Genomic DNA, 72,089 nt, shown 5'->3' with positions numbered 1-72,089 from the left:
GGCCAGCAGTCATGGGTTAATACAATGCAGTGGGAGCTTTCAGTGCAAGGAATGAGAAAAGTATCCCAGAGGTTTTGGTAGCTAATATCCCAAAGGATGTTATCCCAGATTCCAGAGTGAAGGGAGTGAGTTCCATTCACTCACCTAACTTTATAAAGGGTTCGATTCTAGTTCCTTCTGGTCAGCAGCAAGCTGGGGCAAATTGCTTCACCCTTGGTGATGCAGTTTAAAAGATCAAAAGCCCTCAGCAGCATCTAGACTCCAAGCTTCTTCCAGGTACAGTGCAGTTGGAGAAGGAAATTTCCCAATGTGATGAGAGTGAAGATGATTGCAGTCTCAGAGAGCAGAGATATCTCAAGCTGAAACCATGACTCCCAACCATCCACAGGTCCTGGAGTATAGGTTCCTCCTCACCCTGAGCAAGGATGAATATGGCCTGATTTCCTGGACCCACCTTTGTTACCAGCTCCCACTCACTGACAAAAATGGTAATCAAAGGAGATAAGCACTTAAGGTATTGAATTTACATTCCTCTGACCACTTTTATGGAAATATCACTGTTTATTTTCCTGCTCTTCCCTTTCACCCACCTTTGCTCCTCTCTGTGCTGAAACTGTCAGCAGTAATCTCAGTCTGGCTGTTCTACTCCTTGTTCATCAAATGCACCTGAAAATTCTTTACCTACATCTGTGTTTTTGTCGAATATCTGACAGAACTCCATCTTTCTAACTCTCCATGGCCCAGTTTGGAAGCAGGAGAAAAAGATATTATTTACAAGTTTCCTTTGGCTGAGAAACAAATTTAAGAGCTGACAATGCAAAAGCCTGAACTGGAATGATTGATGCTGACAAAATACAGACAACAATTGACATGAAATTATATTAACACCAGACCACGCTTGTTTTAGTTGAATACATATTGCAGAGATCAGTAGCATGGAAAGGGTGGAATAAATAAACTAGTTCAGCACAGAAGTTAATTTTGGCTGAACCCCAACTTTAAATGAACATTGTAGAACAATGCAGTTACTTCAATCCCAGAATCTGTGTTTTTACCAGACGTACAGAGCCTTTGACAGAAGAGATTATTTAAAAACCATCCAGAATTGAACTGAAATTTTGGAGACAGGATTGAATGAGTTTGTGACACCCGTTCTGTAAACCACATCTGCCTGGGTGAAACTTATGAACTGCTTAAAGAGCTACTGTACATACTGAAAACCATACAAAGTATTCTAAAAGCAAAATCCACAGCATCCTTTGAGCAAATACAACAGTAGCATAACTTGGAAAGGTCAACTAAGCAGCATGCAGAAAATGCTGGAGGAACTCAGCAGGCCAGGGAGAATCTATGGAAATGAATACAGTCGACGTTTCAGGCCGAGACCCTTCATCCGGACTATAATATTTTCCATAGATGCTGCCTGGCCTGCTGAGTTCCTCCAGCATTTTGTGTGTGTTGCTCGGATTTTCAGCATCTGCAGATTTTCTCTTGTTTGTGATTGGAAAGGTTAACCACCCGTTTTAGAATAAAATCACATCTATTCTAAATACATTGTTTAATTTATCTGTTTTATTGAATAGGGATACTTGTCTTGGAATGATTGTACACACACTATATGATTGGGCCACCATAAGATTATATCAATTGTGGAGCTTGTCACAGAGTAACAGAGTCATAGAGGTGCTCACACGTGCCAACTTTTTTTGCCTTTTTGCCTATTTACATGAATCCCATTTGCCTACATTAGGTCCATGCTTCTCTGTGATGTTACAATTTAAAATTTAAAATATGCCTCTGAATCATAGTAATTGTACCTGATTCAACACCTCCTCTGACAGCGGGTACCAGATATCAATAGTTCAATAGTTCCATTTAATATCAGAGAAACGTATACAATATACAGCCTGAAATTCTTGTTCTTCACAGACAACCACAAAAACAGAAGAATGCCCCAAAGAGTAAGTGACAGCAAAAACGTTGGAACATGAAAGACCCTCCTCCCTTACTCCTAACTCACACGCAGCAGCAAAACAACATCCCTCCCCATCCCCCCTTACTTCAGCAAAAATAAAAATCAACCATTCTGTGTAAAAATTTATTACCCCCTTTAATTCTTGTACCCCTCACCTTGAAACTATGCCCTTGAGTTTTACCTACCCCAGCCATGTAAAAAGTTCTTTGCTCCAGAAAATCTAAGTCCAGCCAATCCAATCTCTCATTATAACTGAGGGCCTCCAATCCAGGCCACATCTTTGTGAATCCCTTTACTCTCCAGTTCAGTCACATCTTTCTTATAGTATAGTGACCAGAACGACAGGCAATACTTCAAGTGTGGCTAAACATTTGTATACATTGCTTAATCCTCCAATAGTCCTGAAGGAGAAGGAAGCCAAGATAGAGTAATCAGGAGCAAAAATATTATATTTTCCTTTTAGAGGTTCAAGATGACGATCAAAATGGCACCAGCAAACAACACTACCTTGGGCGTTATCTTCCAGATGGTCCACAAAACTGATTCTTTCACTTCTTTTGTGTCTTCTTTTTCTTTTAAATGTGTTTCTGGTAAAGTTCAAGTCTGTGATCTACAGTTTGATGGTGTGTTTTCGAGCCAATTGAGCGATCTGGCGCTTTGTTGTCTCTGAAAAGGCTCTGGGAGGCGAGAAGCCTCGAGGCCAAGAGGCTTAGAGATGGAGATCGAGCCTATGATTGACTCCATTCTCACCAATCTCGCTGATTTAGAAGTTAGACCATAAAATATAGAAGAAGAATTGGGCCATTCAGCCCATCAAGTCTACTCCATCATTTCATCATGGCTGATCCATTTTTCTTCTCAGCCCCAACCTCCTGCCTTCTCCCCGTATTTCTTCATGCCCTGACCAATCAAGAATCCATCAACCTCTGCCTTAAATATATATAAATACTTGGCCTGCACAGCTGCCTGTGGCAAATAATTCCACAGATTCAACTAGCTAGCTAAAGAAATTCTCTCTATTCTAAGGCTGTGTCCTCTGGTCTTAGACTCTCCCACCATAGGAAACAGGTTCTCCACATCCACTCTATCAAGGCCTTTCGCCATTTGATAGGTTTCAATGAGGTCATCCCTCATTTTTCTGAATTCTAGTGAATACAGGCCCAGAGCCATCAAACACTTTTCATATGACATGCCGATCAATCCTGGAATCATTTTCATGACCCTCCTTTGAACCCTTTCTAGTTTCAGCTCATCTTTTCTAAAAGAAGGGGCCCAAAACTGCTCACAATAGACCAAGTGAGGCCTCACCAGTGCTTTATAAACTCACAACATTACATCCTTGCTTTTATATTCTAGTCCTCTTGAAATGAATGCTAACATTGCATTTGCCTTCCTCACCACAGACTCAACCTGCAAATTAACCTTCAGGGAATCCTGCACAAGGACTTCCAAGTCCCTTTGTGCTTCAGTTTTTTTGTATTTTCAACCCTTTCATTTCTTCTACCGAAGTGCATGACCATACACTTCCTGACATCGTATTCCATCTGCCATTTCTTTGCCCATTCTCCTAGTCTGTCTAAATCCTTCTGTAGCCTCTCTACTTCCTCAAAATTACCTGCCCCTCCACCTATCTTCATATCGTCTGAAAACTTTGCAACAAAGCCGTCAATTCTCTCATCCAAATCATTGACATATAATGTAAAAAGAATCGGTCCCAACACAGACCCCTGTGGAACACCATTAGTCACCAGCAGCCAACCAGAAAAGGCTCCCTTTATTTCCACTCTTTGCCTCCTGCCAATCAGCTAATGCTTTGTCCATACTAGAATCTTTAATACCGTGAGCTCGTAGCTTGTTAAGCACCCTCATGTATGGAACCTTGTCAAATGCCTTCTGAAAATCCAAGTACACAACATCAACCGATTCTCCATTGTATATCCTGTTTGTTATTTCTTCATAGAATTCCAACAGATTTGTCAGGCCAGATATTCCCTTGAGGAAACTATGTTGACTACAGCCTATTTAATCATATGCCTCCAAATATCCTGAGACCTCATCCTTAATAATCGACTCCAACATCTTCTCAACCACTGAGGTCAGACTAACTGGCCTATAATTTCCTTTCTTCTGCCTCTCTCCTTTCTTGAAGAGTGGAATGGTATTTAAATTTTCTTTCTTTCTCTCTCTCTCTGTCCCCGGCTCCCAATGTTGTCAGAGGATGGTACTGAAGTTTTGGGTCTGCAGACTGTAGTTCGATTGGACTCTTTTGATTTTGTGTTTTGATATTCTGTGTTTTTGCTCATTATTTCTTGTTGCCATTTACGTGATTTTTTTGCACGTGGGGGTGGGGCTGATGTTCTTGTTGCCATTTGCGCGATTTGTTTTTTCCTGTGGTGGGTGGGGTTTGATGTTTTTCTTTGAATGGGTTCTATGGTTTTCCTTCTTTCATGACTGTCTGTGAAGAAGACGAATCTCGGGGTTGTATACTGCATATGTACTTTAATAATAAATGCACTTTGAACTTTGAACTTTTGACCTTTATCATCACCTTTTTTTCCCCCTCAATCTTTCAAAAACCAAACATCAATAACTGAAGGGCAGCACAATGTCCTTTGGTGGCCCATGTTTTCCGTTCCTTAAAAAGATCTGATCATCAGTCTTCAAACAGAAATGTAAAATTTAGAACGTAGAACAGTACACTACAGGATCAGGCCCTTCTGCCTCCAATGTTATGCCAAACTAATTGAACTAACAATTGAAATAATTCATCAGCAATTGCATGCCTAGGTAAGATAATCTTTCTGCCTTCACGATTTCCACATCCCTCCATTTGCTGTACATTCATACAGCTATCTAAAAACCTTTTAAAAGCTTCTGTCATACTTGCCTCCATCACCAACCCTGGCAGTGGATTCTAGACACTGTCTACACCTTCTGTAAAAATCTTACCTTGCCTATCTCCTTTGAAATTAACTTTAAAGCATGCCCTCTAGTATTAGACATTTTGACTCTGGGTAAATGATACCAACAGACCACACTGCGTCTCTTAAAATCTTATAATCTTCTATCAAATCTCCCCTCAGTCTCCACTGCTCCAGAGAAAGCAACCCCAGCTTGTCATCCAACCTTAAATTTGTCCAGCAAAAAAAATCTTCTCTGCACAGAAGCTACCTGACATTATTTCAGACTTTCAACCTCTGCAGCTTCTTGCTTTTATTTTTTCATTTGTTAGTTAGCAAATAAGTAAGTTTATTTAAAATGGATAAATGATTGAAACTACGATAACTTTCTAACTCCTTTTGCGTTATGCAGGTTTCAAATAAAGGATAATAATATTGGTGGCGCAGACGTGGACTGGGGAAGCACACAGTGTAACATAAACACTTCCAACTTCCAACAAGCCATAGCTGTAAGACCTTTCCTTCCATATTCCTGATGTTTAATGAGGTTCAGATAGAAACTCTTATCAGGTTCGTATCCTGCAGCAGATTAACTTTAAACAGTGCTAAGCTCCATTGCAAAGAGAATAAAGCATGTATAAGTGGCTTTTATGATCTCAATATGTTTCAAATCACATTGCAGCCAGTTAAGTTGTTTGATGTAGTCACCAAGATGATTGAAGAAATACAGTCAACATCCCCAACTTGTTCACAGCAAGTCCCAAAACAGCGATGAGCAGATAATCTGCTCTATTATTGTTTGCTGGTCATTAATGTTTACTGGTTATACAGTGTATTGGCCTTCATCAATCATGAAATTGAATTTAGGAGCCGAGAAGTAATGTTGTAGCTATATAGGACCCTGGTCAGACCCTACTTGGAGTACTGTGCTCAGTTCTGGTCGCCTCACTACAGGAAGGATGTGGAAACCATAGAAAGGGTGCAGAGAAGATTTACAAGGATGTTGACTGGATTGGGGAGCATGCCTTATGAAAACAGGTTGAGTGAACTCGGTTTTTTCTCCTTGGAGCAACGGAGGATGAGAGGTGACCTGATTCAGGTATATAATTTGATGAGAGGCATTGATAGTGTGAATAGTCAGAGGTTTTTTCCCAGGGCTGAGATCGTTGCCACAAGAGGACACAGGTTTAAGGTGCTGGGGAGTAGGTAGAGAGGAGATGTCAGGGGTAAGTTTTTACACAGAGAGTGATGAGTGCGTGGAATGGGCTGCCAGCAATGGTGGTGGAGGCAAATACGACAGGGTCTTTTAAGAGATCTTTGGATGGGTGTATGGATCTTAAAAAAGTAGAGGGCTATGGGTAAGCCTAGTAATTTCTAAGGTGGGGACATGTTCGGCGCAATTTTGTGGGCTGAAGGGCCCGTATTGTGCTGTAGTTTTTCTATGTTTCTATGTTAATTGTCGGACAAGATCAGCAGAGACCGGCACTGATCTGCAATACTGTGCTAAAGAATCTTTTTAGTTGCAGCTGAGAAGGCAGACACTCAATTTTAAATAACCAACAGTGGTCCCAGGAATGGGACGTAAACCCACAATCAATCAAAAGCAAGACGGTGTTACCGAGGAAGGAAGAAGCAAGCATGTGGCCAACAAAGGTGCTTCACTTGCTTTCAGCTGAGGGGCTTTAAACAAGCTTTATAAAATGATCCTTCACCTGCTTGGTACTGCATCCTAATGGCCAATCTATGGGGGAATTCCCAATAGCAACCAGATGTTTCTTTTTACAAGGTTAATGCATCTACCTCAAGTGGCCACAGTAATAATGTGCCAAGCATCCATGTTTCTTGCACACAGCCACCCACTTGATGCCCATGGGTGCAACTGCAAATGAAAATTTCACCTCTAAGTGCCAGTGTCAGCACAGACTTAGGCTCTGTCCACAGTAGACCGGATAAATCCGTAACCGAAGCTTTATCTCTTCGTTTTGACCCTCCGTCCACACTGTAACGGTGTTTTCCTCCCCCGACAACGGAGATTTTCTAAAACTCCGGAGCGTTTAAATCTGAAAATGCTGGATGGCCGTTGCAGTGTGTACGGGGTAACCGGCTATTTTTAAAACCGCTGTCATGACGTGCCGGAACAAATGGTGGCGGCAGCGCGGCATTTCATTGTTTTCTTGAACGCAACCTCCAACACCACAACAATATCTGACAATAGATGTGTAACATCCTGATGTAACATTGTATGGAAATACAAGGTAACACTGATGCAGACATGTTTTATACATTTAACAAGGTGCTTTATTAATGTATTGCTTGTGCAAACGTTCAATAGATGCAATTGTCACTTTTGGCCAGTAACTCGTTTTATTGCACATGTTAAATACAGCAAAATAATACACAAAGACATGGCAAAAGTAAAGGCAAACAAATGAGGTCACAGCAAATTTCACTTTTGCCTAGTAACAAGCCTTATTGCATTTAGTTGTAGCTACTGTCCCTTTCAACAGTGAAGAGACTATGGCTGTAGGAAATGTTTCTGGACAAACGCGCACCAAGTCTTTTGTTTGGCAATCTCCTTTTAAGTTTTTCTAGTCTGTAACTGGACAAGTGCACACCAAGTATACTGTTTACTCTTCGCTTGTTTTCTGTGTGTCCTGCGCATGCCCAGTAGGAGGAGATTCACCCAAACATCCGTTCTAATGTGGACGGAGGTATTTTCAAAAACGCCTGATGTGGACGCCTATCGTTTTTATGCAAAACTGGTGTTTTCAAAATTATCCGGTCTAGTGCGGACGTAGCCTTAAAGGCATTTTGGCTTGAGTCTTTTTAATTTTATTGGTGCAGTCTGAGCCTGCTGGACATGATTCACCACTGCACCATTAACAACACATTACACAGACAAAGAAGCATAACGTGTTTGTGACTGCACCCATTAACTCACATGGTTTCACCCTATCGGAGATATTTTCTTTTGTCTACCTATTCCCTCCCCAAACCTTCCCTGGTTTCCTCGCACATCACACATGGCAAAGATGTGTGGGCTTGGAGGTTAGTTAACTGCTGTAAGTTGCACCCAGTGTGTATGTCCTGGTGAGGAGGCTGACAAGGAAGTAAATATTGGGAAAATTGTCTCTCACACATTGGGAGTGTAAGTGCTCAGAATACGCTGCCATAGCAGAGGGTGGTAGAATCAGACATTCTGGTGGTCTTTAACAGGCATTTAGATCATCAAATGGACATGAAAGGGATGAAGAGGCACAAATCATGTGCAAGATCAATCATACGTGCTCAGCACAGACGTTGTGGGCTGAAGGTTCCATGATAGATCGTTATTCTTTATGTGATCTGGACCACACCAGCTGGGAGGCTCAGCTGTAACTCTTTGAAGGGAACGGACAAACACAGGTAAGGAAAATCACGTTGAGACATGGAGAATTGCAGAAGAATGGGAACACTTCATTGGGCTCCTTCAAAGAGCTTGCTCAAACAATAACAGAATAGTTGTCTGTTCCGTTCAAGAAATCTTGCTGCCTCAATAAAGCAACCAACATAATCAAAGACCTCACCCACACCAGGCATCCCCTCTTCTCCTCACTCCCATCAGACAGAAGATACAAAAGCATGAAAGCACGTACCACCAGGCTCAAAGACAGCTTCTATCCTACCGTTATAAAACTATTTAATGGTCCACTTGTAACATAAGATGGACTCTTGACCTTACAGTCCATCTTGATTGTTCTTGCATCTTATTGCCTGCCTGCACGGGATTTTCTCCGCTACTATAACATTTTATTCTGCATTCTGTTATTGTTTTCTTATAAACTATCTCAATGCACTCATGTGATGAAATGATCATTCATGCAAAGCAAGTTTTCCACTGCCTACCTCAGCACGTCTGACAATAATAAACCAATTTACCAATATACTTTATTGATAATATGCACCACCAAATCAATAGATTTTCTTACAGTACATCAATGTGACTCAGGCTTCCTCCTTAATCAATGAAATGGTTGGGAAGTTGTTACACAGAGCCCAGACCCTCACTGGTAAAAGAAGATGCCACTCTGCAGGTACCCCCTCCCCTGAAAATGTACACTCCAATTGAGTGTCCAACACAATGAAGGTTCCTTCAGCAAGCATTGACCACACATTTGCCCCAATGATGTCAGGGTAAGAGTGCCAGTTGCTTTGTTCAGGTTCAGGATGCAAGAAAATTAAGTTGGATGTGAATGTTGACCTGAAAATCCCTGTAAATATTCAAAGGCGAGCTCTCCTCCCTTGGCAGGTTCCTGCAACGGCGTCTTCATTACAGCTTGAACAATGGGAAGTTGCTCCACTTGAAAAGTTACAAAGACATGCGCAACAGTGACATTATTGTCAGATTCATGGTGCATGAAGCCACAGATGCATGATTTTATTATTTCAACTCTTCTCTTTGTTGCTCTGCATATACTCATAAATAATAATGGCATATGCTTATTTTCAGTGCCTGCCTGAGCATGCTTTGACTGACATACGTAGTCAGTAAGTGCTTACTTCTGATCTATTTCTCCATCAGGGCTTGAAAGTGTATCATAAAATGCTTGGGTCTCTCCTTTGGTCAATTGCACCCTGGGTGGCAATCTGGCACTGAAGAACCAAGGTACTGGAGGCTATTTAATAGCTGAATGTGGCCATGAACTCAGTTCCTTGTTATATTTGGGCCAGGGTGGCTTGTAGGGCCTGCCTGGAGCAAACCTTGAGGCAGATATGGGTGAAGTGTCCACATAACATTAAGCACGACCTGGACATGCTGGAAGATAATAGAACCATCATTGATTTAGACGATGAGAAAACCTCACCACATAAAACACTGCCATTTAAAGATCTAGCACCACTTTCCATGGATATCCAGCAGAAAATGCTGGAAGCACTCTGCAGGTCAGGCAGCATCAATTAAGGGAGAAACAGAGTTAATATTTCAAGTCAATGATCCTGTGCAAAAATCCCCAAAGTATGGTCCAGCACAGTGCTGCAGCCAGTAGTTCTCCAGCAGGCCAGGCTCAATTGTGACCCCTGGTGCTGTCTGTGGTCCTTGTGACTGCATAGGTCTCCTCAGGGTGCCCCAGGTTACTCCCACACACCAAAGGCATGTGGGTTAGTCGATTAACTGCCAGCTGTGAGGTCACAGGGGAAACATAAGGGAGGTGCCTTCTCTGAGAAAGGTCCAGTTACTAAAACTGTGACTGGGGTTGGATGAGTGCAGGCCATGTTCACAACGCCCACCAAATGTAATCAGCAAACTATTTTTGTTGCTATCACTGGGAACTGCATCAGTATATCATACTTGCTTTGCCTGGCTTCAATAAGTGATTGACAGGGTGTCTCAGTCAAACCTTACTTTGCATGGAACCACACAAGCTTAGCTCTTCAGTTGCAAACATTCCATGTAACCCTCTCTCCTCATCCATGTGCCTGGAATCCAGAGTGGAAGATTGTACAGCATATTGCTTCAACATATGAAGCAGCACTGGATCCAGTGTGGGAATTCTTGAGTTGGCTGCACTAAGCTTTCTCAACCTCAGCCCTCATTTCTCCATCCAAACTGGCCCCTTTGTAGGAAGTACCCTCTCCTTTAGCTGGCTGGGTGGAGGTTAGACATCCCACCTCCTTCCATCTGCCTTGATGAACCCATTTGGAACAGTGTGTGCAGTATGTTTCAGGAGTTGGTGTGGAATGGGAGATCATCAGAAATCGAGAAACCACTCACCGACAGGAAGATAGAACAAGCAGGATGTCATTTGACTGAAAGAAACCATTCCATTTCACAAAGAAACCATCTGTGCAAGTAGTAACAAGGAGAGACTTCCCATTGTCTAAGTTATAATGAAACAGCAATAGCATCTTCAATCTCTGAAAATGAATCTCAGGGTAGTTTATGGTGACATATACATATTTTGATCATAAATTTACCATGAACTTTGAATTTTGAACTCTGGTGACATAATCAAGCAGTCAATATCAGTTTGTTTTCCCTTAAAACCACTAATTCCAAGTTATATATTTGGTATATAGAACCTCTTTTTCAATGCATGTACACTTACCCCAAAGAGAAGCAAATCATTCATTGTTAAGGATGTCTTATGTCTAAGCATATAGCCCAAACATCAATCAGGTTATTTTTGGAATGACTTTCTTTAGGTTTGTGATATTTAGTCTGGCCAATGTATGGTGTTACTGCACGTTCTGCACATGTTTGTTTTGTGGGAAGAGATATGCTTGGGCAGATTGATTTAGAAATTAAGGTCTTCACTCCCCTATAGGCCAAGCTTGCACTGTCTTTGCCCTCTTCTGCCTCACACCCATCTGTTGCCTTCCTGCCTGACGCTCACCATGGCTCACAGGCTTCACTCCTGCACAAAAATGACCACCAGCCTTACAGCTTCCAACCCCAAACCCACTTCATGACACAACCCCAACCTTCCCCCTGACATTAGTTACTGGACTTGGGACAAACAAAACGTTCTGAAGCTAGGATGGCAAGCTGTGGTGATGGTGGAGTTCACTAGCATTGGGTGAAGGGTGGGTGCTCATATTTGCAGGAGCTGGTGATGCCTTCTAATCACTGAGGTGATGGGGTTATGACTGACCACAAGGTGGGTACTCATGATTTTGAACAGCGAGCCTCAGTCATGGAGGGAGGGGTCAGGATATTGATGGCTAGGGACTTAGAAGGAAGATGTTTTTGGTTAATAGTGGCCCAGGCTATGCCTGGGGCTCAAAGATGTTTAAGCTTCTCAAGCGCCCACAGGTATTTTGTCCATTGCCTCTCCTATAGAACACGCGAGTGTGCAGATAAGCTTGTGTATGTTCAGAACCAGACTAGTGACTGGTGTGTTAATAGTTTGAGAGGTCCGAGACCCTGAGCCAGGAGGGCTCTTTACACTGAGTAGCCACTGACTCTTCCTTGTGGCAAATGCCAGCAGCTAGAGCTGGAAGAACAACCTGTTCCCCAATCTACGTCAGAACTCTAAACCTCATTGGCTCAGGGATGCAGTCTTAAATATGGAATCAGTTATTACTCTGATTCTTTATGGGGCTCAGTTGTTGGGTTGTATCTTGGATGTCTTCAGCTACAACATGAGGTCATCCCTGGTGGACAATCTGGAATGTGGTTTTGAAATGCACCACAAGTGATTTTGTTTGTGCTTTCAATTCACGGGCTATAAATTATACACGTCCCTGCATTCTAATCAAATGTTTGCAGTGCTCTGTGATCTTTCTGCTGTTGGTTTTGCCATACCATCAACTGTTGCTTCTTTTGAAAACACCAACACAGAAACAAAACACACCCAGATGACTGTAAAACCAAATTGGTTAAATATCTTTAGCCTTGTTCTGGTGTGTGGTCTGCAGGAACACAACTAAGAAATGCTTCGGGCTTCTACTCCACCAGCACCACAGTCTTTTCCACTCAAAGGCACAGTGCAGAGCTCCTAAGTTGGCCTTGGTGAGGTCCTACACCGTGTATGGAGCACCTTCCCATGCGCTGAAAGTTGTGGCAAGGTTTGTGTACTGCTATAATTCCAATTCCAGATCTTTGAACAGAAAACTATCCGGCATATTTCCTCCCATATCTCAGACAGTGTACAGGGTAACCCAATACACTAGCAGGACGAAGTAGCCCTATCCCGATGATGTTTTATCCGAAGTCTTTTTAAATTCAGTTTCATTTCACCCTGACATTTCCTCATAGGCCAACTTGTGAATGGAGGTGGATTTACGGCCTTCCAGACTGCCCCTCTCTCCTCAGCTTCCATCAGGTGAATGGTCTTGGTGGGCCACTTGCCTTCCTTGTCTTCATATACCAATCAATGAGTTAACATGCAGGTACAGAAGATGATTAGGAAAACAAACTGTGTGTGGGTAGAAGGATTTAAATATACAGTAAATCTTCTTAATGCAATTAAAGAGGACCCCAGTGAAAATAGACCTGGATTAACGTGTGCAGGTCTGGTCTTTCTACCTAAGGAAGGATAGATTTACAATCGAAGATTTGCCAGATTGATTCCTGGAACAGTGAAACGTGGCAGGGTCTATACTTTTTGAAGAATGAGAAGTGATCTCATTGAAAGATACAAAAATTCTATTGCATTTATGTAGAGCCACTGTTTGCCCAACTATGTTATCTAGAATCAAAACACAAAAGTTTCTGCAGATGCTGGAAATCCAGAGCAACACACAAAATGCTTGAGGAACTCAACAAGTCAGGCAGCATCTCTGGAGAGGAATAAAAATCAACATTTTGGGCTGAGGTTCCTTCTTCTTCAACCCTTTATCTTTTCCACCTATCGCCTCCCAGTTCCTCACTTCATCCCCCTTTCCCCATCCCTCTCACCTGGCTTCATCTATCACCTGCCAGTTTTTACCCCTTCCCCTCTCCCCTCTCCCCACCTTCTTTTTCTAGTTCCTTCCCCCTTCCTTTCCAGTCCTGTTGAAGGGTCTTGGCCCAAAATTTTCTCCATAAATACTGCCGGACTCACTGAGTTCATCCAGAATCAAGAGTCATATTCCCAAATAACGAGTCAGACATTCTTGAAAGTTGAGGAGAAATTCTTGGAATGAGAAGAGATCTCTTCATGCAAAGGAAAAACAATCTTTGGTATTCTCAGTAAACGAAAGCTATGGTGTCTCAGCTGCTGAGTCTGAAGTGAACGCTGATGGATTTTTAGATTTTGTGGGAATTGGAGATTCGGGATTAGAGCAGGAAAGTGTCAGTGAGCTACAAATTCTTGTTAGATATCAAGCAGATATAAAGGGCTGATTAGGCAGATGGGCCTAACTCTCAAGAGTTTCAAAGGATGAGAGGTGACCTCTTAAAATTCGTACAGGTTGAAAATGAGTTGATGTTCTTCAGATGCCCCTTACTTTTGTTGTCAGTCACCCTAACCCTTGTATTGGGCCTTTGTCAAGGGCTGCAAAGCTTGCAGAAGACAGATGTGGAGGTCACAGGAGCAGTTCTGGCTACTTGCGGACAGAAGGATCAGCAGCAAGTATAGACTCTCAGAGCCTTGTCCCAGGTGCTTCAGCCTGGATCCAATGTCCAAACACTGACCCCCACAAGTCACACATTCAGTCTCCCCTCCTTTAGTTGTCACTTCAAAGTTCAGGCATCAGCTTGTTTTCAGTTTGGTCGTCTGCACGGTGCCACAGCTAGTAGAACCATTGCCTTGCAGCTCATAGAACATAGAACAAGACCACACAAAACAGACCCTTTGACCCACCACATCTGACCCAGTCATGTTGCTTAATTCCACTTTCCAGCACACGGTCCATGTCGTTCTATCCCCTACCTGTCCATCTGCCTACCTAAATGCCTCTTAAACATTGCTAACATATCAGCTTTCATTACCTTCCCTGGCAGCATCTTTCAGCCACTTATCACTTAGTGTAAAGAACTTCCTTAATAAGTCTCTTTTAAACTTTCCGCTCTTACCTAAAACCAGTGTCCTCTAGTATTTGACGTTTCCGCCCTGGGAAAAGATTCTGACAATTGACTTAACCTGTACCTCTCACAATCTTATTAACTTTTATAATGTTCAGCCTCTGAGCAGAGCTAGAGATGGTGCCAGAGGGCAACTTCTCCCAGCTCAACAGTGAAACAGTTAAATTCTTCCTATTTTAATGTCCCTGTTTTCATTTTCAGGGTGCTCGGGGTCCTTCCAGGGTCTTTGATATACAGTGGCACTCAAAAACTGCAATTCTGCCCTGCACATGGGCGTTATCTCATTCCTGCAGCTCGTCGATCGGCCGCATTTCAGTGTGTCCAGATTGATCTGAAGTCAGACAACTTGAGGGCCTGGCAGCCTTGTGGACATGAATCCTTGTCTGTGTCACATAGCGGCAGCCAGAACATTGAAGATAGTGAGAGTGGCTGTCGGAGACCTCGATACTGGGTAATCGATTTGCTGATTCTCGAGTCGGGGAACTCGAAATAAAAAATCATTGCTTCAGGCTGGATGTAACATCAAAATAGCGACTGTTGTCTCCCCTATTACTGTGAAAGGAGCAATATTTGTCTCTCCCCTGTTAGTGAGAGACAGCCTGTGGGATGTCGAAGTGCTGAAGCGAACAGTTTCTGATGGACTTTGGACCATGGTCTCTCTTTGGGGGCTTTGCTGTTGCCTGCATGGTGGGTGCTGAGAATCCTGAGGGGGGGAGGGGGGGAAGTTGATGCTGCTTGTGCACGGAAGGAGGCAGGGGGCTTTTTTCTGCCATTTATTCTTTGGGGGGGCTTTCTTCCATTTTGAGGGTGTCTGCAGAAAGTAAGAATTTCAGGATGTATATAGTATACATTCTCTGATATTAAATGGAACAATTGATACTCCAAAGAAAATTTTCCAAGTTTGTTCAACTTCTCCATACAGCTAATACTCCCTTATCCAGGCAACATCCTGGTGAACTTCTTCGGCACCCTTTCCAAAGATTTCACACTCTTCCTAAAATGCTGTGACCAGAACTTCGTGCAACATGCTGAATATAGTCTAATCAAGTATTTGCATAGCTGCAATAAGACTTGTACCCTCTTATACTTAATGCCCTGGCTGATGAAAGTAAATATGCCATGCACCTTCTTAATCTATCTACTCATGTGCTACTTTAACATATCAATGGAATTCCATGCCCATTCCTCTGTAGATCAATGATTCTAGGGGTCTTGCCATTTACTGTATACTTTGCTCCTGTCCTGATCCAACCAAGTTGATATCATAGCCAAAAACAGCTCACTAACAACTCTACTTCCCCAGGAGGCTAAAGAAATTTGACATGTCACCATCAGCCCTTATCAATTTTAATCAATGCTCTATAGAAAGCATTTTATTTGGATGCTCAACAGCTTGGAATGTCAACTGCTTTGTCGTGACTGCAAGAAACTGCAGGGAGTTGAGGACACAGCATAGCACATCCTGGAAACCGGCCTCTCCAATGTGGAGTCCGTCTATTTGTCCTGCTGGATTACACTTTATTCTGCACTATTATTGTTTTACCTTGTTCTGCCTTCATGCACTGTGTTGAGGTGGCACGGTAGCGTGTTGGTTAGCACAACAGTTTACAGTACAGGTGACCCGGGTTCAATTCCCACCACTACCTCTGGGGAGTCTGTGACCACATGGGTTTCCTCCGGGTGCTCTGGTTTCCTCCCTCAATCCAAAGACGTACCAGCTGATAGGTTAATTGGTCATTGTAAATTGTCCCATGCTCAGGAGATTGCTGGGTACCGTGGCTTGAGGAGCCTATTCCACACTGTATCTCAATAACAAAATAAATAATGATTCCATCTGGTATGAACAGTATGCAAGACAAGTTCTTCACTCTATCTTGGTACAGTGACAATAATAAACCAATTCCAATTCCAGGTCCTACATTTGGCCTCTGAAAGTGCAAAAATAGCATACTTGACCAGACTAATCCTGATCTCTAGTGCTTTCTGTGCTCTACCTGTGAGTGTGAAGGTTTCTCCCAGTTTCCTCCAACATCCCAAAACTATAGATAGACAGATACTTTATTGATCCCAAAGGAAATTAGTGTCACAATAGCATTACAAGTGCGTAGATATAAATATTAGAAGAGAAGTAGAAAGAATAAAAATAAATTATCACCGTCTAACAGGAGGGGTCATCATTTCCACAGCCACGGGTTGACTCATTATAGAGCCTAATGGCTGAGGGTAAGAATGACCTCATATAGCGCTCTTTGGAGCAGCACAGTTGTCTCAGTCTATTACTAAAAGTGCTCCTCGCTTCAGCCAAGGTGGCATGCAGAGGGTGAGAAACATTGTCCAGGATCACAAGGATTTTTGGTAGTGTCTTTTGTTCTGCCACAGCCTCTAGTGTGTCCATTTTGACTCCCATAACAGAGGCAGCCTTTCCAATCAGTTTATTGAGCCTGTTGGCATCACCCGTGTTGATGCCATTGCCCCAGCACACCACCGCACAGCAGATTGTACTGGTGACAACAGGCTGGTAGAACACGTGAAGGAGAGGCTGCATACTCTGTCTGCTCAGCAAGTAGGTGTGACTCTTGGCCTTCTTGTCCACAGCCTCCTTGCAGGTTGGCAGGTTAATTTGTTGCTGCAAATAATCCCCAGTATATTGGTGAGCAGTTAACTTTTGGGTGAGATGTTCAGAATATGGGGAAAAGAGATCAGATGAAAACTTAGGGGATGGAATTGCTTTGTAAACTGGAAGAGACTTGGGAGGCGAAAGGGCTTCTATGTTGTGACAAAAAAATTGAATATGACGTGAATTTTCATCCAAATTCTATTAAAAATCATAATCTCTTCTGCTGATGTGTGTTTACAAACATGTTTGTACAGGGTGTTTCTATTATGTTGGCTTAATGTCAGTGGGACAGAGCCCAGTCTAAGGTTGGTACCTACAGAAATGCCATGCGATATTGATTAAAGTAAAGCCAACATGGTCTGCCCTGAGAATGTGGCGAGATCAGATTCTGCCTGGTGTGTCCTGGCATCAAGCAATAGCAATAATTACCTGACAACCAAAAGTTTTAAATACACTTCTCTTGAGTCTTACTGCAGAAAAAAAATCAGTTGCAAATCAAGATATGCCATATAAACAATAATTACTGTTAAAAATAATACCAAACTTGTTTTTATAGAGGGAGGAGAAGCAGGGAAAGTGCCCTTTTGTTGGCACCAGGGTGATCAGGGAATGTACTGGTTCACATACTTGTACTTAATGTGGGTTTGAGAAGCTCTTTAGTCTTATCTTAGACATTCCTCATGCAAATGAGCAAAACCCAGCTCACAGACGGATCGAGCTTCACCAGCAGTTATTTTGTGGTGTCTGATTCCAGGCATAATGTTGGAATTCTTCCTCACTTGTTGGGACAGCCCAGTGCTTAACTTGGATTTTCTGTTCTTGCTCTTTCCTGTTTCTGGTTCATATAGCTATAAAGCAGAGAATGGTCAATGGACAGTGGAAACCACCAATGTTCTTAAGGATCCCGCATTTATTGTATACACCCCTCTTGCAGCTGACCTCACAAAGTGCAATGCCTCACATTTGACCAGGTTAAACAACATGATTTCAGGTGCTTGCCCATTCTCCTGGGGGTTGCCGGGTTAATTAGCCACTTTACATTATCCTTTCTCCAAGAGGACCACAACCTTGTCATTGGGTTTGGAGGCTTGCGTGCCTCAATGACCTGGAGAACTATATTGGCTGGAGCCAGGCCTTTATGCTTTGGCTCTTGATAAGGACACCTACGCCAAACAGGTCAAAGTGTAGAGGCCAAACTGAGAGTGATCCATCGGCTCTCCGGGTTTGGGGGTTCAGCTCAGGGCTGAAAACCCTGACTGGTGAAACAAAATTGTTAGGGGAACAGCAATGAAGAATCCTTTTACATCTAAGTGGGACAGTATTCCTGAGTCTCCACCTAGGACTTGCTTGACTGACAGTAGTGAAAACTGAGAGAAAGCTACTGACATGATGAAGGAAGCCCTGAACACCACTAGAGATGGATGCTGTAAACACCAGTGGCGTTACCCTTAGTGTGTAGGTGAGTGGTAGAAACTGGGAGGAATTCTTGGGAATGTGAGGAACATATATCACAGGGAAAATGAGTGGGGAACGGGATTGGTTTGTCAGCTGGAATAAAGTCAGAAGTCTGAAGGACTTCTTGTAACAAGAAATGGAATATGACATGAGTTTTCAACCAATTTCTACTAAAAGTCCTCTACTGATATTCTTTGTTTATAAACACCTATTCAGGATGTTTCTGCTGTGTTGGCTTGGACCTTAATGTCAGTGGGACAGGGTCTAGTCTAAGGATAGTACCTAATGCCATGCAATACTGATTAAAAGCCTCACCAGGAATTACACGTGTTTCTAGTCGACGAGGGTATGAAGCAGAGAAAGATTGGAAACCGTGGATCGAAGGACCTGACTCAGGAGATATTCAACTTCAACTTTGCAGCATGGAGCGGTTACTTTTTGGACCATGCAGGGAGGAGTGAGATGGGGCAGAGAGCAAAGGACCTGCAACACACTTGCCTGAGCCTTTCAGATTCCAGTTGACCATTGATCAGGGTCTCGGGATTGTCCTCAGTATCCAGCCATGATGTCATCTGGAGTCCAAAGAATGCAAGAGGTTCAATTCCTGCAAGTTGTCATGAATAATCTCGGGATGCAGAGAGAACATCCGAGACTATTGAATGGACGCCTTGACCAATAAAGTGGATTCTTGACCTTGTGGTGGCCTTTGCACCTCATTGTCGGCTTGCAATGCATTTTTTCTGTAACTGTAGCACCTTTCACCCTCTTTCCCGGTAGTAATCAGACAGAACTGAAGGATATATTGTCATTGTCCATTTCTGCTGCAATTTTTCAGGTGAATAAGTACCCAGGATCAACAGACCCACCCTTCCAGCTACAGTGGAGTTTCATACATTACTGACCTACCCCATTTGTGCCCCATTCTCCAGAGGCAGCAAGCTAACAGTTGAATAATGAATGAAAGCCAATGTCATGTACACAGAAATTGGCTGTTTGGCTCACTGAATCTTTGCCGACCCTTTTGAGGAGCAACCTTGGTGCCATGTTGTGTATGAGTTGTATCCCATTAGCTTTAAGCAGCCAACTTCATCACTGATTGACTTCCACAGCCAGCTGATACAATCCTAGTTTAGGTTGTGTGGTTTAACACCAGAAACCCACAGAGTCAGGCAGTCTAGCAAAACCCTCTCAGACTACAGATGGAATTAAAGAGGAGCATTGTCATGGAACTGAGTTGCTGCAGGCACTGTTTCTTCGGCTGAGTTCCATAAGTGACCCTTAATTCATTCTTTGACTAAGGTCACATTTGACTTCTGGTAACAAATGGGAACTTGAACTTCAGGAATGAGTCACTAAATTCAGGTTTTGTCATCTCAATCCTGGCCATAAGCTGCTCCCCATCTACCACATCTAATCATCCTTCTTGGAACTCTGACTCTGGGCAATGGTCACTGGCTGCCCCTCACCACCGACAGCTGAACTGTGCTCCCTTGCCTCTGCTTAAGCCTCCACAGAACCCCCCCGAACACACACTCTCCTTATGATGAAGCCATTTAAAGTTGAACTTTTACAGAGAGGAGACCACACAGGCATTAGATACCATAACACTCCTTGGAGCTGGTAACTCCAAGAGGTTTATTTTTAAACTCTTAATAAAGGTGGCTTTGTAATGTGTGGTTGGGGTGAAGTTACGGGCAGCTTCTTTAACAAAAGAAACCCTATTAAAAAGATTATCTATCCTAATAAATAAAATTTTCTCACTGTTTTACAACCATTGATAATGGTTTATTATTATCATATGTACTGAGGAAAAGTAAAAAAAAAGTTTTGCATTCCATTCAATAGTTCAATAGTTCAATAGTTTCATTTAATATCAGAGAAATGTATGCAATATACATCCTGAATCTTTTGTTCTTCGCAGACATCCACAAAAACAGAAGAGTGCCCCAAAGAATGAGTAACAATAAAAACTTCAGAACTCCAAAGCCCCCATTCTCCCCCTCCCAAACAGCAGCAAAGTAATGACCCTCCTCCACCCACAAACACACTCTCTCTCTCTCTCTCTCTCAGTTCGCTGACTACAGAGCCTCTGACAGCAGATCCACTGTTCCCGCAGTTTTATTCCCTCCTGTGACGCTTCAGTCGGTGGCATTAGCATAGAGTCAGCTTGTCCACAGGGCCGCAAGGCCTCAGAACCCTGAAGGTTCGCCCGTCTTCTAGGCCGCTTTCTTGGAATTTCGAGAAGCGGCCGGTTGTGAGCCCCCAGGAGCAGGTCCCACCACCGCAAAGGACCGAGGTCTGAGTGTAACTCCAGGTCAGAGTGTCCGGCAGAGCCGCATCCACCCAGAAAAGGAAAAACAGCAGCATCAAAGGTAGGAATTAAGCTGTTTCCACAGATGAGCTCGAAGGAGTCGCGGTTAAGTGACATCGTAGCTCTCAGAAATTTCATACAGATAGTTCTGCAAGAATGGTAATTTGAGATAGGACATGAAAAAAGCAGTAACACGATGCAGAAAATAGTGTTACAGTTCCAGAGGGAATGCAGTGCAAGCAGGCGATAGTGCAAAGGCCACTTTGTGGCCGAGAGCCCATTTTGTTGTAGAGGAAGTCCATTCAATGGTCTCAGAAGTTCCTCTCCATCCCCGGGTTATTAACGACAGCTTGCAAGAATTGAACCACTTGCACTCTTTGGTCTCCAGGTGACATCATGGTTGGACGCTGACAACAATCCCTAGACACCATTCAATGGTCAACTGGAATCATTCCTAATTACCGAGAGCTTTGGAGCTAGCTTGGTTCTTCCTGCAGGGTGGTGGTAATATCTCCAACTAAAGGGTACCATCCCTTACCCTGCAGAGGGAAAGATTTGTCAATTTACTGGGGGTTCTCTTCTTTGTAGGATGTAGGCTTCCCATCTCACCGCACATCCCTTAAATCAGCAGGATAGCAAATAGTGGGAGCACTGGCAGAGCAGAATGCACACAGAACTGTCCAGTTCGAAGCCACTGTTAAAGACACCTGGTGTCCTTAACAGCATCTAAGGCCGTTTTAAAAGGTGTCTATGTTAATGAGAGTTCATATTCCTCTAAGATGGGAGCTAGAAACCCTAAGTTTAAAACCTTTTCCACGAGTGCTGCAGATGAAATGTTTACCTGAGGTTCCTCATGTTTGTGTTCACACGAGACCTACCAATCCCCAGTTCCTCGTGATGTTGGAGGAAGCTGGAACACCCTGTTGTCACAGGGAGAACGTTGCAGCTCTGCACAGACAACGCCCAAGGTCGGGACTGAACCTGGGTCACTGGAGCTGTGAGGAAGCAGCACAACTAGCAGAGTTTCAGCGCTGAACGGGGTATATTTCACAGAGCGCAGAGTGGAGCAGAGTGCTGGTGAGGTCGGTACATCTGTAGGCTATGGATGTGGACTGAATCCATAGCTGTGGGTTCAGATCCCACCAAAGAAGCTGTGGAATTCATTTAATCATCTGAAGCCAATTCGGGTAATGATGACCATAAAAAAAACTGCCAGATTATCGTTAAAGTTAACATCTGTTTAACGTATGTTCTTTGGAAAATCTGTCAGTTTTACCCCGTCTGGAGACTTTGTACCCACTAGTGTGAATGAATAAAACCCACACAGTCCAAGGGCAATTGGGGATGGGCAATAAATGCTGGTATTGTCAGCAATGCCCAGAGCTTGCAAATGAATACGTAACAAAAGATATCATTTACCTATATAGGGTATCCGGGGGCGGGGGTGGGGGGGCAGGGAGCACCTCTGGTGAAGGGTCTTGTCATGTCCATTCTGGGCTAGCTCGCTCACCTTTGGTCCCCACCGGACACTCAGCTCTCACCTGCGGCTCCAAGTAGCTGTTTGTGCACGACATCAGCCACACTGCCAGTCACCGCTTCGACAGGTGGTTTAAACTAGGTGAGGGTGGCCAGTGGGTCTCATACCCTGGTGAGATAGGGGCATGTCTGTCCCAGCATGCAAAGTCTGCTCTGGCGGACTGGGCGGATAAGATCTACAGTGAGTTCCAACAGCCAAGAAAGCAGCTCTGCAATTCTCCATGGAGATGTTTCACAGTACAGCAACCCTCTACAGTAGATTTTAAAATTCTTTCTTACATCTGTAAAAACAATCTTTGAGTACACTACCTAATGTATTACAAATATAAAACTTGAATATGAACTCATCTAATGAACAGTTCATGAAAACACATCCCCTCACCTAATTAGTAATCTATCGAATTACCAGATCCACATAGCATTGAGATAGACCCTTCACCATCCTGACTCCACACCAATCATTCACACTAATCCTACACTGTCACTGCCTCCACGTTCAGACCAGTTCCCCACATTCTACCACTTACGCACCACACTCGAGGGTGGGGTGCAATTAACCTAGCAACTCTGAATTCTGCATCTACAATGCCTTTTTCCCTGTTGAATGAAGATGACAAGATTTCATTTGAACTGCGTCCTCTGGTTCAACCCATAGATTATGCTTTTGTTCTGTAATGAGCCCTGCTCATTCCCTGGTTGCTTTCTTTCCTTTAACACAGTATACTCAAAAAATGTTTTGAGATCTTCCTTAATTTTACCCATCAGTAGTACTTTGTTCCCCCCTTTGCCCTCCTAATTTCTTTTACAAGTGCTCCCTACTCTCTCTCTCTACTCCTAACGAGTCTCCAATTTTCTTCAGTGTCTATACCTGCTGTATGACTCTGATTTCCACCATATAGTTCTCTACAGTATGTCCACTGACAACCTGGTTTCCTTGAACTTGCTGTCCTTACCTTTCTCCCCCTTGGGAATACACCAGCCCCGAGCTCTCATTGTTTCCCTTCCCACTTGTCCGATGTAGCTGCTCACAGTTTACCTTTGCCAGTTCTAGTCCTACGACAATTGACCCTTTCCAGATTCAGGACCTTAATGCCAGACCACCATTATCCTTTCTTGTGACTACTTTGCAACGTAGAAGTCACTATTTCCAAAACGCTCTCCCGGTCATACTTCAAACAGTCACCTGATTAAACCCTCTTACAGTAAGTACTGACTCTTCTTTAGAAGGACTAGTCACAGATTGTATCTGCTCTCACAACACACATCAAAGTTGCTGGTGAATGCAGTAGACCAGGCAGCATCTCTAGAATGAGGTACAGTCGACGTTTCAGGCTGAGACCCTTCGTCAGGACTAACTGAAGGAAGAGTTAGTAAGAGATTTGAAAGTGGGAGGGGGAGGGGGAGATCCAAAATGATAGGAGAAGACAGGAGGGGGAGGGATGGAGCCAAGAGCTGGACAGTTGATTGGCAAAAGGGATATGAGAGGATCATGGGACAGGAGGCCCAGGGAGAAGGAAAAGGGGGAGGGGGGAAAAACCCAGAGGATGGGCAAGGGGTATAGTGAGAGGGACAGAGGGAGAAAAAGGAGAGAGAGAGAAAGAATGTGTGTATATAAATAAATAACGGAGGGGGTACGAGGGGGAGGTGGGGCATTAGCGGAAGTTTGAGAAGTCAACGTTCATGCCATCAGGTTGGAGGCTACCCAGACGGAATATAACGTGTTGTTCCTCCAACCTGAGTATGGCTTCATCTTTACAGTAGAGGAGGCCGTGGATAGACATGTCAGAATGGGAATGGGACATGGAATTAAAATGTGTGGCCACTGGGATATCCTGCTTTCTCTGGCGGACAGAGTGTAGCTGCCCTACAAGCTCTCCTGGATTCTCTAAAAAAGTTCAGTACCTCCATGCCTTTCACACCAGAGCGACCCCAGCTAATATTGGGGAACTCATAATTTCCAAACACCAAAAATCTATTCTTTGTACATCCTGTTATTCCTGGCTTGTCTATGTTTGTTCCTCCATCTTCTCCTGACTGCAAGGAGGCTTACAGTATACCCCGAGTAAAGCGACTGCAATCCTTGTTGTTCCTTGGTTCATCATTTATAAAGCCAACCGGACATCCTCCCTCACAAATGGAGTGAGGGACTGCAAGGTCAGCAGCTCCTTTGCAATCTCCTCCCCCACCAAGCGTGAAGGATGACATCATCATTGTGTGCCATGTCGTACGACATAGGTGAACATCATGGCAATTATCCCATATCAGACCACAAAGTACTCCAGCGTGTGGTGAAAACTACCCGGTGGATTATCGGCACCCAATTGCCCACCATTGAGAACATCTCCCATAAATGCTGCCTGGGCAGGGGGAAAAGCATTATCAAGGATGCATCCCACCCTAACCATGGACTTTTTACTCTCCTCCTATCCAGTAGGCGCTACAGGAGCCTCCGCTCCCGCACCAGCAGGCACAGGAAGAGCATCTTCTCTGAGGCTATGTCCCTGCTGAACCTCAAATCACAGCACTAAGCAGTATTGCACCCATATTGTACTGTCTCAGTACTTTTATATTTGTGTACTGTAGCACTTACTTTTTATTCACAGTTATTTTGTAAAATAACACTATTCTTTGCATTTCTGGTCAGATGCTAACTGCATTTCATTGGCTTTGTATCTGTAGTCGGCACAATGACAATAATGTTGAATCTAATCAAATCTAATTACCATGATTGTTCTTGGCATTTTCTTTTACAGAAGTGCTTTGCCATTGCCTCCTTCTGGGCAGTGCCTTTACAAGCCGGGTGACCTCAGCAATTATCAAGACTTTTCCGAGATTGCCTGCCAGCTATCAGTGGTCACATAACCAGGACTTGAGATATCCACCAGCTGCTCATATGACTGTCCACTGCCTGCTCCAGTGACTTCACGTGACCCTGATTGGGGAGAGGAGCTAAGCGGGTACTACGCCTTGCCCAAGTGTGACCTAGCAGAGGCAAGGAATGTCTTGCACCTCCTTTGGTAGAAACATATCTCCTCTCCTGCATTCAACTGAAGGACGTAGATGAGGTGAGAGTCTTCACTTTCTTTCAACCATATACCTGTGATAGCACTCTAAGTACATCTGTGTCATTAGATTCCTTGCCTTAAAACAGATTCAATTTTGTCTTGGACTGCTCACACACGAGGGCCTTATCACACCTGCATCTGCTCTGCCCACTGGACTGACCTAGTTTTCCTTCCTTGCATTTGACTGTACCTCCGGTCTTCAACCTCTCCCCACCAACCATACAGCTCTGCCTCATTCTTCTGCCAATTAGTCTCAGCCGTTTCTGCTCTTAGATATCCCCGTAAAGGTATTGAACCCAATGCAGTTCAGTTTTAATTTGCTATGTTTCAATACATTATGCTTCTACTTCGTTCTGCACTTTATCACAGACATTCTGCCCATCTCCCCATTCCTTCCTTCTCTGCAACTTAGAACATGCAAATCATCCTCTTCTCCAGTTCAATGAAGAGTCTTGACCCAGGACCTCAACTGTTTCCCTCTCTACAGATGTTGCTTGACCTGCTGAGGAATCCCAACATCCCCTCTTTGTTTCCAGTGTCTGCGATATTTTGCTCCAACTCCAGCAGGTCATCCAACCATGCTGGACATAAAGCAAATGGAAATTAAAGTCCAAGCTGGCTCTCTGTTGCTTGCTAATCTGTCCATAATAATATACCGGACAGTCATGGTTTAAGTAGGTATTATTTAACAGTATAAACCATTTCTTTGTTTTGTGGGCTCTGTGGCTCTCTTGAGTGGTTACAGGCACTGAGCGCAGTAATCTGTGGATTATGCCGCCATCTGCTGGAGCAATGTGGAGCATCTAGAAAGAGAGAAATTTAAAAAAAAATAGAATCTAAATCAGGTTTATTAACACTCTCTTAAATGACATGAAATTTGTTTTGCAGCGTCAGTACAGTGTAAAGACATAAAATCATTATAAATTACAGAACAATAATTAATGCAAAAAAAGGAATAATGAAGAAATGCTCGTGGGTTCATGGATCGTTCAGAAATCTGATGGTGAAAGGGAAGAAGCTGCTCCTGAATCTTTGAATATTGGTCTTCAGGCTCCTGTACCTGCTCCCATGAAGAGGATGTGTTCCTGATGGTGAGGGTCTTTAATGATGGACGCTACTTTCTTGGGGCATCACCTCTTGAAGATCTTCTTGATCGTGGGGAAGGTTGTGCCTGTGGTGAAACAGGCTGAGCCTAAAACCTTCTGCAACCAAATGCAATCCTTTCCATGCCAGGTGGTGATGCAAGTAGTTAGACTGTCCTCCACCATACATCTATTGAAATTTCCAGATCTCCCCAAAGCCTCTTAAAGTAGAGTGGCTGGTGAGCCTTATTCGTGACGACTTCGTTTTTGCCTCGGAGCGGTTAAAAATTTTGATTGCAATCAACCCACTTGATTAAAAGATTAGCTGCAAGTTAATTGTGATTTTATGAGCATAGCATGTATTTCATTCTGAATTTTTAGTGTATTCAACTTCCTAAAATGTATATGTAACAATTTTCAAGTTTTATTAATTGTATTAGTTTGTGAATGTTTCCAAATGACAATTTTACATCAGTTTCACACTGCTATTGCCATCTCTAAGAATTTAAAAGAAGGTTAAAGAAGCAATAAAAAGGGAGACACAACACCTACAAACTTGTTATTGTGTGTGTGTGTGTGATTGACAGCTGGCAAAGCAGGGAGTGAGTTTTTTACCAGCACTTCTACAAAAGAGTTTCCTCATCCCACCGCTCTCCTTTCCGTTTTCATCCCTGCACCACATGACTGCGACATCAGAGGTGACTTTGTCGTAGGCCAAATAACAGGCATGAAATACAACACCTGGCCAAGCTGGGCTGCAGTAACAATCTCTCGTTCAGCGCCAACAAAACCAGGGAGCTAATCATCGACTGCAGAAAAGGTGAAGCCAGGAGACTATATGCCATTTCTCTCTGGTGAGTCCAGAGGTGGAGATGGTCAGCAGCTTCAAATTCCTGGGCATTAACATTTCAGTTGACCTGGACTGGGCCCAGATCTTAGATGCAGTCACAATGAAGGAGTGCAGCACCTCTACTTTCTTGGAGGCTAAAGGAGGCTCGGCATGGAACTAAATGCATTAGCAACCTTCTCCAAGTGCACTGTCGAAAATATTCTGACTGGTTACATCATGGCCTGGTATGGTAACTACAACATGCAAGAACATAGGAGGCTGCAGAGGGCAGTGGGCACGTGCACAGCACTCCTCAATGTTGACAGAATCTACAGGTGGTATTACCTTAATGGGGCAGCTCCTCACCGCCACCATCAGACAGGAGGTACAGAAGTCTGAAGTCCCACAACACCAAGTTCAGGAACATCTACTTTCCTGCAATCATCAGTTTGTTGAACAGCAATCCCAATCCTACCTCAGCAGCAGAACACTATGGACCAGTACCAACTCCCTCTTGTCCGACCATGGAGCTGTCTCTGACTTGTGAGTCTTTTTTACACTAATCGCTCATTTTACAATCTTCTTCTTCGCTGTTTTGCATAACTTCTGTATAATCTACAAATTATGTTGTTCGAATCGGTTTAAGATGGTGGTACAGCTTACTGGTGGTTCTCGAGGCAAGGAATTCGAATAAACACTCTATTAGTAACACTTTTAGATGGAAAATTGTGGTAAACGATCTCTGCAAACGATGAAGAGGCAAGCGACGGTGAGGCTAAACCAAGGGTTGAGACGTGCAGGTGCGAGACAGAGCTGGAGCAAGGTCAAGGCATGTTCCAGGAGAAGATGGAGTCGGTATCAGAGACATAGTCGGAGCGAGCAGGCTTGATCCATCTAGGCACCACACCGCTTTGGAAAGGTCGTGTACGGGACGGAAGCAGCCCAGAGTGCATCACTGGGGCAGGGCCCAGGCCCGAGTTCGGGAGACGATCCGGTGTTTGGACAACTTAAACGCTGGGCAAGATGGACTCAAAAGGAATGGTGTCAGGACCGGAGGCGAGGGTCAAGCTGGTTCTGCTCAATGACATTTTACTCCACTCTCCTCGGCCCTGAGGCTGAGGCTTTATCATACACTGACTCATCTGGGCTTAGCGTCTGTGAGCCTCCTGGAGATTTGCCACTGTTTGATGGACTGAGACTGAGACTATGGACCTACTCTGGCTGCTCTCGGCTTTGGGCTGACGGACTCAATTCCCTTCTCAACACTGGTGCTGGCTTTATTGTTTGCATGATTTGATTTGTTTTTTTTCTCTCTGTGCATTGGGTATTGGTCTTTTTTTTAATTGGATTCTTTCGGCTTTTCTTGTTTTGTGCCTGCCTGTAAGGAGACGAATCTCAAGGTTGTATAATTTATACATACTTCGACAATAACTTTGAACTTTAAAATTTCAATCTACATCGCTGTGATGCTGCTACAAGCATTGAGCCTGTGCCTCACTGGACCCATGCACATGACAAAAAACTTCACTTGAGCCTCAGCACTTCTCAGGAAGTTAATACAGAAGGAATCAAAGTTCAAAGTACATTTATTATCATATTATATATACTCTATACAACCTTGAGATTTGCCTCCTTACAGGCAGCCACAAAACAAGGAACCCCAAGAGAACCTCTTAAAAACAAAAGTAGACTGTCAAATACCCAAGGTGCAGAGAGAAAGAAAAGCAAGTTGTGCAAACAATAAAGGCAAGCAAACAGCATTCAGAACTGAAGTTCACAATGCCGGGTGTCACTGCAGCCAATTCAGAAGACCATTAGTTACAGACCATAGCCTCAGCCCAGCCCAGCACAGAGTCACGGAAACGCCACAGAGTAGCGAGCCAAAGCAGTGAGTCTCTCGCCTCCAACCCTGACCCGGTTCGACAATCTGGCCCGGTGTTTAAGTTCACTCAAGATATCAGTAGGTTCACCAGAATGATTAGGGGAGAGTAGGGATACGTACCACAGGCTAGACTACTCAAACTGGCTTTATTTTTCATGATTTAAGTGTAAGAGATGTCAATTCCTGGCCAAAACAAACCTGCTGGAGGAACTCAGCAGGACAATAGGCATCTGTGAAGGCAGAGGGACGATTAACATCTGTACTGTTCCTTTGCTTCCACAGGAGGGAGCATTGACTCAGACCACAAGGCCTGCGTCGGGCATTTTCATGATTGGAAGTCTGTGTGGGGCGCCACTCCTCGCACAGACACTACAGCAATGTGTGGTTAAGCGCCTTGCTCAAGGACACAAACATGCTGCCACAGCTGAGGCTTGAACTAGCGACCTTCAAATCACTAGACGAACGCCTTAACCACTCCACCACTTGCCTCCACAGATGCTGCTTAATCCACTGAATTCCTCCAACAGTATGTATTTTGCTACAAACTCCAGCATCTGCAGTCTCTTGGCCTCCTGGCAAGACCATGCCGGGAGAACTGTGCGCCCTTTTGGTCCTATACTAAAATTGGATACATTGAGTACAGTGAAGATTCACGAGACAGGTTCCTGGGGTAATAAGTCTATTGTAATGACAGAGATCAAGTAGGTTCAGAGTTTAGAGCATTAGCGATGATCATATTGAATAGGGCAGCTCGGTAGTGCAGCAGTTAGTGTAAGACTTTACAGCACCAACAATCGGAAGATTGGGATTCAATTGCTGCCACTGTCTGTAAGGAGTTCGCACGTGTTTCCTGTGACCGTGTGGGTTTGTCTGGTACTCCGGTTTCCTTCCATTTTCCAAAGACTTTACAAGTTAGCATTAATAAATTATGGGCATGGCAATACTTGCAGGCTGGCCCCCAGTACAACCTCAACCTCAGACTATGCTGGCCGCTAATGCAAAAACAACACACTTTACAGTATGCTTCAGTGTACATGTGACAAATAAAGCTAATCTTCAATCTTTGGATTATGCAAAAATTCTTATGGGGGCATGATAGGGAAGATACAGGAAATTCCTCCTGACTGAGGAGACCAGAATTAGGAATCACAGTCTGAAGATAAGGGAATAGCCACTTAGGACTAAATTGAGATGTTTCTTCAGTCAAGGGGTAGTGAGTCTTTGGAATCCTCTATTTCAGAGGACGATCATCGATTTCTGCATTTAAAGCAGAGGAATACCTGTAATAAAGGACAGAATATGGTGAAGGCACTCAACAGGTCGGGCAGCATCTGTTGAGAGAGAAACTGGGGCAACGGTTACGGTTAATGACCTTTGAACTGGGAGAAGCTCGAACTCAGTGTGCTTGGAGTTGCCAAGAAGCAGATGGGGTGGTTGAGAGCAATGGGGATGTCTGTGATAGGAGAAGATCTAGAGGGACAGGATGACATAACGGAGAGTGGTGCCTGCTGAGGGACGGGGGCGCAGATCAGTCAGTCACAGCCAACCCGTCTGGAGGGACATACATGGATGAAGGACAAAGGAGAGAGGAAAAAAAATAAGTACTGGAATTGTGGGATTAGGACACAAATCTGAAATATAAGAGCTTGCTTGAAATAACTATCAGGTCAGGGAGCATTTGTGGAGAGAGCAAAACCAAGGATATGTATTGATGAACTTGCATCACAAACGTGGAAGGACTGATTGGGTGTTTGGATGGTGGGATGGCGAGAGGTAGAAGGGATTGTGTTGCATCTCCTGCGGTTGTATGGAAAGGTGTTGAGATGGTGGGAAGGCGAGAGGTAGAAGTGATGGTGTTGCGTCTCCACGGTTGTATGGAAAGATGCTGGAAGAAGGGGATGGGCATCAGTGCCAGAAGTTCCTTGGATCCCATGATCCCTGCATTCTAATCCATTTGTTCCATGCAGATGCTCTCCATGGGCTCCGACCTTCTGAGTCTCCCCTGCTGTCTTTAAGTAAAGGTTTTGTTGGAAATTCAGTCACACTCTCATTGCCCTCATCTATCCTTCTGCACTTTAAAGAACTGACCGAGGTTATAGACAATAGACAATAGGTGCAGAAGTAGACCATTCGGCCCTTCGAGCCTGCACCGCCATTCTGAGATCATGGCTGATCATCTACTATCAATAATCAATACCTGGTTCCTGCCTTGTCCCCGTAACCCTTGATTCCCCTATCCATAAGATACCTATCTTGCTCCTTCTTGAAAGCATCCAGAGAATTGGCCTCCACTGCCTTCTGAGGCAGCGCGTTTCACACCTCCACATCTCTCTGGGAGAAGAAGTTCCTCCTCAACTCTGTCCTATATGACCTACCCCTTATTCTTAAACCATGCCCCCTGGTACTGGACTCTCCCAGCATCTGGAACATATTTCCTGCCTCTATCTTGTCCAATCCCTTAATAATCTTATATGTCTCAATCAGATCCCCCCTCAATCTCAATTCCAGCATGTACAAGCCCAGTCTCTCCAACCTCTCTGCGTAAGACAGTCCGGACATCCCAGGAATTAACCTAGTGAACCTAAATTAACCTAGTGAACCTAGTTGTGGGCGATCTTCCTGTCAGGTTCCTGTGGGTTACTCTGGATTTTCTGCCGATATATCATTACCTCAGGATTCCCTGGTCTCCCTTCCATTACCATTAACCTCTGATCTCCATGGAGTGGTTCATCTTTTGCAGAGATCACATCAGGTATTTGCCAGTCCCCCTTTACCCATATGATCTTATCACCAGCAGCTACCACTAAAGGTCCTTACCATCCAGGACATGCCCTCTTCATGTACTACCATTGGAGAAGAGGTATGGAAGCCTGAAGACCCACACGCAATGAATCAGAAACAGCTTTTTCCCCTCCACCATCAGATTTTTGAACTGTCCATGAGCCCATAAAACTACCTCATTTATTCCTTAGTATTTGTACTATTTATTTACTTTATCATTTATAGTAACTTAACATACTGCACGCAAAATAACAGATTTTCATGACCTATATCAGTGATAACAAACCCAATTCTGGCTCTGATTTTAATTCATTTTCTCCTTTTGCCTCTGCTGTTCCTTCCCAGAGTTGCTTTAGTAAGTGTGGGGCCAACCTGGAGATTATTCTCTACTAAACTGCGAAAGATCAGCAATTCTCTCCCTTCTGTGATGCCTTTTTGTCCTCTTTAATCTTCTGATCTTCCCACCACTGGGTCTCCATGGTCCAGAGCCAACTCCTGCGGATCGTGGGCATCAGTCTCCATCTTGTGGATGCGGAAAGAACAGCAAGTCACAAGAAAACTCTCTCGGACTCCTCTCCCTCTGCCGCAACTCCCCGCGGCTGTCCTCTCCGGGGTTCGGAGAGTTCTGTCCACCCGCACTCCTCTCTCAGAGAGGCTGGAGGGTCAAGAGAGATAGTTTCAGAGGTGGGAGTGAGGCGAATCTAGGCAGAGAGGATTTGGGATGTCACATCCAGTTCTGCAACCTGGAGCTTCCAGACAATAATTAAAACTCCGAAAATCCGGCACCTTCAGAACTGGTTATGCTGGACTTGTAGATTTTCTGGATGTTACATTATTACCTCTTTTTTCATGCATTTAATAGCAGTATAGTAGATTTTCCAGTCCGTTTTAAGTTAATGGCAGAACCCTTAACAGTTTTGATATACAGAGTGATCTTGGAGTCCAAGTCTATCGGTCCCTGAAAATGGCTGCACCTGTAGATAGGGTGGAAAAAAAGATGCACAGTATGCTTGCTTGTATTGGTTGGGGTTTTCTGCACAAGAGTTGGAAAGGAAAGAAGTTGACTAGGGAGCTGCCTGCTTTAGAGGATATCAGCTACAAGAAGAGAATGGACAAACTTGGGTTCTTTTCTCTGGAGTAATGGAGGCTGAGGAGAGACCTGATAGAAGTCTATGCAATTGAGTGATAGAGTAGATTGTCAGAATTTCCCAGGGTAGGAATGTCAAATACGTGAGGAGAGAGGGGGATAAGTTTAACGGAGATGTCCCACAAAGCGAGTGGCAGGTGCCTATGGAGACAGATTTGACAGTGGCATTTCAGAAGCTTTTAGACTGATACGTGAACACACAGGCAATGGATCATACCGAAGAGTTATAGTTTAATCTGGCATCACGTTTAGCACGGACACTGTTGGCTGAAAAGCCTGTTCCCATGTTGTATTTTCCTGTGCTTCGGGTTTGAGGAGCTGAAACATAGAACCACTCCAGACCTGTTTCCAGCTGCCTACTTACCAGCATTCCTTCTCCCTGGCTGGATCATACACCTGGCCCAATCTCCCAGTGATAAACTGCCTACCTCACGCGTACTGTAAATCCAGTCTCTAGTGACTGCACTCACCACTCTGAACTGCTGAGGAAGGCCCTGCGAATGTGCTGGGACAGCAGCATGGAGGTTGCTGCTGGGGACATATCCCCTCAGGTCTAAGGTCTAACGGCATCTTGCGGTTACAGAGGAAGGGGCGAGATGCTGATAGAACTGACAGTAATCCCTGGCTGTTGAGAAGATCCATCAGGCTCACCATTAGCAACTGAGAGAGGGAACATGCCATCTTTGCCTCTTCTGGCCTCTGTGACTGGAGTCTCATTGCATATTAAACTCGTCCACAGATCTACTATAACTATGAATGGACACCAAATGCTGGCATTTACAGTGATCTCCACAACCTGTGAATAAATGTGAATAAAGAACCAGATGTCTCCGAAGAACCAGAGAAAAAATATTAGAACATAAGATAATAAGAAATAGAAGCAGGAGTAGGCCATTGGAACACTTTCAGTACGCTGGATGAACTCAGCAGGTCGGGCAGCATCAGTCAGAAACGATGAGTTGACATTTCGGGCTGAAACCCTTCATCAGGACTGAAGAATGAGAGATGGGGAAGGATTTGAAGAATGCTTGTAGCTTCAGTTGATAGACCAGTAATTTGAAAGACAAAGGGGTGGGGGAGGGGAAGCATTGACGTCATAGCCCTGAAAACAATGGGTGGTAGGAGAAGGAGGCGGAACCATGAGGGAGTTGGGGGAGGGGGCAGAGTGACATAGGGATAGAGGAAGGGAGGGGGAGGGAATTACCGGAAGCTGGAGAATTCTATGTTCATACCAAGGGGCTGGAGACTACCCAGACGGTCTATGAGGTGTTGCTCCTCCAACCTGAGTTTAGCCTCATCATGGCAGTAGAGGAGGACATATCTGAATGGGAATGGGAAGCAGAGTTGAAGTGGGTGGCTACCGGGAGATCCTGTCTGTTGTGGCAGACAGAGTGGAGGTGCTCGACGAAGCGGTCCCCCAATTTGCGTCGGGTTTCACCGATGTAGAGGAGGCCGCACCGGGAACACCGGATGCAATAGATGACCCCAACAGACTCACAAGTGAAGTGTTGTCTCACCTGGAAGGACTGTTTGGGGTCATGAATGCTTGCAAGAGATGAGGTGTAGGGACAGGTGTAGCACTTACGCTTACAGGGGTAAGTGCCGGGTGGGAGATCAGTGGGGATGGACGTGTGGATAAGGGAATCGCGGAGGGACCGATCCCTGCGGAAAGCAGAGGGGGTGGAGAGGGAAAGATGTGCTTAGTGGTGGGGTCCTGTTGAAAGTGGCAGAAGTTGCGGAGGATAATGTGCTGGATCCGGAGGCTGGTGGGGTGGTAGGTGAGGACAAGGGGAACTCTGTACCTGTTATGGTTGCGGGAGGATGGGGTGAGGGCCGAAGTGCGGGAAATGCAAGAGATGCAGGTGAGGGCATCATTGATGACGGCAGAAGGGAAACCACGATCCTTAAAGAAAGAGAACATTTGAGATGTCCTGGAATGGAAAGCCTCATCCTGGGAGCAGATGCGGCAGAGACGGAGGAACTGGGAATAGGGAATGGCATTTTTGCATGTGGCGGCACCTCCACTCTGTCCGCCACAACAGACAGGATCTCCTGGTAGCCACCCACTTCAAATCTGCTTCCCATTCCCATTCAGATATGTCCATACATGGCCTTCTCTACTGCCATGATGAGGCTAAACTCAGGTTGGAGGAGCAACACCTCATCACCTCATATACCATCTAGGTAGTCTCCAGCCCCTTGGTATGAACATAGAATTCTCCAACTTCCGGTAATTCCCTCCCCCTCCTTTCCCCTATCCCTGTTTCACTCTGCCCCCTCCCCCAGCTCCCTCATGGTTCCGCCTCCTTCTTCTGCCACCCATTGTCTTCAGGGCTATGACGTCAATGCTTCCCCTCCCCCACCCCTTTGTCTTTCAAATTACTGGTCTTTCAACTGAAGCTACAAGCATTCTTCAAATCCTTCCCCATCTCCCATTCTTCAGTCCTGACGAAGGGTTCCGGCCCAAAACGTCGACTCATCGTTTCTAACTGATGCTGCCCGACCTGCTGAGTTCATCCAGCGTACTGAAAGTGTTGCTTTGATCACAGCATCTACAGATTATTTTGTGTTGGCCATTGGACTAGGCAAACCTGCTCCACCATTCAATAAGATAGAACATAGAATAGTACAGCACAGGGTCAGGCTGTTCGGCCCACAAAGTTGTGCTGACCCAATTAAATTGGTAATCATATGGGACCCTAACTAATCCCTTCTGCCTGCACAATGGCCATATCCTTCCACTTTCCTCACATTCATGTGCCTATCTAAACATCTCTTAAAAATCCCTAATGTATCTACCTCTACCACCACCCCAGACAGCGCATTCCAGGCACCCACTGCTCTCTGTGTATAAAACATCTCCTATGAGATTACCCCCTCTCACCTTAAATGCCTGCCCTCTGGTATTAGACATTTCAATCCTGGTAAAAATATACTAGCTGTCTACTCTATCTATGCCTCTCATAATCTTATAAACCTCTATCGTGCCTCCCCTCAGCCTCCTCTGTTCCAGAGAACACAACCACAGTTAGTCCAGCCTCTTGTTATACATGCCCTTTAATTCAGGCAACATCCTGGTAAACTTTTTCTGCACTGTCTCCCAAGCCTTGACATCCTTCCTGTAACGGGGTGACCAGAACTGTAAGCAATACTCCAGATGCAGCCTAACTAGAGTTTTATAAAGCTGCAACATAACTTTCTTCCCTTTGAACTCAGTGCCTCAACTAACAAAGGCAAGCATGCAATATACCTTCTTAACCACCTGATCAACCTGTGTAGCCACTTTCAGAGAGCTATGAACTTGGACTCGAAGATCCCTCTGCTCTTCTCCTGTACTGCCTCTATACATTTGACCTACCAAGGTGCAACACTTCACATTTGTCCAAGTTAAACTCCATTTGCCATTTCTCTGACCATATCCGCAACTGATCTATATTCCATTGTATTCTTTGCTAGTCTTCTATGCTATCCACAATACCACCAATCTTCATATCATCTTCAAACTTACTAACCCACCCATCCACATTTACATACATCACAAACAGCAGAGGTCCCAGCACAGATCCCAGCGGAACACCACTGATCCCAGCGGGACACCACTGATGACAGCCCTCCAGCTGGAATAAGTCCCTTCAACCACCACTCTGACTTCTAAGGGCTCTAAGTTCACCAATCGCCCTCGTCACCTTGTCAAAAAAACTCAGCCAGGTTAGTAAGACACAACTTGCCCTGCACAAAACCATGCTGGTTCTTCCTAATTAGAACATGGTTCTCCAAGTGCTCATAAATCCTATCACAATGAATTCTCTCCAATAAATTCCCTACCTCTGATGTGAGACTCACTGGTCCATGGTTTCCAGGATCATCCCTGGTTCCCTTCTTGAATAATGGAACCTGTGTCGAGAGGAAGCACAAAGGTATTAATCAAGGCCCCAGCAATTTCACCTCTTGGCTCTTGCAGTAACCTGGAGTATATCCTATCAGGTTCTGGGGACTTATCCACCTTAGTGCTCTTCAAGAGACCCAATACTATCTCCTCCTTTACTTCAAAATCCCCTAGCATATTAAAATGCTTGGCACCAGTCTCCTTATTTTCACATCCTTCTCCTTGGTGAATACTGATGTGAAGTACTCATTAAGGACCTCAGCCGCATCCTTCACATCCAAACACTCTTGTTCACCCTTTATCCTTGAGTGGTCCTGCCCTCTCTCTAGTTATCCTCTTGCTCTTGATGTGCTTTGAGATTCTCTTTACTCCTACTTGTTCAGCACCTTTTCATGGCCCATCCTGGAGATCCTAATTCCCTTCTTGAGTTCTTCTCTGGAATACTTATAATCCTCGAGTGCTCGGTTTGATTCTAGCCTCCTGAGCTTTGCATACTTTTTCTTTTTCTTTTTGACTAAATTCATCACCTCCCTCAACACCCAAGATTCTCTGACCTTGCCATCCTTGTCCTTCCTTCTGACTGGAACATACCTGTCCTGTACTCTGTGCAGTTGTACTTTAAGCATTCTCCACATATCAGCTGTAGACTTGACCTGAAAAAAACAGCTGTTCCCAATTAACTCTCCCTCATTCCTGCCTCATTCTCCAACTTAATACTCTCCCACAAGGCCCATACTTATCCTTATCTATAACTATCTTAAAAGAGTTGTGGTCACTGTTCACCCACTGAAAGGTCAGTCACTTGGCCAGACTCATTACCCAACACCAGGTCCAGTAAGGCCCCTCCTTTTATTGGACTATCTACATATTGATTTAAGAAACCTTCTTGGATACACTTGACAAATTCGGCCACGTCTAAACCTCTTGCACTCAGCAGATCCCAGTTTATATTAGGGAAGTTGAAGTCCGCCATGGACAACAATCCTATTGTTCCTATCCCTCTTCTTAATCTGCCTGCATATCTGTTCCCCAATGTCCCGGTGGTAATTGGGGTGTCTGTAGTACAATCCCATCAGTGTGATTGCACCCTTCCCATTTTTGAGTTCTACCCATATAGGCTGGCAGGGTGGAGATACATCTCTGCCAAAAGAGATGTAAGGTGCTCCTTCCCTTCACTAGCCTACAGGTCACCCTTGGGCAAGGTGTAGCACCCCCCCCCACCCCACCGATCAGGGTCATGTGAAGCCATGGGAGCAGGTGATGGATGGTCGTATGAGGAGGTGCATATCACAAGTCCTGGCTATGCAACCACTGATGTCAGGTGGGTAATCCGTGAAGAGTAGTGATGATGGCTGGGGTCACTATTCTTGTAAGGACACCGCCCAGAAGGCGGCGAGGGCACGCCACTTACGTAGAGAAATTTGCGAAGAACAATCTTGGTCATGGACACAGCACACATTGATGAAGATGATGATGGCCCCTTTGACTCGGTGGGCGAGCCCTCCATTATGTTCCCTCGGAGTGGACCTGTGATATTGTCCCTGATAAGGTGCAACTCCACCCCACCTCCCTGTCTATCTTTTCCAAAACACTGAAACCCTAGGAAGATCAAGCTTGATCCTGCTATCCCGTCTTTACCCCATAACCCTGGAAATGCAAAAATCTGTCTAACTGTGCCTTAAATATACTTAACAAGTTAGCTACAACTAGTGATTTCCACATTTTCTGCTCCCTGGGAAAAGCAGTTTCTCCTCAACTCCGTCCTAAATCTATTCCCCTGCATCTTGAGCCAGTGCCTCTTTGTTCTAGTCTCACTTACCTTTGGGGACAATGTTCTCATCTCTAACCTTCAAAAAAATATATTCCAATTTCTCATTTTGTCGTCTTTTCAAATCCAGATTCGTTTATTGTCAGATGCAGCGGGTGCAATGAAATTTCTTACTCTCATGAATCCCACATCGAAGACAGTATATGCGCTAATAATGAATACAGCAATAAATATAGCAAAGAGAACAAACAACAGAATAATGTTACAGTCACGGACTCTGTTGCGGGGTCTGCATGCTACGTGTGCCCGCGGGCGAACTGCGTGTCGTTTGGAAATTGCACTTGAGAATGTGCGTGTTCCAGCTAATTACTATCTTATTATGGTGGTATTAACCCCCCTCTTTTCGCTTTAGCCTTGTTGAGCCTTGTTCAAAAGTACAGTGATGGTTACTCTCACCCTTATCTGGGAAAGAAGATTGCCGCTTCGATCGACGCTGTCTTTCCAACTTCAGTGTTGGCGTTAAGTTTCAGTTTGACAGTTTTAGTTCACGGCCCTGTTGGCCTGGCGTTTATTGTTTTTATTTCCTTTAAGTTCTGCGACAGTTCTCATTAAGGTCAGCGAACTGGTGACCCGCTTCAGTTTCTCCCTCTTTCTATACACTTGGACCATATCCGAGTGTTCTGACAAGTATAGTGTAATCTGAACTACCATAAAATGAAATGCTAGAATGTCAGTGACAGAACAGCGAGATGAAATGATGCCAGTTTTCTCTTTTAAAAGGTTTACACTACTCTGTATAGTGTCCATGAATGTAAAAGTTTTGCACTGTTTCTTCTTTTGTGTATATGTTTTTATTATGAATTGAAGTTTAGTTTCGAAGTGAAAAAAGACACGCTATTCTTTTCTGATCCACCAGGTGGAGCCTGACAGACATGATCCTCCAGAGTTGTCGCTGGACGGGGTTGGGGGCGCTGGGGGTGGGCGGGAGGGAAGACGTGGCGAGAGAAGGAGATTAAAGAGGATAAGAATGCATTTCAGAAAGGGGACAATTGTTAGTCTACCCAATTTGATGAGGACGAATCTCCTTGCAACACACACACACAAAACGCTGGAGGAACTCAGATGAATCTCCTTGAGCGTGTCCATATTTACCAAAGGAAACAGCAGAGGCGGGAGATCAGAACTTTAACATCACATGAGATGAAGAGGATGGATCCAGCTGACTGTTATACGTTTCTATAAGGTCGCTTCTCATTCTTCAAGATTCCAGCGAGTATAATCCCAGGCGAGTCAATCTCTCAGAAATCGTTTCCGTTTCCCAATTTGTCATCTTTTCAGATCCATCCCAACAGACCCGTCGACACAGTTCGTCAGTGCTGACCGAGGTGTAAGCCCCATTTCATTGTGTTTACCAATATAACTCTAAACCTTTCCTGTCCAAACGTCACTGGCAAACTTATTTGGTCCAGAGTAAGGTCGTGCTGCGAGAGTCTGGGGTGCTGATAAAATAAAAGTTGGTCAGAGGTGGGGGAAGAAATATGTTTAATTTTGAAAAGTCTGCCAGGTTGGGGATTGCAAATAGCTTCACAAATGTGGAAAAATCAAAGATTTAGAATAACTGTTATGAATGTTTCTTTATAAGGTGTATATTTTAGCTGATAACAAAGGGAACCATTTTTCATTCTGTAAATCCATAAATATGCTGATGGTGAATATAAAAACTAACAAAAAGAAACAGAATAATAAAATTTGTTCTGAAAATGTTTAATGGCCATGGTTGTGCCTTTTGTTCGGGAGAATGACAAAGGTTCGAAATATTGACTAAATTTACTTAGCTAACTTCTGAATTCTGTCTACACAGTCCCTTAATTTAAGTTGAGAACAATTGTTTGATACTAGCCAGGGTTCAACTTGCACCGCTGTCTGTAAGGTGTTTCTACATTCTCCCAATGACCACGTGAGTTTCCTGCTGGTGCTCCAGTTTCCTCCCACATTCCAAAGATGTACAGCTTAGGGCTAGTAAGCTGTGGTCATGCTACGTTAGAGCCAGTAGGTTGTGGACATGCTACGCTGGAGGCAGAAGCATGGCGATACTTGCGGGCTGTCCCCAGCACATCCTTGCACCATGTTGGCTGTCGACGCAACAACACATTTCACTGTTTTCAATCTTTTGATGTACATGTGACAAATAAAGCTGACCTTTGAAATATCTCTTTTAACTTCATGATCAGAGCATGTGAAGAAACTATAACACCAGTACAAAAAAGATAATCTCAGACCCATCTCGAGTTAGTGTTCCCTTTTGCCCCATATTAAACCTTCCGTTGCCCATTGTCCCATTACAGCTCCCCCTGTGATCCTATCAGGAACTGTGACTGCAGTCCTCCCAAATTACAATTAAAGCCAACAATAAAAATTCAAAGCATTTTGTCAACCCTATTACTTAAATAGGGTATCAACTGACGTGCCAAACAGAGGGACTCTAAATTAAGATTTAAAACTACTTGACCTTTATTCACACTCAACTTACTCATATATGAGTACCACAGACTTCTAAAAAATGATTTACTGTTCCATCTTACCTCTTCTTATATTAAATCTTGGGGTTAAATAGAGTCCTGATGAGAGGAATTCATTGCAACCCACCTATTTAAAAAACACAATCAAAAGTCTAATCAAAAGCACAATTTACAATGACAAATTAGCTTACTAACGGATACGTCTTTAGAATCTGGGAGGAAACCGAAATACCACCCAAGGTATGAAAGAAGGGTTGTCCAAGCCATCGGGACTGACAGCCTGGAAACGACCGGTACAAGAAGGAGCATCTTGAGTTCAGACTTCAAGAGAGACACCATGGTAACGTAGCAGTAGCTTGGGGCATCAGAGTTCAGAGTTCAATTCCAACACCATCTGTAAGAAGTTTGTACGTCTGTTCTGTGAGTGCATAGGTTTCCTCCCACATTCCAAAGACAGATCAATTAGTAGGTTAATTGGTCATTGTAAATTGGCCTTTTGATTCGACTAGGGTTAAATAAGTGGGTTGCTGGGTGGTGAGGTTCGTTGGGCTGAAAGGGCTGTATCTCTAAGCCTATAAACCTGTTGCCATGAATTCTTCTCCTCGGGACAGTACTTAAATCCAAGCCATAGGATCCAATCCAAACGACAATTTACAATGACCAATTAACTTACTAACTAATACATCTTTAGAATGAAGGTCCCACCTTTCTTACATACGATTTTCCCTCAAGTCTTCCAAAGGCCTTCTTTGTCCTTAACCCAGAACAACGCCCTCATGATTCTGAACTTAATCATTTCAAGTCGTCATTCTTCCAAGAGCTGGGTAAACAGAGCACGTCTTCTTTACCTTATCAGCCCAGTGAGAAGCATTTCACCAGGGAAGTGAAATGGGAAAGTGCTCCGCTTTCAGTGAATATAAGATTGATGCTTAGCAAAAAGTACTGAAGAAAGCAAACAATCTCAATTCCCCCAAAAAAAGCATTATTACAATGCAGGGAAAATAGAGAATAAATAACCTGTGAAGATATAAGCAGGAATAACACACGAATACACACTTTGATTTCTGTAGATGAAAGTTACAATGCATGTGCAATACTGTTCCTGTAATAAAACCACTTAGAATAGGTGAGAAGTCTGTACAGTAGATGCCAAAATATGTTCTGCTGAATTCCATTACACATCATGTAGCTTATAGCTTGGTGGACATCCTTTACCATATATTACGGTTGCTGACGAAGCATGGGACCAGGATGTTGATGTTGCAAGCAGTGTGTGCGGCTTAGTGCTGTTCAGTGCACTGACTGTATAGGAGCTGAGAGTGAATCTCTATACTGGGAAACTGTAAGTACGTGAGAAATGAAGTAAGCTAATGCTAGAGCATGCTACCAGCAAGGACGGGTCATTCCTTTAAACTGCTTAAGAGGGGAAGATGGTCAACGTGGTAATAACTGTGTTAGTGAGGGTGGAAGGAATATGGGAGAGATGGAAAGGAGTGGTGTGGGTGAGAATGTGGATGTGGAGATTAGGTGATGATAAATTTGGGATTTGTTTTCTTAAAGTGAGGAAAAAACAGCAAAATTTTAGAAGCTTTCTATGGGGCAGGCATGAAGTATGTACATTTTATCTTGTTATTTGACCAGATGGAAATAAAAGGCTGAAGATTTCCTATATGCAAGATTATTGTGCTTTCAGAAATAATTCATATCATGTTGGTCATTTACTCTGACTCAGACCAGGGGTTTTGTACTGAAAACTATCATTAACACTGCAATGCAGGCTGTTCTGGAATCTTGCCAGTGGGAAGGCACTTTAGATGCTGTAACAAGTCACGATTTTTATTTCCACATCCGTTTAATTACTAGTGTTCTTCAATCTTATCTTGAGTTCTTCTTTAATATTCTTAGTGTTTTCTTATGCAAAAGTGCAGAGTAATTTTACGTTTAGTATCCACAAGACCATAAGGCACAGGAGCAGAATTAGGCCATTGAGTCGATCAAGCCATTCCACTCAGTCATACCATTCCATCATGGCTGACTGATCAAAAACCTACAGTATTGACCTCTGCTAGCATGAGAGGGCACAGTTTTAAGGTGCTTGGAAGTAGGTACAGAGGAAATGTCACCGGTAAGTTTTTTTACGCAGAGAGTGGTGAGCGCGTAGAACAGGCTGCTGGTGACGGTGGTGGAGGCAGATACGATAGGGTCTTTTAAGAGGCTCCTGGATAGATACATGGAGCTTAGAAAAATAGAGGGCGATGGGTAACCCTGGGTAATTTCTAAGGTAAGGACACGTTCGGTACAGCTTTGTGGGCCAAAGGGCCTGTATTGTGCTGTAGGTTTTCTATGTTTCTATGTTCTATGCTTTAAATATACCCAATGATTTAGCCTCCACGGGTGTCTGTGGCAATGAATTCCACTGATTCATTGTCTATTAGCTAAAGAAATTCCTTCTCATCTCCGTTCTAAATGGACATCCCTCTCTTCTGAGGCTGTGCCTTCTGGTCCTAGACTCCCCCACTATAGGAAACATCTTTTCCACATTCACTCTATTTGGGCCTTTCAATATTCAATAGGTTTCAATGAGATCTCCACCTGCCTCCACCCGCCCCCCCCCCCCACACTCTTCTAAACTTCAGCAGGAACGAATCCATCAAACACTCCTCATATCTTAACCCATTCATTCCTGGGATCATTTTGGTAAATATTCTCTGCAGCCCCTCCAACGCCAACATACCTTTCCTTAGATAAGGGTCCCAAAATTGCTCACAATGCCCCAGGTGTGTTCTGACCAATGCTTTATAGAGCCTCAGCATTACATCCCTGCTTTTATATTCTAGTCTACTTGAAATGAATACTAACATTGTATTTGTCTTCCTTCACACAGACTCAACCTGCAAGTTAACTCGTAGGTAATCCTGCACAAGGACTCCCAAATCCCTTTGCACTTCTGATTTCTCAATTTTCTTCCCATTTAGAAAATAGTCTATGTTTTTATTCCTTCTACCAACGTGCATGACCATACACTTCCCTATACTATTTTCCATCTGCCACTTCTTTGGCCATTCTCCTAACCTATCCATGTCTCCCTGCTTCCTCAACACTATTGCCCATCCACCTACCTTTGTATCATCTGCAAATCTGGCCACAAAGCCATCAATTCCATCATCCAAATCATTGACGTATAATGTAAAAAGAAGCAGTCCCAACACCGACCCCTGTGGGACACCAAGCCATCAGCAGCCAAACAGAAAAGGCCCCCTTTATTCCCACGCATTGCCTCCTGCCAGTCAGACAATCTTCTATCCATGCTAGTATCTTTCCTGTAATACCATGGATTCTTATCTTGCTAAGCAGCCTAACGTGAGGCACTTTGTCAGTGGTCTTCTGAAAATCCAGGTAAACAACATCTATTGACTCTCCTTTGTCTAAACTGCCTGTTATTTCCTCAAAGAATTCTAATAGATTTGTCAGGCAAGATTTCCCTTTAAGGAAACCATGCTGACTTTGACCTGTTTTATAATGTGCCTCCAAACACCCTGAAACATTATCCTTAATAATGAACTTCAATAGCTTTCCAACCACTGAGGTTAGGCTGACTGGCTTATAATTTCCTTTCTTCTGCCTCCCTCCCTTCTTAAGGAAGTTTCCAGTCCTCCAGAACCATTCCAGAATCTAGTGATTCTTGAAAGATCATTACTAATGCCTTCACAATCTCTTCAGCTACCTCTTTCAGATCCCTGGGTTGCAGTCCATCTGCTCCAAGTGACTTATCTACCTGCAGACCTTTCAGCTTCCTAAGCACTTTCTCCTTAGTAATATTAACCCACACTCACTTCTGCCCCTGAGTCTCAAATGTTGTCGTATTTCCACAGTGAAGACTGATGTAAAATATTTATTAAGTTCGTCCTCCATTTCTTTATTTCCCATTACTATCTCTCCAGTGTTGTGCTCTCCACTCTCAACTCTCTGTCACTCTTTCTATAGCTGAAAAAACTTTTGGTATCCTCTTTCACATTATTAGCTAGCTTACCTTCGTATTTTATCTTTTCTCTCCTTATGGGTATTTTAATTGTCTTCTGTCAGTTTTTAAAAGATTCCCAATCCTCTAAACCTATTTTTTGCTATATTATATGTCCTCTTCTTACTTTTATGTTGTTTTTGACTTTCCTTGTTGGCCACGGTTGTGTCATTCTTACTTTAGAATACTTCTTCATCTTTGGGATGCATCTACAGCAGGGGTCCCCAACCTTTTTTGCACTGCAGACAGGTTTAATATTGACAATATTTTTGCGGACTGGCCGACTGGGGCGGGGTGGGGGGGGTGGTAGGGTTGCCAGTGGACAAGAGTAGCAGTCAAATACGTTGTTTCCCCAAGAAAGACTACCATGACCATGAAGCCTTGCACGGGCAGCAGTGCACATGCGTGTATGAGCCGATTTTTTTCTACAAATCGTTTTTGGCAATTCTGTTTTGGGGGGGGGGTGTTAGTCACGACCGGAATATAAGTGATAAGTCTACTAGGTCCCTTATAAGTGGCTAATACACTAAATTTTGTTTCTAAAAGGGTTTATGTAACGAATTTAATATTAAACACACAGCACATATTTTCCTCGCATGAATATAGCGATAAGTCAATTATAAGTCACTTGTAAGTCAATAGCATCATAACATTTTAAGTAACGTTTGGATATTAAACACACAGCACATATTTTCCCCGTATGAACACATAAAATCATTGCAACACACCAATATTGCTGAATCATTGGGAGCCCTGGGCTTGTTTTCCTGCAACAAGACAGTCCTATCGAGGGGTGGTGGGAGACAGCGATACTCGAAGGGGGTTCCTTATGTCCAGTCTATTCCGCAATTTAGTTTTCATTGCATTCATTGCAGAGATATGTTGGAAATGGAAGCAACGTTTTCAGTGCTTTCATGGCTATCTCAGGATATTTAGCCTTGACTTTGATCCAGAATGCCGGCAGAGATGTTATGTCAAACATACTTTTCAGCTCGCCGTCAGTTGCAAGCTCGAGGAGTTGATCTTCTTCCCGCGCTGACATGGATGACGCGCGGGTAATGACCTCGCGTGCGTAATGGCTCAACAGAGGCTGTGACAGGGAATGAGGAAAGGTGCAGCTGACTCATATCGCCAAATCACATCGTTTCCTCGTGCCCTGTTAGCACATACTTTGCGGCCCGGTGGTTGGGGACCGCTGATTTACAGTATCCTGTACCTTCTGAATTGTTCCCTAACAAAATCAGGCAGTGGCACCATATTTTTAACAACCCGACAAGACAAATCATGAATGCTGAGACAACCTGCCTCAAACACTTTTAATGCACCTTAGCTAAACTAATTAGGTAACAGTAAACTTAGGAGGTCATTAAAAAAAAACCTCACAGGGAAAGAACAATGTGAAAAGTCTTAAGAGCATGATATTCAATTTATATCTGGAAGCCAACAAAAACCTATTTTAAAATCAATTGTATAATCAGACTAAAGATAATGCAAGCACATGAATATTTCACGTCATCAGTCATCCCGAAGAGCTTATTTGGCTCTATCCTGATCCTATGCTCAATAGGTTGTTATAATGAAAAACGGATCTTATTGTGACACAGGGCAGAACAAGAACAAATTGATAATACTGCAAATTTGAAACTGGAGCAGAAGAACATAAGAAATAGGAGCAGGAGTAGGCCATTTGGCCCGTCGAGCCTGCTCTGCCATTCAATAAGATCATGGCTGATCTGGCCATGGACTCATCTCCACCTACCTGCCTATTTCCCATAACCCTTACTATATAAAAATCTACCCAAACCTGTCTTAAATAGATTTACTGAGGTAGCCTCCAGTGCTTCATTGTGCAGAGAATTCCACAGATTCGCCACTCTCTGGGGAAAGCACTTCCTCCTCATCCTCATCCTAAATCTATTCCCCCAAGTTTTGAAGTAAATAGAAAAAAGGATCCTGACCCAGATCTGGGCCGTACCCTCCAAATATCCGGACCTGCCTCTCGGTCTTTTTGCACTACCCTACTTCCCATTTTTCTATTTTCTATTTATGATATATAATTTAAATTTTTACTATTTACTATCGATTTGTACTCCAGGGAGCGCGAAGCGCGAAATCAAATATCACTGTGATGATTGTACGCTCTAGTATCAATTGTTTGGCGACAATAAAGTGAAGGTAGTGTTAATGGGTTCAGTGTCCATTCAGAAATCTGATGGCAGAGAGAAAGAAGCTGCTTCTGAACTGCTGAGTGTGTGGGCCTTCAGGCTCCTGTACCTCCTCCTTGATGGTAGCAATGAGGAGAAGCACGTCCTGGTTGATGGGAAGAAACATTGGTGTAGGAAGCGGAAATAGGTGAAATCAGGAAGATTGCACAAAAAGATACAAAGATTGGATTCACAGGTTAGTTAAAGTGCGAAGTTATGGTCTGGGAGACAGAGTGAGATCAAAGATGGGAAACATTTACAAGACGTAGTCCTTAAAGAGACTGAAGTGCAAATAGCAAAAGTAATTGGGAATGTGAAAGCCAAACAAAGTGAAACAGGTTCAAATGGCCCAGAAGTCTATGGAAGGAGAAGGTCCAAAAGGAACACGTTATTACACCAATTCATGAGGGGAGGATGGAGTGGACATCCTCACCCATTAACATTAATCTACTTGCAGCTCCTATTTTTGGAAAAATAGGCAACCATCACTGTGTGTTGTCAGAGCAACAATAGGAATTCTCATTAAAGGACAAAAGGCTACAAAGAGCCCAGTCAAAAACTGGGGCTAAATGAAAAGCGAGTAATAGTCAGGCTTTTCAGTCACTGGGATCTTGTTGGGTTATTTCCTCCAAGAGTGGTTGGCATCTGGAATATGCTGGTTTCCAGACATCACATGATGACTTCCACACATCATAATAAGTAATCTCATCTTTGCCAGCAGGGGGAGGTAGAGGTAGTTTGCAGACACATACTTGCAACAGCTTCTTCCCCTCTGCCCGCAGATATCTGAATGGCCCATGAACACTACCTCACTATTTTGCTGTCTTTTTAAACTAGTTTTTAAAAATATTTCTTATAGTATTTTTAATGTACTGTTGCTGCAAAATGACAAATTTCATGACCTATGTCAAATGTTAGTGATAATAAACCTGATTTTGATTCTGAGTAGGTGTCAAAGGTAAAAACACCCTCTAGAATAGCACTTGATGCATCAAGGCTGGGAAGCTCATGGATCTAAAGCAGGTGAATTGGATTAGTATAAATGGTGCAATGGAGGGTCAATGGGCTGTTTCTGTGCTATACAAGTATGACTTTTTGTCCCACATAGCTGTCAATAAAAAAAAGATCTAAGACAGCAATGCTTCCTGTGTAGTCATTTTCCCAAGCTCTAGAATTCCATCACTAAGTTCTTTATCACCTCTCCCCTTCCCTAAGATGCCCTGCAAAGCCTATCACACCTTGACACCAGTCCTACTATCTGTAGTTCTGTATCAAGTTTTCTTTGAAACACTTCGGAGCATGTTACTATGTCAAATGCCATATAAATGGGCAACCTTATTAACGCACTGTGAAAGTGGAGTTTTAATCACAATAGTAATAACGCTTTATTATCTACGCTCCTTTAGAACTACAATAACAGTGAGATTGATCCTATTTCCTACAATTATCTGTTGAAATCCTTTTCTGAAGTTACTGTTAGACAATAGACAATAGGTGCAGAAGTAGACCATTCGGCCCCTCGAGCCTGCACCGCCATTCTAAGATCATGGCTGATCATCTACTAACAATACACAGTTCCTGCCTTGTCCCCATAACCCTTGATTCCCCTAACCATAAGATACCTATTTAGCTCCTTCTTGAAAGCATCCAGAGAATTGGCCTCCATTGCCTTCTGAGGCAGCGCGTTCCGCACCTCCACAACTCTCTGGGAGAAGAAGTTCCTCCTCAATTCTGTCCTAAATGACCTACCCCTTATTCTTAAACCATGCCCTCTGGTACTGGACTCTCCCAGCATCTGGAACATATTTCCTGCCTTTATCTTGTCTAATCCCTTAATAATCTTATATATCTCAATCAGATCCGCCCTCAATCTCCTTAATTCCAGCGTGTACAAGACCAGTCTCTCTAACCTCTCTGCGTAAGACAGTCCGGACATCCCAGGAATTAACCTAGTGAACCTACGCTGCACCTCCTCCACAGCCCGGATGTCCTTCCTTAACCCTGGAGACCAAATCTGCACACAATACTCCAGGTGTGGTCTCACCAGGGCCCTGTACAAATGCAAAAGGATTTCCTTACTTTTGTACTCAATTCCCTTTGTAATAAAGGCCAACATTCCATTAGCCTTCTTCACTGCCTGCTGCACTTGCTCATTCACCTTCAGAGACTGATGAACAAGTACTCCTAGATCTCTTTGTATTTCCCCTTACCTAACTCCACACCGTTCAGATAATAATCTGCCTTCCTGTTCTTGCTCCCAAAGTGAATAACCTCACACTTATTCACATTAAGCGCCATTTGCCAAGTTTCTGCCCACTCACCCAGCCTATCCAAGTCACCTTGAATTCTCCTAACATCCTCATCACATGTCACACTGCCACCCAGCTTAGTATCATCAGCAAACTTGCTGATGTTATTCACAATGCCTTCCTCTAAATCATTGACGTAAATCGTAAACAGCTGTGGTCCCAATACCGAGCCCTGTGGCACCCCACTAGTCACCACCTGCCATTCTGTGAAACACCCATTCACTGCTACCCTTTGCTTTCTATCTGCCAACCAGTTTTCTATCCATGTCAATATCCTCCCCCAATGCCATGAGCTCTGATTTTACCCACCAGTCTCCTATGTAGTACCTTATCAAATGCCTTCTGAAAGTCAAGGTACACCACATCCACTGGATCTCCCGCGTCTATCTTCCTGGTTACATCCTCGAAAAACTCCAATAGATTAGTCAAGCATGATTTGCCCTTGGTAAATCCATGCTGGATCGGCCCAATCCTATCACTGCTATCAAGATACGCCGCTATTTCATCTTTAATAATGGACTCTAGCATCTTACCCACTACTGATGTTAGGCTAACAGGGCGATAGTTCTCTGTTTTCTCCCTCCCTCCTTTCTTAAAAAGTGGGATAACATTAGCCATTCACCAATCCTCAGGAACTGATCCTGAATCTAAGAAACATTCGAAAATGATCACCAATGCATCCGCAATTTCCAGAGCCACTTCCTTTAGTACCCTAGGATGCAGACCATCTGGACCTGGGGATTTGTTAGCCTTCAGTCCCATCAGTCTACTCATCACCATTTCCTTCCTAATGTCAATCTGTTTCAGTTCCTCTGTTACCCTATGTCCTTGGCCCATCCATACATCTGGGAGATTGCTTGTGCCTTCGCTAGTGAAGACAGATCCAAAGTACTTATTAAATTCGTCTGCCATTTCTCTGTTTCCCATAACAATTTCTCCCAATTCATTCTTCAAGGGCGCAACATTGTTCTTAACTATCTTCCTTCTCTTCACATACCTAAAAAAAAATTTTGCTATCCTCCTTTATATTCCTAGCTAGCTTGCATTCATACCTCATTTTTTCTCCCCGTATAGCCTTTTAAGTTCTGTTGCTCCTTAAAATTTTCCCAATCATCCGTCTTCCCACTCACCTTAGCTCTGTTATACTTCTTTTTTAATGCTATGCTATCTCTGACTTCCTTTGTCAACCACTGTGGCCACTTTCCCCCCTTTGAATCTTTCCTTCTCCGGGGGATGAACTGATTTTGCACCTTGTGCATTATTCCCAAGAATACCTGCCATTGCTGTTCCACTGTCTTTTCTGCTAGGATATCCGACCAGTCAACTTTGGCCATCTCCTCCCTCATGGCTCCATAATCTCCTTTGTTCAACTGCAATACTGACACTTATGATCTGCCCTTATCCCTCTCAACTTGCAGATAAAAACTTATCATATTATGGTCACTACCTCCTAATGGCTCCTTTACTTCAAGATCACTTATCAAATCCTGTTCATTGCACAACACTAAATCCAGAATAGCCTTATTCCTGGTCGGCTCTCGTACAAGCTGCTCCAAAAATGCATCCCGTAGGCACTCCACAAACTCCCTATCCTGGGGTCCAGTACCAACCTGATTTTCCCAGTTCACCAGCATGTTGAAATCCCCCATAACTACTGCGACATTTCCTTTGCCACATGCCATTGTTAACTCCCTATTCAACTTGCACTCAATATCCATGCTACTGTTTGGGGGCCTGTAGATAACACCTATTAGGGTCTTTTTGCCCTTACTGTTCCTCAGTTCTATCCACACTGACTCTACTTCTCCTGATTCTATGTCCCCCCTTGCAAGGAACTGAATCTCATTTCTCACCAACAGGGCCACCCCACCCCCTCTGCCCACCTTTCTGTCCTTCGATAGCACATATACCCTTGTACATTCAATTCCCAGGTCTGATCCCAGGTATAATAATCTTAAGTTTTCTTTCCCAATCAGCTTTAATTTTATTGGAAACATCAAGACATAAATTCATAATTATATTATATATAATTGCTACAACACTTTTCTGAGAAAGATTTAAATCTAAAATTTTTTCCAAAGTGTCCATTGGATATGGGTGTGGAAAATTAGGAGAAACAGTAATTAAAAAGTTTCTAATCTGTAGATAGCTAAAAAAGTGAGATCTGAGTAAGTTATATTTATTAGAAAGTTGATCAAAAGACATGAAACAAATATCCAAAAATAAATCACGAAAATGTATTATACCTTTGGTTTTCCAATCAAAGTAAGCTTGATCCATAGTGGAAGGTTGAAAAAGGAAATTAGCTATAATAGGACATGCTAAAATAAATTGATTAAACCCCAAAAATCTTCGGAATTGAAACCATATATGTAAAGCATGCTTAACTATTGGATTATTCATTTGTTGATAGAATTTAGAAGTAGAAGGAAGCGAAGTTCCTAAAACCAAACCCAAAGAAAACCCTTGTAATGAATTACATTCAAGATTTACCCAATGTGGATTTAAAGATACATCCAAATCTCGTAATCAAAATTTTAAATATCGAATATTAATTGCCCAATAATAGAATCTAAAATTCGGGAGGGCGAGCCCCCCCTCCTTTTTAGATTTCTGTAAATACCTGTTACCTAACCTAGAATTTTTGTTCTGCCATATATATGAGGAAATTTTGGAGTCTACATTATCGAAAAAAGATTTTGGGATAAAAATTGGAACCGACTGAAATACATATAGAAATTTGGGCAAAATGACCACCTTAATAGCATTAATCCGACCAATCAAAGACAAAGAGATTGGTGACCATTTAGTAAACAAAAGTTTAATCTGATCAATTAGAGGTAAAAAATTAGCTTTAAATAAGTCTTTATACTTTTTCGTAATTGTTATGCCTAAATATATAAATGAATCAGTAACCAATTTAAATGGTAAACATCCATAAATGGGTATCTGCTTATTTAGGGGGAATAATTCACTCTTATTAAGATTCAATTTGTAACCAGAAAAATTACTAAATTGAGCCAAAAAACCTAGAATAGCCAGAATTGACTTCTCCGGATTAGAGATGTATAACAACAAATCATCTGCATAAAATGATAATTTATGTATTTTGTTTCCGCGGGTAATACCAAAAATATTGGGCGAGTCGTGGACAGCAATAGCTAAAGGTTCAAGGGCGATATTGAATAGTAAAGGACTAAGAGGACATCCTTGCCTAGTACCACGAAAAAGACGAGAAAAAGGAGATCTATGATTATTAGAACAAACCGAGGCTACCGGGGAGCAATATAACAATTTAATCCAAGATATAAATGTCAAACTAAAATTAAATTTCTCAGACACTAAATAAATAAGGCCATTCGACTCTGTCAAAGGCTTTCTCAGCATCTAATGAGATAATACATTCCGGGGTAGTAAGTGAGGGGGTATAAACAATATTCATTAACCTCCTAATATTAAAGGATGAATAACAATTTTTAATAAATCCGGTTTGATCCATAGATATAATTTGAGGTAATACCTTCTCTAACCTAGTTGCTAGAATTTTTGAAAAAATTTTTGAATCTACATTCAAAAGAGATATCGGTCTGTATGATGCACAATCAGTAGGATCTTTATTCTTTTTAAGAATTAAAGAGATAGAGGCTTCATAAAATGATTGTGGTAATTTACCTAAACTGATTGCTTCTTTGAATATTCTAGACAACCTCGGAGAGAGAATAGAGGAAAAGAATTTTTAAAATTCCACTGTAAACCCGTTCGGACCGGGTGCTTTACCAGAATTCAATGAGATTGCAGTTATTATTTCTTCCTCTATAATGGGAGTTTCTAATGATAAGCAATCTTCAGGTGATAATTTCAGAAAATTCAGCTTACTTAAAAAATCATGCATGATATTAAAGTCATGAGGAAAATCAGAGTGATATAGAGAGGTATAAAATTCTTGAAAGGTTTTGTTTATCCCATCATGATCAACTGTCAAAGTATCATCGTGTTTACGAATCTTAGTAATTTGACGTTTAACCGAGTCGAATTTCAATTGATTAGCCAATAATTTACCCGATTTATCACTATGAATATAAAAATCACTTCTAGTTCTCATTAATTGATTTTCAATTGAGGATGTTAATAATAAGCTATGTTCCAATTGAAGTTCAACTCTGTGTTTGTACAGTTCCTTACTGGGAGAAATAGCATACTTTTTAATCGATTTCTTTAATTTTATCAACCAACAAAAGTATTTCATTCTTAACATGTCTTTTCAAACCAGCCGAATAGGAAATAATCTGACCACGGGTATAAGCTTTAAAAGCATCCCAAACAGTTCCATTGGAAACTTCTTCCGTAGTATTAAGAAATCAATCTGTTCCTTTATAAACTTGACAAAGTCCGAGTCTTAAAGCAAAATAGGGTTAAATCACCATTGTCTATTAGTACAAGAAGTATCCATTAACTTGATATAAAATTTTATTGGAGCATGATCTGAAATGGCAATAATGTCGTAATTACAATCAACTAAAGATGGGATTAATCGAGAGTCAATAAAAAAAATAGTCAATTCGAGAATAAGAATGATGAACATGTGAAAAAAATGAGAATTCTTTATCGTTTGGGTGTAGAAATCTCCAAATTTCTGAAATCCCAGAATCAAACATAAAAGAGTTAATAAGAGTAGCCGACTTATTCAGTAAAGCTGGACTACCTATGGATCTGTCCAACATGGGATTCAAACATAAGTTAAAGTCACCGCCCATTATCAACATATACTCGTTTAAATTAGGAAAGGAAGTAAATAGGTGTTTAAAAAATTCAGGATAATCCACATTCGGAGCGTAAACATTAACCATAGCAACCTTTTTGTTAAAAAGTAACCCAATGATTAACAAAAATCTGCCAGTAGGATCTGAGATAATGTCTTGGTGAATAAATGTAATTGAGGGATCTATAAAAATTGAAACACCTTTAATTTTGGCTTGGGCGTTTGAGTGGTATTGTTTTTTCCAAAACTTAAAGAAACGTTGATTATCCTCTTTCCTTACATGAGTTTCTTGTGCAAAAATAATATGAGCATTCAGTTTTTGGAATACTTTGAAAATCTTTTTCCGTTTTATTGGATGGTTTAAACCATTTGTATTCCAAGAGACAAAATTAATAATGTGATCCATAATTTAAGATTAACCCTTTGGTAAGTAAAGGGAATACTCTCACCCCATCCTCCCGCCACCTCACTAGAAATAGGGTTCCCCTGGTCCTCACCTACCACCCCACCAGCCTCCGGGTCCAAGATATTATTCTCCGTAACTTCCGCCACCTCCAACGGGATCCCACCACTAAGCACATCTTTCCCTCTCCCCCTTTCTCTGCTTTCCACAGGGATCGCTCCCTACACAACTCCCTTGTCCATTCGTTCCCCCTATCCCTCCCCACTGATCTCCCTCCTGGCACTTATCCGTGTAAGCGGAACAAGTGCTACACATGCCCTTACACTTCCTCCCTTACCACCATTCAGGGCCCCAGACAGTCCTTCCAGGTGAGGCGACACTTCACCTGTGAGTCGACTGGGGTGATATACTGCGTCTGGTGCTCCCGATGTGGCCTTCTATATTATTGGCGAGACCCAACGCAGAATGGGAGACCGCTTTGCTGAACACCTACGCTCTGTCCGCCAGAAAAAGCAGGATCCCCCAGTGACCACACATTTTAATTCCACATCCCATTCCCATTCTGACATGTCTATCCACGGCCTCCTCTACTGTAAAGATGAAGCCACACTCAGGTTGGAGGAACAACACTTTATATTCCGTCTGGGTAGCCTCCAACCTGATAGCATGAACATCGACTTCTCTAACTTCCGCTAATGCCCCACCTCCCCCTCGTACCCCATCCCTAACTTAATTTTATACACACATTCTTTCTCTCACTCTCCTTTTTCTCCCTCTGTCCCTCTGACTATACCCCTTGCCCATTCTCTGGATTTCCCCCCGCCTTGTCTTTCACCCCGGACCTCCTGCCCCATAACCCTCTCATATCCCTTTTGCCTATCACCTGTCCAGCTCTTGGCTCCATCCCTCCCCCTCCTGTCTTCTCCTATCATTTCGGATCTCCCCTCCCCCTCCCACTTTCAAATCTCTTACTCACTCTTCCTTCAGTTAGTCCTGACGAAGGGTCTCGGCCTGAAACGTCGACTGCACCTCTTCCTAGAGATGCTGCCTGGCCTGCTGCGTTCACCAGCAACTTTGATGTGTGTTAATTGAATTTCCAGCATCTGCAGAATTCCTGTTGTATGTGAACTCATGAAATCGGAAGAGGAATAGATGAACAGAGAGGAACCGGAAATCTCAACACTGCGGACATCTTTGTCTAAATCAGCCCAATAGAAAAAATTTTAAAAGAAAGAGACCCACCAACCTCAAGAACCCCGAACTAAGCCAGAGAAGGCTGAAGAAAGTAATAATATTAACTCTAACCCCATTTCTGCAGGAGGCAACTCCAAAGATATATGTTATATAGATGACCCCGGGGAAACTGATATATATGAAAAATAAACACTACAGCAAAATAATCTACATAGTATAATTACTAAAATATATAAATAAAAAAGTTAGTATCAATACGTATGATTAGTTAATTATAAACAAGTAAAATATCGCTTCCAGAGAAGAAGAGGGTTAAACATGACAACATGGCGTCCCAAAAAGAACAAAGGAGATTGTGCAAAAAGAAAGACAAATCGCCATTTTAATTATACGGAAACCAAAAATAAAAAACATATAACTAAAAATGATCGTCAGATCAAATCGTTAGTAATAATAACGAAAAACAAAAAGTTCAAGAAAAAATTAAAAGAAAATGTTGTTATTCACAAGAAATAAGTATTCTATATAGGTTGTAAAATAGTAACTGTAGTAGTAAGCACAAAACAAAAATCTGGAGCTTATAAAAAACCTTCATCGTACGGTGGTAGAAGGTTTATTTTTTTAAAAAAAACACCAGAGAAAAAAGCTGCTGCTGAAAGCACCGGACATTAATTAAGTGTCCGTCTCAGATGGGTAGTTATCCAAAAAGCTTCGGGCGACGGTTATGGAATGGAAGACACGACGAGATCCATCAGAAAGAGAAAATCTGAGACGTGCAGGATACAAAAGCGCCGGTTTGAGATTTTTTTGATAACATTCCGACATTAGCGGTTTAAAAGTCAGTCGCTCCTTCATCACTCCGGGACTATAATCTTGAACTATCCTGAAGGAATGCTGGTGATACTTGATCATCCCTTGTCGACGAGCAGTCTGGAGAAGCTGTTCTTTAACATTAACATAATGAAAACGAAGAATAACTGGTCTCGGTTTGGATACAACCGATGTCGACTTCGTCCACGGTATACGATGAGCACGGTCAAGTAATGGAGGCTCGTTGGGAAAAACTGAACTGAACGTATCCTTTAAAAGTTGAGCAAAGAATATTACAGCGTCTCCAAACTCAACGTCCTCGGATAGACCAATTATGCGTAAGTTTTGTCTTCTCGATCGATGACTTTGGATTTAAGGTGTTGCGGTTGTTTAGTAGTCGAAGCTAAATTCTTCTCTAAGTTCTCAACTTTTGAATCCGTCTTCTAAGATTTAATATCCAGTTCAGAGATTTTACCTCCATGTTTTTGAGCTTCACAATCCAGGGATTTCAAAGATTCCGTGATTGATTTTAAATCTTCACTAAGGCGTTGACGATATTGTTCAAATTGAACAGATAAAATTTCAGATAATTTTTGCAGTTGTTCCTCGAACTTTTCCTCCAGACACTTCATCATAACCTCATAAGTTAGTTCCGTTTGTTTGGAATCACCTTTCTTTTTTCCTCCGTTCCCGTCAGAGTCTTTCCCATCTTTGGCTTTGGATCTTGTACTCATTTCTTTAAACTCCAGGGTTGCAATTTATGAAAAAATCAGTAAGATAGAATAAATCTTCTGGTGTGGATAAAATTAATTAGATTAAGGAGATCATAGGTTAAAAAAGATAACGGGAATGGAGCGAAGCCAGAGACGACCTCACTCCATGAGCGCCCCCTGCAGAATCCATTCTCTAATTCCTGAACTGCAATTTCAGTCCAACACCTCTTCTGTGCTCAGACTTGGTTTGGTAACCAAGGAGTTTGCAAAAGAGTGAGAGTAAGCAGAGATGGAAGTAGCTTGAGTGGAGCACTAACTCCATTTTGGGTCTGTGAGCCTCCCTTCAGAAGAGCTTTACGTTGAAAATTATAAAATAAAACAAAAATACTTAGCAGGTCAAGCAGCATCCATGGAGAGAGAGAGAGAGGGGCTGGGGATGAGAGAGAGAGTGAAAGAAACAGAAAGAGAGAGAGAGTGAGAAACAGACAGAGAGAGATCTGAAATAGAAAAAAACATAGACCCTGAAATATCCTTTGCTGTCCAGTTCTTTATAGTTTATTAAATATTCTGATCTACACTCTATAGGTCCAAAGCAGGACATGTCACAGTTACGTAAAGTTAAATCTATTTCCCGTATTTATTTATCTATTGATCTGGATTTGCAGTTATATTGATAGAGTATTTCAACCAAATTATGCTGTTATATTCAAACACAGCAGAGTTCACATCACTTTGAACAATTATTGTCTGAAGAGCAAAGCACAACAGTTGCTGGAAACATGAAATAAAGAGAGAGTTTGAGAAGGTCAACAGTGACTGTTCCAGGAAAGTGACTTACCATTTTTCTCACTGGCCTGTTGTTTGCTGGCAACCTCAACAAAAAAAGAATTGTCAGTAAGCTTCATCTACCTGACTGAAGGTACTAGTTTCAGAAAATTGACCTTTACATATAACTGGAACACTGACATGCAAGGAATAAGATACTGAACAAACACTAGTTGGAATATGCCTAGTTAAAATACAATGAACATCGCTGAGCCCTGCACTTTGGGACAATGTATTGACCTTGGAATGAGTCACAGGTTATTTACCGTTGTGACACCTGGATTTGATTGTGAGTAGTAAAAAAAATTGTTTGAAACTTGCAATTGCCTTCAGTTAAATTTGAACAGACCTAGAGATCTTTTATTCAACATTTTCATTTAATGTAATTTTTTTTCTCTCTCTGTCCATATTTACATTCCCTTCTTGCTTTTTAACTGTTTTTGATGGAGGTCGGGTTTGAGGACGTGATTGTTTTAAGTTGTTTAACTATACTTGATACCTAGTTAGCCCATTGCTTTGCTTTGCTTTTTAGATTAGTTGCATGGTGGGTTTTTTTGGGTTTTTTTTTCTTTTCCTTATTGATATGTATGAAAATTAGTATACTATTATATTACCTTGTTATTTTATATCTAAACTGCACTGTTTGTACTAACTTCCCTTTGTGAATTAATATCTCTTGTAAAGTTATATTGCAACAGTGTATTAGTGCCTATATGGTTTACCTTTTGTGTACTAATTCAATAAAAAGATTTAAAAAGAAAGAAACTTGCAATTGCTCAAATTGTGAAAAGAGAGTTTCTGTTTCCACGGATGCTACGTGACTTCATGGCTGCTTCTAACTGCTGCATCATGTCAACTGGTCTCTCCCTGTCAGATCTATGTTCTACTTATCTGTCTCTCACCTTCTCTGCTACGGAAAATGAACCTGTTTTCTTTCTCACCCAGTTCTGATGAAGAATATCCCACTTCTTGTTTTTCTTTTCTCAGATGCTGCCTAACTATTCTTTCAGCTTAAGTTGCTTTCTTTTGAATTCAGAATGTTAAGAGATGACTTGATTAGATACTCCAAGGTATTGAGGCAAAATTATAAGGTCGACAACACTGGACAATATCTGCTTTCTGGAAAATCTAGGACTGAGAACCAGTGCTTAAGGATCTTCCAGAAAATTGTTAAAGGAAGGTGATAGAGTTTTAGAACTCACTACCTCAAATGAACATTGACACCAACCAGTACTGGATTGATCGTAAGAATATGGCAAGTGATCATGAGCATACCTGCCAATTGATTGCACGGTGAGTCAGTTGGGCCTCCTGTGTGCAAAAGGCCCTGTCTTTCTGTGTGGGTTTTTGAGTGCTCCTGATTTCACCTCAGCAGGCCCGGTTTGTCACTCCTGCACTGTAAATTGCCCAGCATCAACCATGGCTACCATGACTCAGTAAAAACATTTAATCCTACTTTTCCTGCTGTCATTCTTGCACTGCGCATATGAGACAGATGCAAGGTCCACTGTAAATTCCCAACCTTAGATCAATAGATGTTTGGTAGCAATGACCACTACAGCCTAAAGGTCAAAGCCATGATCTCAGTGAACCCCAGATCAGGTTTGAGGGGTTAAGTAGGTTACTTCTGTTTTAATGTTCTACATGCAGTTAAGAAAAGATGCAGAAATAAGTTGTGGTAAGAGACTGAATCAAAAAGGTGGAAGAAGTCTTGTGTACAGCAACAGTACTCGTATGGAACGGTTAGGGTGAACGTTCTTTTTAGTTCTTTGTGTCCTATCTACCGGTTACACTTTTAATCCAATTTGTTAAGGCAGCACAGTTCTTCTGTTGCTTTATCAATCTCAAAACCTGCCTCTCTAAAAATACTTCTTGCAGCTCCAGTGGATGTGAGTGGAAGCCCGTTTGAACCATGGCTGATATAGATGCACTACCTGAACAGCTGCTGCTCAAAATCCTTTCCTACGTTCCTCCAAGGGAGCTGGTTTACATCTGTAGACTCGTCTGCCAGCAGTGGAAGGAGCTTGTGGATGGACTAAACCTGCAACCTCACAGTGACGGTTTGCCAAAGGGAAGTCAAGCTGTAACAGCAGAGGACTGGGATGCATTTTATTTTTGCACGTCTGCGAAAAAAAATCTAATCAAGAATGCATGTGGAGAAGGTTTGTGTCATCGCCTTTTGGATAATGATTAAAACAATCTTGATATCCCATTTAAATATTTTATAGTTTCAGTTGATCCTGGCTAATATAGCACAAATATTAAGAGGAACTCTTAGGAATCCAGGGTAAATCACTCAGTGTTTCAAATCTGCTCCTCTACTTGGGGTGGCACGGTAGTGTAGTGGTCGGCAGAACACTTTAAGATGCAGGTTCAATTCCTGCCGCTGCCTGTAAGGAGCTTATACGTTCTCCCCGTGACCGCGTGGGTTTCCTCCGAGTGTTGTGGTTTCCTCCCACATTCCATAGACATACCGATTGGTCATTGTAAATTGTCCCATGATTAGGATAGGACTAAATTGGGGGATTGCTGGGTGGTGTGGCCGGAAAAGCCTACTCTGTGCTGTATGCTGATAAATAAATAAACAAACAAACACACAAACAAACAAGTAGATAGATAGATAAATGAAAACCAATTAAACAGATCACAGCTGGTTTAAGCACATCTCCATCCTGAATTATCTTCTTACATTTCCTCAATTAATTATCCTTCTGAAACACAAAAGTCCATCTATGTCTTTATTCAAAGCTCCAATTGACCCAAGGAAAATATTACCCCTTTGTTCTATGTGAAAAATAATTTCTTGGTGTCCTTGATAAATGCCTTAGCTTTGAAGGTAAGAGTCCCCTCACCAGAGGAAATCTAAGTCAAAGTCAAAGTTGAGTTCATTGCCATATGCACAAGTACATGAATGCAAGAGGTGCAATGAAAACAATGCGATTGGAGCCCTATCACAGGCACAAAGCATCAGAAACACAACATTCACAAGAAAACATAAATGATACAATACAATAAACCCACTTAAACAAAAATTCCAAAGTTCATTGTAGTGCGAAGTGCTCATAGTCGTCCTATACTGAGGAAGTAATTGAGGTTTCCCGGTTTCAACACCATGAACCTCTTAGATCAATTTAACTTTCTCCATCAGATAACTTCTCAAAATCATATACACATCATCTTGTCAGATTCATCCTGGTAACAAGGTGTCCTTGGTAACAACACAATCCAATGTCCACAGCACAACACAATCCAGTGAAGAAAGCAAACGTAAACAAGAGGAATTCTGCAGATGCTGGAAATTCGAGCAACACACATCAAAGTTGCTGGTGAACGCAGCAGGCCAGGCAGCATCTCTAGGAAGAGGTACAGTCAACGTTTCAGGCCGAGACTCTTCGTCAGGATTAGCTGAAGGAAGAGTTAGTAAGAGGTTTGAAAGTGGGAGGGGGAGGGGGATATCCAAACTGATAGGAGAAGACAGGAGGGGGAGGGATGGAGCCAAGATCTGGACAGGTGATTGGCAAAGGGGATATGAGAGGATCATGGGACAGGAGGCCCTGGGAGAAGGAAAAGGGCGGGGGGTGGGCACCCAGAGGATGGGCAAGGGCTATAATCAGAGGGACAGAGGGAGAAAAAGGAGAGAGAGAGAGAAAGAATGTGTGTATAAAAATAAATAACGGATGGGGTACGGGGGGGGGGGGATTAGCGGAAGTTAGAGAAGTCAATGTTCATGCCATCAGGTTGGAGGCTACCCAGACTGATTATAAGGTGTTGTTCCTCCAACCTGAGTGTGGCTTCATCTTTACAGTAGAGGAGGCCGTGGATAGACATGTCAGAATGGGAATGGGATGTGGAATTAAAATGTGTGGCCACTGGGAGATCCTGCTTTCTCTGGCGGACAGAGCGTAGGTGTTCAGCAAAGCGGTCTCCCAGTCTGCGTCGGGTCTCGCCAATATATAGAAGATTGCATTGGGAGCACCGGACGCAGTATATCACCCCAGCTGACTCACAGGTGAAGTGTTGCCTCACCTGGAAGGACTGTCTGGGGCCCTGAATGGTGGTAAGGGAGGAAGTGTAAGGGCATGTGTAGCACTTGTTAAGCTTACAAGGATAAGTGCCAGGAGGGAGATCATTGGGGAGGGATGGGAGGGAACGAATGGACAAGGGAGTCGCGTAGGGAGCGATCCCTGTGGAAAGCTCTGGTGCTGCTGATTGTGGCCTTCTATATATTGGCGAGACCCGACGCAGACTGGGAGACCGTTTTGCTGAACACCTACGCCGCCAGAGAAAGCAGAATCTCCCAGTGGCCACACATTTTAATTCCACATCCCATTCCCATTCTGACATGTCTATCCACGGCCTCCTCTACTGTAAAGGTGAAGCCACACTCAGGTTGGAGGAACAACACCTTATATTCCGTCTGGGTAGCCTCCAACCTGATGGCATGAACATCGACTTCTCAAACTTCCACTAGTGCCCCACCTCCCCCCCCCCCACAGTACCCCATCCGTTATTTATTTTATACACACATTCTTTCTCTCACTCTCCTTTTTCTCCCTCTGTCCCTCTGACTATACCCCTTGCCCATCCTCTGGGTTCCCCCCCCCCACCTTTTCCTTCTCCCTGGGCCTCCTGTCCCATGAGCCTCTCATATCCCCTTTGCCAATCACCTGTCCAGGTCTTGGCTCTATCCCTCCCCCTCCTGTCTTCTCCTATCATTTTGGATCTCCCCCTCCCCCTCCCACTTTCAAATCTCTTATTAACTCTTCCTTCAGTTAGTCCTGACAAAGGGTCTCAGCCTGAAACGTCGACTGTACCTCTTCCTAGAGATGCTGCCTGGCCTGCTGTGTTCACCAGCAACTTTGATGTGTGTTGCAAGAAAGCAAACATTAACATTTCTATCAAATTCTTCATGACCTCAAGTGCCTTTCATCCATTGTGGTATTTATGATTTGTAATCACTATTGTGAAAGAAACAATCCAAATGCATCAATGTACTTGCCACAAGGAGTAATGAGGCACATAACCAACAATCTGTTTCAGTGATGGTGTTGCTCAGTTAAATATGAGGCAGAGCACTAGAGGGCTCCCCACCTCTCTTCTCTGAAATAAAGCCAAGATATCTTTTCCATCCACCTAAGAGAACAGACGGGGCTTCATCTTAATGTGTTATTTTTTTAAAAGCCAATTTGTTGCTGGAGAACTGCCTCACACAAGGATGTCTGTATTTGATTATGGGGCCAAATCTTCAAAGTGGGTCTTGAACCCATGACTTTGTGTTTTGGAGATAAGAACAGTATCCACTGAACTACGACAGTCCCGTCTTTGCAGGATCTGCCAACTATGGACATCACTTGCAGGGAGGTCTGTTGCTGAGGCAGACTGTGGACTATCTCCCATAGTGTCTTTTTGTCTTTGATCACAGAATGGCCACAGACAGAGGCAAAGGACTAGAACTGCCCTGGACACAATATTCAGCATCAGGCACTGGCTTCAGTAGGGAGGGTACATTCAAAAGATTAGAAGGGAATTGAAAATCAATGGAGAGATAGTAAAAGGAATTATACAATTATCTAGAAAAGGCAACTCATTATTAAGTTTAAAACAAATATATATTTAACTGTGAACAAATTATTGAAGTGATGTTTGGATTAACAAGTTGTCTTTTCCAACTTACACAGAGGAATTCAACTTCTGGGAGCTGATTGATAACGATGGGAATGGATGGAAAGTGGAAGATCTTCCTGGAGACAGTGGGAAGCCCTTCCCCGATCAAAATATCCAGAAATATTTTGTTACATCTTTTGAGTAAGGATCCCAGGAAAATACTGTGGAGGTCCCTCCTGTTGCATTTGAGTCATTGTAGCTCCTTTGGTTTGATTTGCTTTCACATGACTCTCCTCCTTGCAGTCTGCACATTTATAACAATTGATTCTACCTTGAGTCACTCAGTGACAGAACTGGGAGGAGTACAGAGGTTGTGACAACCACCATCTTCGCCCCTTCTTACTTTGAGGTTAGCCACAGTGGCCTTGGTGGACAAGTTCTACTTCCTCTAAGGAATCTCCATCACCTACTCAGATTTGGAGTTGACAATCATCATTCTCCTTCCTGCTAGGCTAATATCCCCTCACACATGGATTAGAATATGGCCCCATACATAGTTATCTCAAGAGGTTCCTCTATATTTGTTCTTTGTACATTCTTCTCACTGATCTATTGCCAGCCCATCTATGGTATCATGTGCTGGGATGGGAGCAGCCTACAGCTCCACTTTCCTGCTGCCAGACGGTGTACCAATTCCCTTTGGCATTGGCAGGACTGTTTCTGCCTCCTTGTCTACATTTACCCAACCTACTCTTTCCAGACTAAGAAAACTACTCAACCTTGATTGAAACTCCTGGACTACACTTGTATAAAGCGAATAGACACTCATTGAGTTGAATGGCCAAATTCAGTGCTGCATCAAATCTCAGCTATTTTGTCAGAAAACAATGAAAATCCACTTGGGTCAGTGGAAGCCCCACAGACCACTGGTGGAACTGACAGACTGACTCGTGCTCCTCCCCCTTATCCTTTCATTCTGGCTTCTGGTCCAGTCTCTATTTCTGGTCCTGAACGTCTCAGGCCCTTCATAGGGCTTGACCTATTGAGTTCCTCCAACATCTTGTGTATGTTGCTCCATTCCAGGGTCTCAGGATCTTGGACTATATATGCTTTCTTTTCAAGTGAATATGCTTCCCATTCTGATATGTCCATCCATGGCCTCAACAAGACAGGTTACCGTGGAGGAACATCACCTTTTATTCCATTTGGGTAGTCTCCAACCTGATGGCGTGAACATCGATTTCTCAAACTTCTGGTAATGCCCCTTCCCCTACCTTCACCATTTTCCATCCCCTTTTCCCTCTCTCACCTTAACTCTTGGCCCACCCATTGCCTCCCTCTGGTGCTCCTCCCCTCTTCTTTCTTCCATGGCCTTCTGTCTCTTTCACCAATCAACTTCCCAGCTCTTTACTTCATCCCTCCCCCTCCAAGTTTCAACTGGTGATTACCTATCATCTGGTGATTCTCTCTCCCCTCCCCTCATCTTTCAAATCTACTCCTCAGCTTTTTTCCCTCCAGTCGTGCCAAAGGGTTTCAGTCCGAAATGTTGACTGTACTCTTTTCCATAGATTTTGCCTGGCCTGCTGAGTTCCTCCAGCATTTTGTGTATGATGCTTCTTTGCTCACTATTTTGAATGTTACTCGCTATTTTTGAATGCATGCTTGCTGTTTTGAATGTCTTGCACCTTGGCCCTGGTGGAATGCCATCTCATTCAGCTGTATCTATGTATGATTTGGATGATAATTAAACTTGATTTGATTTGATTTGATTCCAGCTTCTGCAGAACCTCTTGTGTCAAGGTTATGATGGGGTTTTGATCAATTAGTAGAGGAGAATATGGTTCTACAGGAGGTAGAGACAGGAACCAGAGCAAATAAATTTAAGGTTCTGGGCAAGAGAATCAGAGCGGAATGAATCTATTGTTTCTGTATGGACAGGAGCAGTGCTTGTAAAGAGATTGGAAGCACATTCATTCATACCTTTTTAAAGCAAATTGGAGAAGTTTGTGAAGAAAAAGCATTTGCAGGGCAAAGGACAATGATGCAAGGACTAGAACTGATTAGAATCTTCTAACAAGCCATCACAGGCACAATGGGAGTCCCTTAATAGCCAGCAGATTGCAGAAATATCCAGAGGTTAATCCAGCTGGACCCATGTCTGTGTTTTCTGGTTTATGCTCAGTGAGCTGACAAAATCTGGGCAGAACAATATGTTCAAATGGGTCATACATCTGTACAGAACAATTTCATTAACAATTGTGCCAGAGCCTTATTAACAGTTGTACCTGTACACTGCTGCCTAATTAGCCTAATCATCCTAATTAATAATAATGCTAGACATCCTATTAGTCGCTGTACGTAGACCAGCCATCATTAAAGCAGTCGGATGTAGCAGTCCTCCCAATAATTGAATTCAATTATTGCATATTTATATTTGTTAGATGGTGTCGAAAAACTCAGCTGGTCAACCTGGTCTCAGAAGGATTAGACGCTGAGAAACTGGACAGTCTTCAACCCGCCATCACTGTGAAGGACTGGTAAGTTGAGGAGCAGCCCTTGGTTCAATCAGAAAAACGGACAATACAAAGAATAACATCTGTCTCCCCGTGCGCATTATCAAACAGATTGAGCAAGTACTTTGCAGTAATTCTGATCTGAGCAGACAAGAGCATTGAAGGCTTGGCGGTGTGTGGAGAGGCTGAAGGGGGGAGAGGTGGATGAATTTTCTTCATTGTATGTGCGCATCACATTTCACATTTTCTAAATAAGAAAATTCCCGCAGGAGTGAAAAAAATTTGACGCGGTCTTGCCTACATTCCTTTACCTAGATAATCTGCCTTCTCCTCAAGAGATCTGCATTTCCATAGCTGATTAAACTAATGATTCCTTCCAGCCTGTCTTACTGACTAGGAGCTCAGGGTCTGTGGGCTCTGGTGAGGAGAGACTGGGAGTGGATTTCTGTGCTGTCCCGTGCCCCCCTTTGCCTCTTCCTCCTCCTCTCCCTTGTCCTCTCCTTCCACTCTAACTCCTGCCCCTTCTTCACCTTCCCCTTGGACAATCCACCCAGCACTCCTGTCCTGACTGGTTAATTCACTAATTTCCAGCTTCTGTTTGACCTCAGGAAGTCCCAGCTGATCTCATCACATGTTCAGCCAGATATCTCTAACGCTTTATTCTGCACCTTGTTATTGTTTTACCTTGTACTCCCCCAAGGTACAGTTGTAATGAATTGATCTGTAAAACAGTATGCAAGACAAGTTGTTCACTATACCTCAAAATGTAATACTGTAAAACAATTTACCAATTTACCCGATTGTTTCCTCAGCATGAACCGTAGATTCAAATGGATTGGAGTGTGTTATCTATATGGGGAGATTGACAAACTTGTTTCCTCTGGAATGTCATAGAGTGAGGGGTGTCCCAGTCTGATGGTTCACAGCTCCGACCCATGCGCACTTGCTCTCTTGGGACATGAAGTGGTGGACAACCTGCCCCTCCCATTCTGACAGAAGTTCTGTTAGGGTGAGCCCACTACCGGCAGCAACAAGTTTCTGTAGTTCTGCCCTGAAAGGCTTTTCAGGATATCGGGAGCTCTTAAAAGCCATTCAAATTAAATAAAAAATAGGCATCCGTTAGTCTCGTGAGACCATGGATTTGTGCCTTGGAAGGTTTCCAGGGTGCAGGACTGGGCAAGGTTGTATGGAAGACCGGAAGTTGTCCGTGCTGCAAGTCTCCCCTCTCAACGCCACCAATGTTGCTGATACAGCTTGGCACCAGTGTCGTTGCAGAGCAATGTGTGGTTAAGTGCCTTGCTCAAGGACACAACACGCTGCCTCAGCTGAGGCTCGAACTAGTGAACTTCAGATCACTAGACCGATGCCTTAACCACTTGGCCACACGCCAACACACAAAAATAAAACGTAACAATGATAAAAACTTAAAAGCTGTATTTAAAACATTATAAAATATTATCAAGTGTTTGAATGCAAGATCTGAAACTAACAAGCTCCTGGATCGGCTATGACTGTTTTCGTTGTTGTGGTTTCACTTTCATGAACTTGATTTCAGAATATTAATTTCTTACTTTTTATTGTTTACACGCTTTGTTTTATTTTGCACTATGGGTATTTGACAGCCTCTTTCAATGTGTTCAATTGGGTTTCTTTGTTTTGTGGTTGCCTGAAAGGAGACAAATCTCAAGGTTGTATATAGTATACATACTTTGCTAATAAATATTCTTGAACTTCGAACAATGAAATAAAATAAGACAAGCACTTTCAGACATTGACTGCTTTCCACAGAATTCATATCCACAGAGCTCACAGCCCATTCAGGTGGGTGTTTCTGTCAGTACTCTAGCATTTGGACCACATCAGCAGTAACCCTGTCAGCACCTGGCCCCTATCACCAACAACTCATTCCTGTCCCTAACCTGTTGCTCCTTTGCCCTTGGGTCTAGTGCTGTTGAGTCACTCAGATGAGTGGCTGCTTGACCCTCAGTAAAGTTCAGACTTCAGTCTTGCAAAGTCAAAGTCAAGTTTATTGTCATATACACACATGTATGGAGAGGTGTAATGAAAGTCTTATGTGCAGTAACATCACAATCTTATCACTCCAGGTATACAACATGCACCAGAAAAACATAAATTATACCAAATTATACAAGAAATAACTAAATTCAAACAAAAAACTCCATTGTTATATAAAGTGGTTAAAGCATTCCTTACTTGGAAGCAGAATTTCCTAATGCCACATGTATCTGAGAGCGGGAAATTCCCATTGGGAATTTTATTGTGGCATCTTCCCCTTCCTTTCCAGTCCTGAAGAATGGTCTCGGCCAGAAACGTTGACTGTTCATTTTCATAGATTCTGCCTGACCTGCCGATTTTCTCCAGCATTTTGTGTGTGCTGTTCTGGATTTTCAGCATCTGCAGAATTTCTTGTGTTTAATTCTCGTTGGTTCCTACGTTTGTACTTTCCCAGGCTGGCGTGACGGTGCAGGAGGTAGTGCTACCCCGTCCAATCCTGAGCTCCTCTGTGAGGAGTTTGCAGTTCCTCCCTGTGACTGCATGAGTTTCCTCCGGGTGCTCTGGTTTCCTCCCACATTCCAGAGAGGTACAGCTTGGTAAATTTTCCCGAGTCTGCAGTTAAGTAGTAGAATATGGGGAAATTAATGCGAATGTGGAGAGGATAAAGTGGGCTGTCGTAGGTTTGATGCTGGGCGTTAAATGGACAGTTGACTTGGACTCAGGTTTCCATGCTGTACCTCTCTCTCTCTCTCTCTCTCTGAGATTATTTATTTATTGGGAGAGCGTGGAATGAGCTGTTACAGCCCTTTGATCCCTCGATTGAATCCTATTTACAATTTATAATGAACAATTAACGTACAAGTACGTCTTTGGACCGTGGGAGGAAAGCGGAGCTCCCAGAGGAAACCCACTTGGTCACGGGGAGCAGGTACAAACTCCTTACAGGCAGCGGTGGGAATTGAAACTGGGTTACTGGTACTGTAGAGCATTGCGCTAACCACTACACTACCATGCACCCCTTGTCACTTGATACATTGAATGTGATTCTTAATGTCTATGTAACGCCCTGAAAGATACCTTCCGTGATTTGCCCTTTATCTATAGGTATGCAGGGAGACACGACTCGGGCTTTTTCTATGAACTCCATGTCGAACTTCTGTCTGAAGACATGAGCGTGATCCAGGAGTACAAGTCTGACCAGATTGAAGTGCCGCAGTGGAGTGATGCAGAATGGAAGGAGGTACATTTGGAACAGCACTGAAAACCAGCAGCACCAGATTTGCTGTTGAACAGAGGTAGACCTGTGGAGTTGTGAAGCTCTGCTTAAAATGGGAGGGAAGTTAAAACAGAGGAATTCTTGCCGTGCAAGTGCTGACTTTAATATCCAGGATGTGGCAGAATGTAGCCATTCCCATCTAATGACATGCTTTGCTTTGTTTGCAGATATCAAACACTTTCACTGACTATGGGCCTGGTGTCCGCTATGTGAAGTTTACACATGGAGGAAAAGACTTGCAGTTTTGGGGAGGATGGTACGGAGCCAGAGTCACCAACAGCACTGTCATTGTGGAGCAATAACCGGCCTCCAAACTGTTCGGCTGTTGCTTTTGCAACCAACTTTGCAACATTTTTATGTTAACCGGCATGATCTGAGTTTCCTAGCAGATCCCAGTGCAGTTTATGTCACTGGACATAGATGGATGCAGGGCGTGGATGAGAGGGGAGAGCCAGCATTTTATTGATGCTTTTAATCCCAAAGGAAATTGATACCCACTTGTTCAAAGCAAGGTCACACAGATGACTTAATTTGCAGAATGAAGACAATGCCCCCTGCCTCCCTTCCTCCACAACAAATAAAATCATATTGTCCTATGCCAAGCCAAAGGGAAAATAAATATAGTGACTTACTTAATCTTAACCTGATCAAAGATCACACATTCGTGTGCAATATACAGCATGGTCTTGCTACTTTGCTGTTCAGAATACTGAACGTAATGGCGAACCAGGAAGAGATGATCATTCTGCAGCTATAAGCATGAACCATTCCATATTTTTCACACACTGTTATGTCCACGGGTGCCTTTTCAATTTAGCAGGATACTGAATGTCTGGGATACCCCCTTGGTATCAGTCAGAGTTTACCAGTAAAACAATGCTTCCAAAGTCCATCAAATTAATTTGGTTTGAGGTTAAGATTCTACTGGCTTTAAGGCTCACATTTAACAAATAATCCTTAATACACTGAATATTTTTATTATTGCTTATTTTTTTTGTATTTCAAGCAATAAGCACCAAAAAGGAAAATCACTCCCCACCAAAGCCCTATTTGGAAAATGGCTTTTATTTTTATCACTTCCAGTGACAACAAACACAAAGATGCCAAGCTCATATTTTAATTTAGTTTGATTTATGAGTGCCACACTTGACTTTTAATATGTGTATATGGAGCATATATCTGCTTTTTTTCACCACTGTCACACCAGTTCAGTGGTGAACAATTCCATGGGTAAAAGCATATGCAAGAATGGGGAAAGAAGCAAAAGATATTTGTAGTTATGTGAAAGGAAGTGAAGATATGGTTCAAGAAATAATTATTATTGGTAAGTACTACCTATTTCAAATGGGCTAAGCTTTACAGGGAAAAAATAAGTTAATGTGCTTCTTATGATTTTTTTTTGTAAGGAATCAAAAAAATCTGATTTTGCAAAATAGAATTAACCAAGATAAAGGCCATAACATGCAAATCCTAATTACATATATAACATTTAAAGCTTTCATCTGTAAAGATTACTGATTATTTAGCTTCGCACTCCACACAGATCATTTCCTAGGACTATTCTTCACCCTATCAAATTGCAATATGAGAAATATCACTTAATTGTGCTACTGCTCTGAAATGTGCTATTTCAACTATTCCCAATCTATGATAATTACATAAATGACAGGGCAGGGTGCAATATATCCAAGATTGATCACAGAAAACTGTTTAAAACTAGATTGTGAAGATGATACTGTAGTGGTAGCTAATAGTGTTATTATTATGCCACTCAGTTAGCCACTCCCATATGGGAGGAGTTCACATACTGTACAAGCAGTGTCAATAAAGTTCAGTTGAAGATCCTGCATGCTGGCCTCCTGGTGTGCTCTGAACTAACCCTCATTATTGAAAACAACGTGGTACTTATCAGAAGTGATTGACTGTTGATGAATTGTTGCTACAGACCAAGTGAGACCCCCAACAAGAAGGAATTTAGAAGTAGACTGTATTGTTCACATATATCTATGAAAAATATCCAGAGATTTTTCAACCTAGACTGCCTATGCTAGTTGCTAATTGTAGGCACTGCTGAGAACTGCCCACGTTGGTAGGCAACACCTTCAAGCTGCACCCAAAAGTGGATACATCGTAATTATCTGTGGGCTACTAGCCTGGGGAAGTGCACAGACAGCAGAGAAGTCAAACTCTCAGGGACAGAAAAGT

At 42.9% G+C, this 72,089-nt stretch overlaps 1 protein-coding gene across 2 annotated transcripts; it reads left to right on the top strand.

Annotated features, from left to right (window-relative positions):
- The first annotated feature begins 42,496 nt into the window (after positions 1 to 42,496).
- LOC140188607 (F-box only protein 2-like) lies at positions 42,497 to 71,764 on the top strand. Of its 2 annotated transcripts, none has more exons than XM_072245038.1 (6): positions 42,497 to 42,582; positions 60,354 to 60,637; positions 64,154 to 64,280; positions 66,521 to 66,616; positions 69,713 to 69,848; positions 70,052 to 71,764. In XM_072245038.1, the coding sequence occupies exons 2-6, from the start codon at positions 60,388 to 60,390 to the stop codon at positions 70,184 to 70,186; spliced, it is 744 nt and encodes a 247-aa protein (XP_072101139.1). In that variant the 5' UTR covers positions 42,497 to 42,582; positions 60,354 to 60,387; the 3' UTR covers positions 70,187 to 71,764. The 2 variants fall into 2 exon arrangements, with proteins under 2 accessions (XP_072101139.1, XP_072101141.1); XM_072245040.1 differs by having other exon boundaries at positions 69,713 to 69,903; positions 70,052 to 70,139.
- Positions 71,765 to 72,089: the final 325 nt, after the last annotated feature.

Source organism: Mobula birostris, chromosome 27 (assembly GCF_030028105.1).
Source record: "Mobula birostris isolate sMobBir1 chromosome 27, sMobBir1.hap1, whole genome shotgun sequence".
In the NCBI taxonomy this organism is placed as follows: Eukaryota; Metazoa; Chordata; class Chondrichthyes; order Myliobatiformes; family Myliobatidae; genus Mobula; species Mobula birostris.
Note: the sequence above shows the minus strand (reverse complement) of the source record. Positions and strands in the feature narration are given on the sequence as shown.

Coding starts and splice junctions, on each gene's coding strand:
- LOC140188607 (XM_072245038.1), top strand. CDS start 60,388: ATGGCTGATATAGATGCACTACCTGAACAGCTGCTGCTCAAAATCCTT. Junction 64,281..66,520: donor TATTTTGTTACATCTTTTGA/GTAAGGATCCCA, acceptor TATATTTGTTAG/ATGGTGTCGAAAAACTCAGC. Junction 66,617..69,712: donor GCCATCACTGTGAAGGACTG/GTAAGTTGAGGA, acceptor CTTTATCTATAG/GTATGCAGGGAGACACGACT.